The 52,938-nt window shown below is 48.1% G+C and overlaps 1 protein-coding gene across 1 annotated transcript; it reads left to right on the forward strand.

Annotated features, from left to right (window-relative positions):
• Positions 1-7,487: 7,487 nt before the first annotated feature.
• LOC119382100 (ubiquitin-like modifier-activating enzyme 1) lies at positions 7,488-45,094 on the forward strand. Its single transcript, XM_037649832.1, is given in 21 exon segments — positions 7,488-7,598; positions 16,647-16,779; positions 16,915-17,012; positions 17,599-17,745; positions 22,805-22,975; positions 26,073-26,177; positions 26,753-26,833; positions 27,590-27,623; positions 27,626-27,741; positions 29,535-29,697; positions 31,083-31,279; positions 31,859-31,923; positions 32,505-32,556; positions 34,409-34,555; positions 34,630-34,704; positions 34,882-35,080; positions 36,969-37,237; positions 40,431-40,535; positions 41,197-41,280; positions 42,434-42,528; positions 44,937-45,094. Coding segments are annotated over 21 exon segments (2,586 nt in total). The 3' UTR covers positions 45,076-45,094.
• Positions 45,095-52,938: the final 7,844 nt, after the last annotated feature.

Consider the following 52,938-nt stretch of genomic DNA (forward strand, 5'->3'; position numbering starts at 1 on the left):
TGCATTGCCCGCTTGAAAATATGTGGCTAGGTTTGCTGAAGAGCTGAAGTGATATTCTCGAGCATACGGATTTGGGATACGATCACGTACGTTCGCAAAATCGTGCGCAACTCGCCCCGTCCGCGAACAAAACAGCCAGCTGGCGCACGGCGCCACGAAAGCGATGCAAGGTGAGCTGCCGCGCCGCTCACGTATGCTTAGTACGTGTAACAGTCGCTGCACAACACGACGCGAAAATCTCGCGAAAGTGATCGTGTCCCCAAAAGAGCTCGAGGATCTATCGCGTACTACGTCGCACACACGCGTTGACCAGCTTGCGTTTTGTCATAACTTGAGACGTGCGGCGGTATGGGTACCACGAGTGCGTGTTATATCTAAAATAAACTTCCGTGTGACGCGTCTTGGACTCGTTTTGGCAGATGTTGCCTGAGCCTCTTTTCCAGTCCTAAGTGGCACTCCAAAAATCTCATGTACTAGCTCAGCTTTTATTTGGGCTACTAGGTGATAACCGCGTACATACTGCATGGAATTATTACTAAGAGGTGGAAAAAGACAGAGCCGACGATGAAATAAGCAACAAAAGGATGTATACATTTCTGAATTCATCTTCGTTTTTTCACATCGACGCGTCGTAGCTTAACATTATACCATACCTCATGTACTGGCCCATAGATCGAAGTACGCTCGCACGCCGTTCGCGACCAACGAGCATCACACAAAAAACAACGTCGCGATCGCTTTTATTCGATCAGTGCATTTTATCAACATCGATGACCTAGTTGAAATAGTTAACTTCTGACGGGGTTCACGCAAGCAAACATACGACGGAGCGAAATATATCGATCACAATCGTCTCAGCTAAATGCACATAAAGCACACACGACACCACAATCGAATACTACTACGAAAAAATAAACTCGAAAGGGGTCTCCATGCGTTCGTACGAACGTGCACATAACTTTTGGGACATGTGCACGACGCAGTTAGAATGGCGAACGCGACCGGCCGCGTTGTTCACGGAAGGAAACTTCACGGGACACATAAGAAAAGCAATAAACATTAGCTCCAAATGCTCGCCGCCACTCGTAATCGCGCCATCTCGCACGGCGGAACGGCGCCGAGCGGCCCGAGCGTAAGGACAAGCAAAGGTGTAGTCCGCAAGCGCCCGCATTGCAATCCGTCGAGTCCTCACAAAGATGGCGGCGAGCGCGTATCGTCTCTTTTCGGCGTCTGCTAGCCCGAAACCTTCCAGAGAGCTTCCACGACTAAATTGTCCTGGAAGGTTCTGGCGACCCTCGGGCTCCCCGCGGGTCGCCAGAACCGTCCAACCCGAGAAAAACGAACGCCAACCGGAAGTGCACCGCGGGGGGGGTCGGAGCAACCCGAGAAAAACGAGCGCGCTCAATGTCACGAGCGCATGACGTGCCCGAACCAGCCCGAGCCCCCGAGACGCGAGCGGTGTTGTGGCGGCGTTCTTTGGGCTTCATCTCGGCAAGTTATGCCGAATACGCCCTCGCCGATCACTTGGCTTTCAACCTATATTACTGAGCACGAAAGCTGCGACATTTGTACGGACGCGAGACTAGCGGTGTGCCGCATGAACACCTAGTTAGACGCGGGAGGATAAATGAGCCTAATGAGCGCTGGAACGCGGTAGAAAATTAGTTTCCTGGTAAAGGGTGGCGTCTGCACGATGCGCAAAGCGCGAGAACACGAACGCGTGCGAAACGGAGGCAGACTAATCTTTAATCTCGCTGCGATTCGCAGTAAAAATTAAAAACGAAAACGCACACATACCGTTTCTGTGTTTTATTATTACTCTCAAGTTTTATTCATCTATTCAATCAACAAATTACACAAACTACACGTCGTGTCAAATATTTATCGCAGTGTCACGTGCTACTGTTGGCGACGTCAGAGCACAGTCGTCTACAAAGAGGACCGACGTCACAGCACTACCATATATACGTAGGGCCATTCTCTCATGTACGTCATCCCCTCATTCTCTGGCCGCGCGGCCGCGAGAAGAAGGGCAAGCAGCGTTCAGCTTGAAATTTGACCCACTTCTGCGGCGCGTAGCGTTACAAATTTCGGCAGACGTGATCGTGAACGCCCAGTGTATACATTGCGCTCGTCAGCTCAAAATTGTCAAACCTGGTGAGGGGCCCTTTAAAATATTTTGATGCTTTAGGAGGCTTCTTAACTGTGCGCCACCCCCCCCCCTCTCACCCTGCTTGTTTGCCTGCACAGCACAGAGGAGGAAATAAGAGGAGGAGGTCAGGTTGTCATCTATTTGCTGTTACATATCACGCCACGAAGTCGCACGCTTCTGCGGCCAATTACAACCAAGGAGGTTATATACTAAACCTCCTTGATTACAACACACGCCGTGGCCGTTGGGATCTCTGGGCTTGAACCCCACGGCTAGTTTGACTTCGTTGAGTGAGTGTTTAGTAGAAGCGCGATGCGCGGCATTGTCTTTTGTCTCGTGTGGTCGCGGGCCGACAAGAAGAAAACTTGATTTACTCGGTGGCTACTTCTGGGCTCTGCATCGCTCGCTTCACTATGCTGTTTCCGCGAGTGAACCGTGTGGAGTTCACTGTGGAATGTGTTAATGCGCGTCCGATTTTTCTGTGTGCAAGGTTTATTTGTCACCGTATGCGTGTTATGCCCTAGAACTGCAGCATCGGCCATCTTGAATGGTCTGTTCCTGCTTTCGTATGCTTGCAGGCACCGCCGCACATGGAGGTGCCTGCAGTCGTTATTTTATTGGGCAATATGAAACCTGCTATGAATTCCGTGCTATTCTCAGTGGAATGAGTCAAGGAAGACGAACGCGGAGCTTGGGGTATGAGGAGCCCTCTGTGATTTGAATGGGTGTGCTACGCCGTGGATTACTAAGCTTGGAGGCCAATCTGTGAGTATTCCGACTTGAACGCACCCACTTGCGTTCTGGTGAAAACCTAAGGGGGGGGTGGTTGTTGATTGCAAAATTCCATCGACGTTTTAATCACGCTGCGTGTTTTATTTAATAGAACTTTTTTATTTCTTGTTTTATTTCTTTCTTTGCTCCTACGTATGTGGGCGCTATGTGGGAAAATGATGGGGGCACAGCCTAGTCACCACTGCCATGTTAGAAGCGTGAACTGTTGGGCTAGTCGGTGAAACACATTTTGGTTTGTAAGAACGAAAACTAGATGATGTAACTACATCGACGAAACCGAAGTCAGACAGGAAAGACGCTCAGCGTCTCTTCTGTCTGACTTCGGTTTGTCGATGCATCGTCTAGTTTTCGCTCTTACAAACCAAAACCACGTTAGAAGCGTACTTTTCTATTTCTTAAGGGAGGGGCGGGGAACGGTATTTTTTCGTGAAAGACGAACTGTGTCTTGACGGATAGAGGTATGAAAGGTCCGGTCAATTTAGTGTGCGAAATTTTCTGAGTTCACTAATGTCCCGTTCTCCTCAGCAATACATATTACATGTCTTGGAAAATATTAGACTGAGGCTGTCTAATAGTTGCTGTCCGGAAGGCGTCAGGAATCTTTGCGCGCCCCTGCAATACCTCATGGCGGGAGGGTTGGTGGGGAGAGAAATATTGTCGAGGAACAACTCTTGCCACCCCCGTACTGGCGTCTACACAAGGTTGAGGGAGATGGGAATGTGAAAGATGCAGTTAAGCTTTGTGTCACCTCAGGGGGAGGGGGTGGGTGGGTATCTCGGCATTGAAGCTCTAGCTGTATTTGCTCGCTTATTCTGCTCGCTTATTCAGTTGGCTACTTTCATCCTTCGTCAGTGTTGCATTCATTTCGCTTTTTTTTTTCAGCTTCATTGCTCGCTTGCACGGCGTAAACAAGTCATCGCATTGGGGTAATCGTTCTACTGGAATGGTTGTGAACGACGTTCTGATTCAGGGTTCTTCATTATGACGTTGCGCTAACTTTACTCTCGGTTGTAAGGTTTTTGAGCGCCGTGGTGTATGAGGTGATTCGTCTAGATTATTATAGGTGCGCGAAACTATTTGGCACCCACCTGGATCGGCAAACTGTTGCGAATGTATTCATTTCTTTGGCACCATTTCTCTGCATTCCTCATATTTTCTGGCCTGAGGCCACCGCACGGAACTGTAACTGCGCTTTGCAGTGGCATCTTCTGCTACATTACGCTGTTTGTTATCTTCCTCAAGTAGCTGTACCTGCTATAATTGTGACTGTCGTTCCGGTATGAACTAATAATTTTCATTCGGTTGCAGTTCCAAAAAAGAATGTCATGTTCAGATTGAGTGAAGGTACACTTTACTTACTTCACAAACGATGTTATAGTGATTTAGAGGTAGCATGTTATGTCGAAGCCTGGTGGCTTTCACACCGAAGGAGGCAAGCGCTTTAGCCAAAGGCGACATTGTTGTTAGTAAGTGGAATGCCATTCATGTTTCCTTCCTTGTTTGCACACACGCTTGGGTAAGTATATGTAGCCAGTGCGCACAAACTACTGATGAGAGGAGGTCGGGCAGCAGTGATGAATGGCAGGTGAGCTTATCTCTTGTAAGAAAAGCACTGGTTTTTCGTACAAAACCATGTTAGGGCTAATATACCAGGTTAGGGCTAGTCATTTGGCATGGCTTCATTGGAGACCCGTACAATTTATTGTTGCATGATCATTTCTAGTAAGCAGACGGCGCTAACAAACAGCATTTCTTTCCAGTCAACTAGTTTTCAGCATGCTTTATGTGTTATCACTCAATAAAACCTGTTTTCTTGGTTTGAAAGATGCGGATTGTTTGGATTGCTGTATGTGTGTCAGCGACGCTCTTATGCACACTGAGACGCTTGTGCTCAGCTCCCTCAACCGAATGGCATAGCGTTTGAAAATACGCTTTTCACTACATATCTGTGGCCTAGGGACAAGTTGTGCAAGCTTATTGCAATATAAATTCATTCGATTTGCTTACCTTTTCCTGTCAAAGTGGGTACTGCTGAAGCCGGGGAGCAACAAGAATGGCGTCTCGGTGATGCAGGTGATCCAGGTATGGTGAGGCCTAGCAATGATGCGTGCTAATGCGCCGTAGTCATGGCAACTGCCGTTTTAAAGTACGAAGAACTTTTCCACTCACTAAGCACTTTAAAATATTACTTGTAATACATAAGTTATTTAATAACAGCATTGTGATCGATTGCTTCACGTTCAGTTTTTGTCGTTGCGCCACCATACAGGCGGCATGAACCCTACGTGCCTGGGCCGCGGAAGGCGGCCAGTGACCACTCTTTATGTTTACTATGTTTATAGTTTGTGTAAGAAACGCATGATGGTACGGACGGCATACCGCCCTCCTTTTACTAGAGTACGCTAAGTCATTCCCATTTGTTCTAAACACACAAAAATCATCCGCTAGTTCTTCACTAGAGACAGCTTACGGCATATCCATTAGCGCAGGTAGTCTATTCCCGAACATTTTTAAGCCAAGCTTCTATGAATTCGTTTTCGGTAACGGCGGCGGCGGCTTGGTTACAGTGAACTAGACATTGTAGGTTGGTTGCGCACTATGCCACCGCCAGCACCAACGTTGCTAGACTAGGTTGGCCACCGCATAGCTCGTGTGTGTACACAAATTGGCCCTCGAAGGTGGGCCAGTCACATGCGTGTTTTTATGCGCTATTTCCCAATAATTGAGGCTCTTTCGATCGTGGACTTGTTGGCGTTCACCCGTTCTGATACGGAAATATGGTCATTGTCGGAGTTATCGAGGCGACTTGTCATTTCACGTTGCCACGTTTCATTGTTGCCTGGTTATGAATGCATAACCGTCGTTGTTGCATGTAGCAACTGAAGTAAACCCGTGGATGCTAAACATGTGGATGCTAAACACGTGGATGAGTGTCCGATTCCCAGCATGGAGGAAGGAAACAGTGGGGAGGGAGCATTGCACAATGAGAACCAAAGGAAGAAATAAAGGAAGAAAGGAAGGTAGTTGGCATGCACACCCAGTACAACGTGTCAGGAACACACACGCCAAACTTCGCTTGCCCCTCATTTTCCCGATAAGGCTAGGGCTATTGCTTATTTAACACGAATATGTTTTACGCCGGGGTCCACTAAGCTTTCACTGACGTCATTTCCGTCACGAAAGTGACGTCGGGACAATGCACACGAACAAATGACAAATATAGCAGCCGGTCCCAGGTGGACTGTGAATGTGCGTTGTCTAAGACGCCTCACTGTAACCGATCCTCTCTCAAAGTGGTCTTGGCCGGGGCACTTTCGTACCCAGCCAACAACCACCACGTTGCCTCCCTCAAACTACAGCCCGACTAGAGCCAAGGCCGCCTATTTGTCTAGGTGGTGTTGCTAGAGCGGAGACGCCACGCGCGTCACAGATTGAGTGAAGCAGCAAAGAAATAAAAGCACGATACGTCCGCTTGCACAATAGGATTGCAGTGCTTTTCTAATGTACCGCTTTCAACGAGCACGTACCTAGTGAACTCTAATGTTGCGGTCGGGTGAGGGCTCGCGCTATTGTATGGTTGGATTGGGTATTGGTAGGCGAGTAGATGCCGGCACTCACTCACGTACAACAGTGTTGATACTCCTGCTCAAAATATTTGGGAGTCACCCTGTTCAGACACACACTCGTTCAAACACAGCATTGCTCTGTTTAGTTCGTAATCGTCGAATCACACCCTTCCTCACTCACTATGTCGCCCTATCCCACGCCTTTGACATCACTGCGGAGCGAGTACAAGTTGTTGTAATCTCGGGTTTAGTGCTTCTACCTACAGTTCTGATCGAACGTGACATCGATAAAAGTGCCGAACGCAGCTTGATCTTTTTTTTTTAGAAGCATCAAGCATCGCTTTAGCATATAGTAGCGAAAATTCGTTCAACGGGGAATGTCGCTGGAGCCGAAGTTTCGACAAAAGGACTTCTCTTCATCAGGACAGCAACCACGTATACTTTAGAATACATTCTATAGAAGATTGCGCGTTACTCTTTAAAGATACATGTTAAATACTATTTTGAAGAGGTGTGCCTTTCACAACTTTCCAAAAAGAAAGTTAACGTGCAACTTTAAAGACATATTCGGTAAGTCAGGACTCGCCAATAAGAGTAGCAGGTAATCTGCTTTTTTATTTTTTTCTTACACTGTATAGTGGTGTGGCAGCACACTGCGCACAAGCCGGCGCACCCTCCGCCTCGTCACTATCTAGCCCGGCGTGACACGGCTTCATGCTACACCACGCCTCCGATAAGGGACAGCGCCACCGCAGCGTCACCGGAGGCTTACGTCCCCGACGGTGGCTTTAAAACCAAGCTGCCAAGCTCGGAAGTGATCATTCCTTCGCTACCCGACTGAGCGCAGCGTCGGTATGCTCGCCCCGCTGCTGCTACTCCGTTAATAAACAGTTGTTACGTTTTATGTTGGGATGCGTCCTTGCATCGACACGGCATCCCACATCTGGTGACCCGGAAACCGAACAAACCGCACCGCCATGGCCGGCCCGGAAGCTCTCACCGCTCTGCGCCAGCAAGTGCAACTACTTCAACAGGCACTGCAGACCCAGCAACAGCAGCCTTCCCGCAGCGCGCCCACAACAGAGGCCGTGCCTGCCGGCTCCGCTGAGGACGTCAGAGCTCCCGCAGAAGGCATCCCGCACGCTGCCTCATACGACGCCTGGCGTGTCGCCGTCAAGCTTCCGCCGTTTTGGGCGGACTCGCCCGAAGTCTGGTTCGCCCAGGTCGAGGCCCAGTTCTCCCTGGCGCGCATCACGCAAGACCGCATCCGCTACGATTACGTCGTCGCCCACCTCGACACACGTTATGCCAACGAGGTCCGGGATATTCTCGCCAACCCACCAACGGCCAACCACTACGAACACCTGAAGACTCAACTCATCCGCCACCTGTCGCTCTCGGATGAACAGAAGGTGCGGCAACTTCAGTCCACAGAGCTTGCTGAACGCAAACCTTCGCAGCTCCTGCGCCACATGCGTGCGCTCGCGGGAAGCTTGCAAGTCCAGGATTCCTTCCTGCGAGTGCTTTGGCTCCAACGACTCCCGCCGCACGCCCAGGTAATTCTGCAGGCCCAGGTTAGGCTACCCCTCGACGAACTTGCGGAGGTGGCCGATCGCGTCATCGAGGTCTCCTTGCCGCAGTTGTCGCCCACCATCCAGGCTATCGCCGCACCGCTGAACACCGCGGAGCTTACACGCCGCATCGACGACATCGATCGACAGCTCAACTGCATTCAACAACGCTTGGATGAACGCCTTCCGATGCACCAGCGCCGCCACTCGCAAACCCGCGACCTTCACCAGTTCGTCGCGGCAACCCGACAACAACGGCCCGTGCTACTACCACCGACGCTTCGGGGACAGAGCCCGGCAATGTCGACCACCCTGTTCCGCTGGGCATGCGGAAAACGCCAACGGCAGCTCGTAGAGACGGCCGCAAGCTGCCAACCCGGAGGCCGTCGTATCTTCGTCACCGACCAAATCACGAAGCAGCGGTTCCTTGTCGACAGCGGTTCCGACATTTGCTGCTACCCACGATCCCATCTTCAAGGTCCTCGTCCGCCTACGTCTTTCGAGCTCAGCGCGGCAAACCGCTCTACAATCAAGACGTACGGCTCGCTCTGCCTGCACATCCAGCTCAGAAACATACGCCGTGACCTTCGCTGGAATTTTGTCATCGCCGACGTCGCCGAGCCAATCATCGGCTCAGACTTTCTGGCCCACTACAACCTCCTTCCGGACTGCCGCAACGACCTCCTCATCGACGCGACAACGGGACATTCCACACCAGGCCAGCGAACGACCGCCCAACAGCCAAGCATCAAGGTACTCAGTGTTGACAATCATTCGCCGTACCACGCCATCCTCGCCGAATTTCCCGGATTGACGCGCCCCAGCGGACTGCCACGCAGAGTGCAGCACACAACCGTGCACTACATCCGGACCACTTCAGGCCCCCCAGTTTTCTGCCGCGCCCGTCGCCTTGCCCCGGACCGCATGCGCATAGCCAAAGCAGAGTTCGAGGCCATGCTCCGCGAAGGAATCGCCCGCCGCTCTGACAGTCCATGGGCCTCGCCACTCCACCTTGTTCCGAAGAAGACCGAAGGCTGGCGGCCCTGCGGAGACTACCGTGCCCTCAACGCGCGCACCATCCCGGACAGGTACCCCATCCACCACATACAGGACTTCGCCCATCGCATCTATGGCTGCCACGTGTTCTCCGTCCTAGACTTGGTGAAGGCGTACACACAGATACCCGTCAATCCGGATGACGTCCCGAAAACGGCAATCATCACTCCCTTTGGCTTGTTCGAGTTTCCCTTCATGAGCTTCGGCCAGAGGAACGCTGGACAAACCTTTCAGCGCTTCATCGACGAAGTCGTCCGCGGCCTCGACTTCTGCTTCGTTTACCTTGACGACATACTGGTATTTTCCCGCGACGCCGAAGAGCACCACAGGCACCTTCGTCTGCTGTTCCAACGCCTCGACGACCACGGTCTACTCGTCAATATCCAAAAAAGCACGCTAGGCGCTTCCGTCGTCCGCTTCCTCGGCCACGAAGTTTCATCTGAGGGAACTCGGCTCTTGCCCCAACGCATCTCAGACCTGCAAACTAACCTTCAACCCACCACCGCTAAAGACCTTCGCCGTTTCCTTGGCATGCTGAACTTCTACAGGCGTTTCTTGCCACACGCTGCCGACTACCAGGCTCCCCTCCATGATGCTTTGGCCGGCCTACGAGGAAACCAACCCGTCACGTGGACACCGACATTAGCGAGAACTTTCGAAGATTGCAAAGCCGCCCTCTGCACCGCCACGCTCCTCACCCATCCCGTGCCAGATGCTCCCTTGGGACTGTTCATGGACGCATCTAGCTTCGCCATCGGCGCCACCCTCATGCAACGCGTGGAAAACACCTGGCATCCCTTGGCGTTCTTCTCCAAGAAGCTCGAAGCTCGGAAAACGACCGCTTCAACCGCCAGTTCCACTGAGAAAACCACGACCACCGCCACGACAATGTTGCCAGCCTACTACAGAGAACTTCTGGCGATATACGAAGCAGTGCAACACTTTCGCCACATTCTCGAAGCACAGAACTGCACCATCTATACAGACCACAAGCCTCTTACCTACGCCTTCTCTCAACGTCGCGACAAACTCCTGCCTGTACAGCAGAACCAACTCTCGTTCATGTTGCAAATCAGTTCTGCGGAAACCCGCAAGGTGGCGGAAGGGTTAAGAAAGGGAAATTAGACAACCACCCGTTTGTAGCACGAAGCCACAAGGAAATCCATACGGATTTCTCAGAAAGAAAGCCTCTTAGTTGCCGAAAAATTCGTCCTGGTCCGGGGATCGAACCCGGGACCAACGCCTATCCGGGGCGGTCGCTCTACCAATTGAGCTAACCAGGAAGCTAGCAATTGGCAGCGCGAGGGCGAATCCATCGACAACTCGAAGCAACTGGATACATGTTGCAAATCAGTTCTGCGGAAACCCGCAAGGTGGCGGAAGGGTTAAGAAAGGGAAAATAGACAACCACCCGTTTGTAGCACGAAGCCACAAGGAAATCCATACGGATTTCTCAGAAAGAAAGCCTCTTAGTTGCCGAAAAATTCGTCCTGGTCCGGGGATCGAACCCGGGACCAACGCCTATCCGGGGCGGTCGCTCTACCAATTGAGCTAACCAGGAAGCTAGCAATTGGCAGCGCGAGGGCGAATCCATCGACAACTCGAAGCAACTGGATACATGTTGCAAATCAGTTCTGCGGAAACCCGCAAGGTGGCGGAAGGGTTAAGAAAGGGAAAATAGACAACCACCCGTTTGTAGCACGAAGCCACAAGGAAATCCATACGGATTTCTCAGAAAGAAAGCCTCTTAGTTGCCGAAAAATTCGTCCTGGTCCGGGGATCGAACCCGGGACCAACGCCTATCCGGGGCGGTCGCTCTACCAATTGAGCTAACCAGGAAGCTAGCAATTGGCAGCGCGAGGGCGAATCCATCGACAACTCGAAGCAACTGGATACATGTTGCAAATCAGTTCTGCGGAAACCCGCAAGGTGGCGGAAGGGTTAAGAAAGGGAAAATAGACAACCACCCGTTTGTAGCACGAAGCCACAAGGAAATCCATACGGATTTCTCAGAAAGAAAGCCTCTTAGTTGCCGAAAAATTCGTCCTGGTCCGGGGATCGAACCCGGGACCAACGCCTATCCGGGGCGGTCGCTCTACCAATTGAGCTAACCAGGAAGCTAGCAATTGGCAGCGCGAGGGCGAATCCATCGACAACTCGAAGCAACTGGATGCATGTTGCAAATCAGTTCTGCGGAAACCCGCAAGGTGGCGGAAGGGTTAAGAAAGGGAAAATAGACAACCACCCGTTTGTAGCACGAAGCCACAAGGAAATCCATACGGATTTCTCAGAAAGAAAGCCTCTTAGTTGCCGAAAAATTCGTCCTGGTCCGGGGATCGAACCCGGGACCAACGCCTATCCGGGGCGGTCGCTCTACCAATTGAGCTAACCAGGAAGCTAGCAATTGGCAGCGCGAGGGCGAATCCATCGACAACTCGAAGCAACTGGATGCATGTTGCAAATCAGTTCTGCGGAAACCCGCAAGGTGGCGGAAGGGTTAAGAAAGGGAAAATAGACAACCACCCGTTTGTAGCAGGGTTCGATCCCCGGACCAGGACGAATTTTTCGGCAACTAAGAGGCTTTCTTTCTGAGAAATCCGTATGGATTTCCTTGTGGCTTCGTGCTACAAACGGGTGGTTGTCTATTTTCCCTTTCTTAACCCTTCCGCCACCTTGCGGGTTTCCGCAGAACTGATTTGCAACATGTATCCAGTTGCTTCAAGTTGTCGATGGATTCGCCCTCGCGCTGCCAATTGCTAGCTTCCTGGTTAGCTCGATTGGTAGAGCGACCGCCCCGGATAGGCGTTGGTCCCGGGTTCGATCCCCGGACCAGGACGAATTTTTCGGCAACTAAGAGGCTTTCTTTCTGAGAAATCCGTATGGATTTCCTTGTGGCTTCGTGCTACAAACGGGTGGTTGTCTATTTTCCCTTTCTTAACCCTTCCGCCACCTTGCGGGTTTCCGCAGAACTGATTTGCAACATGTATCCAGTTGCTTCGAGTTGTCGATGGATTCGCCCTCGCGCTGCCAATTGCTAGCTTCCTGGTTAGCTCAATTGGTAGAGCGACCGCCCCGGATAGGCGTTGGTCCCGGGATCGATCCCCGGACCAGGACGAATTTTTCGGCAACTAAGAGGCTTTCTTTCTGAGAAATCCGTATGGATTTCCTTGTGGCTTCGTGCTACAAACGGGTGGTTGTCTATTTTCCCTTTCTTAACCGTTCCGCCACCTTGCGGGTTTCCGCAGAACTGATTTGCAACATGTATCCAGTTGCTTCGAGTTGTCGATGGATTCGCCCTCGCGCTGCCAATTGCTAGCTTCCTGGTTAGCTCAATTGGTAGAGCGACCGCCCCGGATAGGCGTTGGTCCCGGGTTCGATCCCCGGACCAGGACGAATTTTTCGGCAACTAAGAGGCTTTCTTTCTGAGAAATCCGTATGGATTTCCTTGTGGCTTCGTGCTACAAACGGGTGGTTGTCTATTTTCCCTTTCTTAACCCTTCCGCCACCTTGCGGGTTTCCGCAGAACTGATTTGCAACATGTATCCAGTTGCTTCGAGTTGTCGATGGATTCGCCCTCGCGCTGCCAATTGCTAGCTTCCTGGTTAGCTCAATTGGTAGAGCGACCGCCCCGGATAGGCGTTGGTCCCGGGTTCGATCCCCGGACCAGGACGAATTTTTCGGCAACTAAGAGGCTTTCTTTCTGAGAAATCCGTATGGATTTCCTTGTGGCTTCGTGCTACAAACGGGTGGTTGTCTATTTTCCCTTTCTTAACCCTTCCGCCACCTTGCGGGTTTCCGCAGAACTGATTTGCAACATGTATCCAGTTGCTTCGAGTTGTCGATGGATTCGCCCTCGCGCTGCCAATTGCTAGCTTCCTGGTTAGCTCAATTGGTAGAGCGACCGCCCCGGATAGGCGTTGGTCCCGGGTTCGATCCCCGGACCAGGACGAATTTTTCGGCAACTAAGAGGCTTTCTTTCTGAGAAATCCGTATGGATTTCCTTGTGGCTTCGTGCTACAAACGGGTGGTTGTCTATTTTCCCTTTCTTAACCCTTCCGCCACCTTGCGGGTTTCCGCAGAACTGATTTGCAACATGTATCCAGTTGCTTCGAGTTGTCGATGGATTCGCCCTCGCGTTGCCAATTGCTAGCTTCCTGGTTAGCTCAATTGGTAGAGCGACCGCCCCGGATAGGCGTTGGTCCCGGGTTCGATCCCCGGACCAGGACGAATTTTTCGGCAACTAAGAGGCTTTCTTTCTGAGAAATCCGTATGGATTTCCTTGTGGCTTCGTGCTACAAACGGGTGGTTGTCTATTTTCCCTTTCTTAACCCTTCCGCCACCTTGCGGGTTTCCGCAGAACTGATTTGCAACATGTATCCAGTTGCTTCGAGTTGTCGATGCATTCGCCCTCGCGCTGCCAATTGCTAGCTTCCTGGTTAGCTCAATTGGTAGAGCGACCGCCACGGATAGGCGTTGGTCCCGGGTTCGATCCCCGGACCAGGACGAATTTTTCGGCAACTAAGAGGCTTTCTTTCTGAGAAATCCGTATGGATTTCCTTGCGGCTTCGTGCTACAAACGGGTGGTTGTCTATTTTCCCTTTCTTAACCCTTCCGCCACCTTGCGGGTTTCCGCAGAACTGATTTGCAACATGTATCCAGTTGCTTCGAGTTGTCGATGGATTCGCCCTCGCGCTGCCAATTGCTAGCTTCCTGGTTAGCTCAATTGGTAGAGCGACCGCCCCGGATAGGCGTTGGTCCCGGGTTCGATCCCCGGACCAGGACGAATTTTTCGGCAACTAAGAGGCTTTCTTTCTGAGAAATCCGTATGGATTTCCTTGTGGCTTCGTGCTACAAACGGGTGGTTGTCTATTTTCCCTTTCTTAACCCTTCCGCCACCTTGCGGGTTTCCGCAGAACTGATTTGCAACATGTATCCAGTTGCTTCGAGTTGTCGATGGATTCGCCCTCGCGCTGCCAATTGCTAGCTTCCTGGTTAGCTCAATTGGTAGAGCGACCGCCCCGGATAGGCGTTGGTCCCGGGTTCGATCCCCGGACCAGGACGAATTTTTCGGCAACTAAGAGGCTTTCTTTCTGAGAAATCCGTATGGATTTCCTTGTGGCTTCGTGCTACAAACGGGTGGTTGTCTATTTTCCCTTTCTTAACCCTTCCGCCACCTTGCGGGTTTCCGCAGAACTGATTTGCAACATGTATCCAGTTGCTTCGAGTTGTCGATGGATTCGCCCTCGCGCTGCCAATTGCTAGCTTCCTGGTTAGCTCAATTGGTAGAGCGACCGCCCCGGATAGGCGTTGGTCCCGGGTTCGATCCCCGGACCAGGACGAATTTTTCGGCAACTAAGAGGCTTTCTTTCTGAGAAATCCGTATGGATTTCCTTGTGGCTTCGTGCTACAAACGGGTGGTTGTCTATTTTCCCTTTCTTAACCCTTCCGCCACCTTGCGGGTTTCCGCAGAACTGATTTGCAACATGTATCCAGTTGCTTCGAGTTGTCGATGGATTCGCCCTCGCGCTGCCAATTGCTAGCTTCCTGGTTAGCTCAATTGGTAGAGCGACCGCCCCGGATAGGCGTTGGTCCCGGGTTCGATCCCCGGACCAGGACGAATTTTTCGGCAACTAAGAGGCTTTCTTTCTGAGAAATCCGTATGGATTTCCTTGTGGCTTCGTGCTACAAACGGGTGGTTGTCTATTTTCCCTTTCTCAACTCTCGTTCATTGCACAGTTCACCACCGACATCCAACATGTCAGCGGGAAAGACAACGTGGTCGCCGACGCGCTTTCACGTGTAGCAGCCATCAGCTCTGTGCAGATAACAGTAGACGTCCTCGCCGAGGCTCAGACTACGGACACCGAACTGCAGGAACTTCTCAAGAGCACGTCTTCACTTCAGCTGCAACAAGTCCTCATCCCAGGGTCGACAACCACAATCTGTTGCGACATGTCGACAGGACGAAGCAGGCCCTATGTACCCATGTCCCATCGCCGTGGTCTTTTCAACCAGCTCCACAACCTCAGCCATCCCGGCATACGCGCCTCGACACGCCTCGTGGCTGACCGCTACGTCTGGCCCTCCATGCAGCGGGACTGTCGCACCTGGGCGCGCTCCTGCATTCAATGCCAACGCGCTAAAGTCACCAGGCACGTCACGTCACCACTTGGAACATTCCCACAGCCCTCTGGTCGGTTTGAGCACGTCCACCTCGACATCATAGGACCCTTTCCCCCGGCTGGCCCCTACCGCTACTGCCTCACCGCCATCGATCGGTACACTCGATGGCCCGAGGCATGGCCCCTCGAGGGAATCGCCGCGGAAGACGTCGCCTCGGCCTTCTTCACCGGCTGGATTGCTCGTTTCGGCGCCCCCCGCCGCGTAACCACCGACCAAGGACGACAGTTCGAGTCCACCTTTTCAGGCTCCTCGGGCTGACCGTCGGTTTCGAACGCTTGAGGACCACCAGTTACCACCCCTGCGCCAACGGAATGATCGAGCGTTTCCACCGACAATTCAAAGCAGCCATTATGTGCCACCCGGACTCAACCTGGCTCGAGGCCATGCCAGCCGTCATCCTCGGTCTTCGCGCCACCTTCAAGCCAGACATCCACGCTACACCAGCAGAGCTCGTCTACGGGGAACCACTCCGTCTCCCAGGTGAATTTCTCACTGCACAGCCATCCAGCACTACGACGTCAGATCCCACCGACTTCGTCGCCCGGCTCCGACGCACCATCGCCGCCTTACGCCCGTCACCTGCAGCCCACCACTGCAAGCCTACACCTTTCGTCTTCAAGGAGCTAGCATCGTGCACGCACGCTTTCCTCCGCGACGACACCGTCCGCAGGCCTTTCCAGCCACCCTACACCGGACCCTACCTGGTCGTCCATCGCGACAACAAAAATTTCACTCTGCGCCTGAACGGGAACGACGTCCGCGTCTCGATTGACCGGCTAAAGCCCGCATACATCGCTGCGAACGAACCGGGCAGTGCCACTCTATCCACAGGCATACATCCACAGCCGCCGACGTCGCAGCCCGCTCCGGTCACGACACGCTCTGGACGTCTGGTACGCCTCCCAGATTTCTACAGACCCTGAGGGCTCTGTACTCCGCGGGGGGGGGGGGGTGATGTGGCAGCACACTGCGCACAAACCGGCGCAGCCTCCGCCTCGTCACTATCTAGCCCGGCGTGACACGGCTTCATGCTACACCACGCCTCCGATAAGGGACAGCGCCACCGCAGCGTCACCGGAGGCTTACGTCACCGACGGTGGCTTTAAAACCAAGCTGCCAAGCTCGGAAGTGATCATTCCTTCGCTACCCGAATCGTCGGTATGCTCGCCCCGCTGCTGCTACTCCGTTAATAAACAGTTGTTACGTTTTATGTTGGGATGCGTCCTTGCATCGACACGGCATCCCACAGTGGTTTGTGCGGCCATTTTTTTTTTGTCACTTTCACTCACCGGGCTTACACGTGCTTCCCTCCGCGCGTCTCCATAGGAACAACAAAGCGTAGTTACCTGCCCAGACGAAACGAGGCACGGTTTCGAAGACGGGGACTACGTCACCTTCTCCGAAGTAAAAGGCATGAACGAGATCAACAGCTGCCCACCGATGAAAGTCAAGGTGCTAGGTAAGTGATGTCTGTCACCTATATCCGTGTTTCTTTTTTTCTGTAAAGTACGATTTATAATGGGTTTCAGTGGCTTATGCGCACATTGCTAACGGATTTCTGCCTTTTCTCATCTGCTCTGCGTTGATTTCGTAGGCCCGACCGAATTCTCTGTGGGCGACACGACACAGTTCAGTGATTACACCTCAGGCGGCTTCGCAACGCAAGTTGAAATGCCGAATGACATAAAGTTCGTGAGTATAGCTGCTAACACGCACGCGTTGTTTTTGGCGAGGTGTCGAGAGGAAAGCGTGTGTGGGTGTTTGTGTAACAGCGTGTGAACGTAACAAAAACAGTTGGCGCAGTAAGAAAGCCGAACAGTAGAGCCGCTACAAGTAACTATACCATGCAGTCGGCGCAGAAACAAAGTAGGCCGCCGCAGTTGCCGAATTCATTAACTATATAATACAGCTGGCGTAGAAAGAAAGCAGGATAACACAGTTGCCGCTACAAGTAACTGACGTACAGCTGGCGAAGAAAAAAGCGTAGGCTGGTACAGTAATCACTCAATAAATAAAAAAAAAACGTAGTTCAAAGAATGCATTATAAATTTTGCTGGTACTTTCTACCAACCTCATAACTAACTCCACATGATACTTACGCATATGATACTTACGCTCTTTTTGCCAATCCTCCAGTACGGATTTTCTGCTCCATCTTTTTTGTTTGTATTAGATTTACGACTGGACGTGCGCCACGGGCGGGCGTCCGCGTATCGCACGAGCGCTCATGTGACACAGCAAAGCGATTTTCAAGCGAATATGTTTTGTGCGCTTTCAGAAGCCTTTCAAGGAGTCCATGATGAACCCAGACTTCGTTGTGTCGGACTTCGCGAAGGTGAATCGCCCTGCGCAACTTCACTTGGGCTTTCAAGCGCTTCATGCCTTTGAAAGGTTCTATTCACGCCTTCCAAGGCCACGGAACAAGGTACGTAACGTAATCGTTAAAGACCGAGAGGATACCATAATACAGTTGCAGATGGCGCTGCGTCTGCCGCACTCACGAGAGCTGGAGAGCGAAATCAACAGCGCGTTTAAGAGTACATCACCGCCATAGGCATGCGCATGGGGGGGGGTGGCATGGGAGGCTGCCGCCCCCCCCCCCCTATTCACCTAAGAGGGGGGCACAGTCAGCCCCACACATTGACATATTAGGGAGGAGGGGCGCTGCGACGAACTCTCCCCTCCCCTGAAGAGGAACCCGGCGCACGCCTATGATCGCCGATATGATATATATTGTGTCAATAGAGCAATATTAGAAAGTTTCGGCCGTAGCTTCAGTTTAACATAAGAACCGAAGATTTCAATTTTCTATTTTTCACTCCTAAGATTGCGTACCAGGAGTGCCTCATCTGGAAGCTTTAATTTACCCTATAGCAATGAATGCATACCGAAAGCGTCTATTGCAGGTTTTCTTTTTCTTTTTGAGGGAAAGGGGGGCATGGGTGAAGGGGGATAAAAAGTTCGGAATGGGCTTCTAGTTCTGATTATTTCCTTACCCTATACGGATATACCATGACAGTAAAAATCGAAGACATATGCTGTTTTACAGCGAAAGCTGTTATGAGATCATTTCACCGGCCGTTTTTGGTGCCGTAGTTGTCCGCCGCCGCCGCCGGTGTCCGTAATCAGTATCGCTCGAAATAAGAAAAAAAACTAAATAGGAAAAAAATTCCAGGATGGAACGAGGTTCGAACCTGGGCCCTCTGCGTGGGAGCCCAGTATTCAACCTCTGAGCCATTCCGGTCCTTGAAACTGCTTTGCAAAAAGGTCCTATACAGGCTTCATGTCGGGAAGGAACCACATTAGCATATGCAATATAGCGTGGTAAAAGAGTAGAATAAGCACCAAGCGTCGCACAACGCGAATTCTGTAACCAGGCGTCACACAATGCGAATTGCGCAACGAGTAGGTTGTTGAATGCTTCCAACCCATTACAAAGAGCTCGGCCATAATTCTTCATCGTCATCACGCACATCATCAACAAAGTGCGCATAATGCCTTACATGCGTTTAGCAGGTACCACGGCTGTCTGTAAATGACAAAAAATGGCACAGTGCCTACTGCCCTACTTCTCAAAAATTACAATGATTTATAGCGTAGTGGGTTCCTCGCAAGTGCACTTCTGTTGGTTGCCAAGGAAGCCCATAAGGCTCCCATGATCCATTTCCTCAGGGTCTCAATAAAGTCAATTCTCTCTCTCTCTCTCGCTCTACGTTTCTCCGGTTAAAGTGTGTTATAAAGCGTGGTGGGACAGTTAAATAACGACCGGGCGTCACACAATGTGCATTACGTAATAGTGGGTCGTTTAAAGGTTCCAACCCATTACAAAGGGCGCAACCATAATTATTCATCATCAACCGCCGCATCAACAAACTGCACATAATCGCTTACATATGGTACCTCGCTTCTCCGCAGAACGAATAATGTCGTGCTGGGTGCTTCCCAACTTCCCAAAAATTACGCTTTGTGGCGTATTGGGTACGTTGCTAATGTACCTGTATTAGTAGGCACAGGAGAGTTTATAACGCGCTCTAGAAAAGCCGCTCTTCCAGCTTTCGCTGTGACTGTGCTGCACTTTCCGCGCAGGCCTGGCGTTTTTTTTTTCTCATCACTCACAACGACACAATGGATGTGTGCCAGCATTTTTCCCTACAATTACTGTGTAAAATGCCTCCTTAATATATCAGTCTGGCTCAGAGGTGTGCGCTTTTTCTCTTTCATATATAGCTAAACTATTTTTCGTGTCAACTCTGCTTTTACAATAGTTAAGCAGCAGTTTTTTTTGCTACGCCATACTGTCTTGCAAAGTATGCATGCGTAGATATGCGCGTCTGCATATTATGTATATTTACATTTAGTTTCACTGGCACGAATTACATGTATATAGACAACCTAGCCACTAGCTATGTGCTTAAACAAACGTAATGTATTTCAAGTAATGAAAAAAAAAAACATAACAGTAAACTTGAAGCGGATTGATATGTGGGAAATTTGGAGCTGGAAGCTGAACGAAACTAATTGTGCAAAGCCAACCTAAGTTGCCATTCGGGAGTTCGTTCGGCCCGCTTGAAGAAGTGGCTATTTGAGGCAGTACCTTTTCGCAAGTGTCCTTGAAGACGATCTTCTTACCACCGTGTTCTGCCTATACACAGGAGAGTAAAAGGGTACTACGGGTGCCACATTCTTAAGGACTAGTTAGGATTCCACTCAGCGTTAACGGTGTGGAACCTCGACGGTGTGCTAGACTTGGAGAAGAGACCATCGCTGTTTGTCACCATTGTAAGAAAGGACTAGGCGCATATAGCTTGACGTCTTTACTTCCCGCTCTGATCGGAGGTGGTGAGGGGGAGGAGAAGAGTGAGCGAAATTAGGAAAGAAGTTAGCTCTGCAATACTCGAATAGAGCATGGCTCGGCGTCAGTGGGTGTCGAAATGGTGAAGGAAACGATGACAAATTGTAGGGAGGAGGAGGATGTGTGGAGCAGCGCTTCTAGTCTGGGCTACGTCACCTGGACCTGGTCCAAGTCTAAGGGGTGTTGGTGCAGGAGCTGGTGAGGAGCAGGAGGTAGAGGCCGGCTATCCAGCTCGGTGTTCTCAAGGTAGTGGTGGATTGCCTAAGAAATCCGCCTCCGCGGACGAGCAGGATTAATGTACAACGGGGTGTGGTACGGCACAGGTCCTCATCAGCGTCGCTGAGGTGTGTGCACGCAAACATATATACAACCGTATACCACCTACGGAAACCAGAAAGTTGCCCTTGCTCCGGCAATGCGAACTGAGCAGAACCCGATGTTTCGTTCATCTGACCTGGTAGAAAAATTTTGCTCCCATACGGTCTGCACGTGTCCGAAGGCTTTTCAACCATCTATGTGCTTGCCGCACATGTCATGTGACTACATTGAGAGAACAGCTCGACGGCCGCGGTGCCAAATCCGATGGCACTAAGGCACCCCTAGTCGTACTAATAGTTTAGGTTGAGGAACCCCAAGCGTTGCGGGACCCAGCGAGGGACGCCTAAGGTAAAGCTTGCTGTGCTCCCAAAACTAAACCTCTTTAGTTTGTGTGGCCCCCAAGCGTTGCGGCACACCTAACACTTTGCGTTCATTCGCACTCTCATTGAGTTCTTTCGATCGCCCAGCGCTTTGCGTCCTCCGACACTTGAAGCCCCCCATCACACAAATTTGTAATGCTCTTACTTTCACGAACGGAGTTTATCCATCTATGTGTGAACGGGTTAGATCCCCGCAGGGCTATACGTTTGCGCTATTAAAACAATATCTTCCCGGTACTCTACTTTCACCTACCCTATGTAAGGGAACGATGATGTCCGATAACAATAATTTCTGATCAAATTGAACTACTGTATTTACACGCGTACAACCAGCACTGCCTGGTGTTGGCGATACGATGTTATAACAGCAGCGTTGTGTTCATGCTGTCTCAATCCAGTACTTGAGTTGTTTACCAACATTTAAAACTGCGTCCATCAGTTCATGTGCATACATGGTGCATGTACGTCTAATATGGTGCTCGTATAGGTGTTACGTGCGTGGCTGCTAAGTTAATAGCAATGCGACGTTAACGAAATAAATGAAGTCGCTGCAGAGCGGCGCATCCGTTATCAGAAATTGTCAATTCTGTACTGAAAGAATCAAGAAAGGGACCTAGGACAATAATGCATGTTATATATCGAGATGCATGTGTTTATCGAAAGGAGTGATGTTTGACTCGCCAATACACCGTAGTAAGTTACGCTGCGTATTGCTTGAAACAATTTACCTTGTCGTACCGGACGGCTTACTGTTGCCCTTTAGTAGGTACGTATTCAAATCGTTAACCATTTCTTCTACACATATCTTGCAGTTTGAAATACGAGTGCTTAACTGCACAGGGACGCAAGAAGACAGGGAAAAGTCCCTGTATCCCTGTGCAGTTCGGCGCTCGTATTTCAAGTATCATGAATCACCAATTCGCCCAAACAGCCAATATGGTATCTTGCACGTTCTGACCTTCATAAGGGGCAGCTACATACAATTTTCCCGAAGTAGTGTACGTTCTACTCTGAATCGTTCACAATTTGCCGGAAACACAAACACACGGATACGAACTGTTTGTGATTGCCTCTTCATACCACAATAAGAGACAGCCTACTGCTCTCCCATAGTAAAGTACTTAGTACTCAAGATCACTTCCCTTTCTTTTAAACACAAAATATGTACTCCTTGTGTTCATAGGGACAGCGCCACCCGGCTCTGTCATAGCAGGGTACACAGTGAGTGCTTCCGCAGAATTTATTTGCCAAAAAGAGGTGCAAATGAAAATAATAAATATCTGGGGTTTTACGTCCCAAAACCACGATATGATTTTGAGAGACGCCGTAGTGGAGGGCTCCGGAAATTTCGAAAATAATAGCGGTTATTTGCTTCATGCAGTATAGCGTTCCTACAACAACTGCAGCGATTACTAGAAGCGATTTCGTGTTAGATTAGCAACTATTTCTGGAATTACTGCAGCGATTACTCGAAGATTAAAGGAACGTTAATGGAGTCTGCAAATAAGCCTTCAGGGTTTTCCGGATAGGTCTTTCTATCTCTTTCTATTTCTTTCTCCGTCATATTGTGCTGCGCCGAGTAAAACTGGGTAAAATACTTACATCACGAAGAAATACAATGGACGAGGGCAGAGATTGTATTTTGCGTATTAAATACTCGTTCCCAGATTCAATTAGCGCAGCACAAGATCAAGAAAGGCAACCTAGGCCAGAAACGCTATGAGTGTCTGGTGCAGGACGACCTTCCTATGCCACTTTTCGTTTGGTCTTCTCTGACATTAAGCAGGTCCGCTGAGGTATTTCTATAATCGTCAGAACAAAGGCTATAATGAAATACCCGCCATGCATGCACACAGACATTCTTTATCACCATATCTAAACTGCATGAACTAAATATAGCTAGACAGCTTTGTGAGCGGAGCCTGTCATCGCAGGCAGACGCTAAAACTGTGGTCAAGTTGGCCAAGAAACTCAACACAACGATGGCCACACCGGTGGAAGCCGTGGACGATGAACTAATCACGAAACTATCCTGCGTATCTGCCGGCTCCCTGTGTCCGATGCAGGCGGTTATCGGAAGCATCGCAGCGCAAGAGGTTCTGAAGGTAAGCATGTGGCGCGTCGTTCGGCTGTCTGCATAGGCTTCCAAAGCAACGTCGAGCGGCGCCACTGCTCTTATCGCAACTGGGGGCATCCACGACCATAACACTGCCGCCCCTTCTTCCGCGCACGCGCAGAGCTCTCGGACTGCATCAGTGGTACGTCACAATGTAACTATTTCTGACTAGCAGTGCTCTGGGCCGAATGAGGAGCGCATGCGCGCACGTGTTCTTGTCGCCGCCGCTGCCAAATCCGGCGACAAACCGCCTTCGTGGGCAGTGTATGCCCCCAGTGACGCATAGCTCAGCCGCGCGAGCGTCGCGCCCAAACTTGAGCTTGGGTTCCCTATATCGTTCGCGCATATTGCGGTGACACCGCGCACAGTCGACTTATTTTGGCGTTACTCATGTACGCATGTTATAAGGTTAAAGAAAAATCGTAGTACTAGAATAGTTGCTTTCAACTGAACAATTCTTTCAACTGATGATATCTGTACACACACCAAGTCAGCGAACACATTCTTGAATATGCCCTGCTCATAGTCAGCGCCGCCTTCGTTTTTCTTCACAGCAACGTCGAGCTTTACTACACAATTTCTTGCAACCCTTTACTGAAGATCTCTTTTTTTCTCTATCCGGCTGAACTTGGCTATTTATATCACGACTTATCACACATACTTCGTTAATCGCGGACACTGCCTCCATGCGTCGTCTGCTAGTTTTACTGAACCTCAATTCAATAGCCTCGAGCCTCTTCGGCGTGGTTTTGTGTCCAGTTAAAACCACTGCCAAAAGTTTTACGGTGGTAGGGCCCGGATTAGCTTCAATGTCAACACGAAGCATCAGTGAAGTGCAAGCGAACTGCGTAGCAGAAAAAAGGATTGTGGAAACTCTACGTGAGCAGTTCTGCTGGATTAAACAGCAATTGATGAGTTTAATATACAAAGTTACTGACCTGCAAGAATACGACCAACGAATTTAGCATTGTGCGGTCCGAAGGCCAGCTGGTGCATGCACTGAAGAACATTGTTCGAAGCTTGCTATATATGTCCCAGTCCGGTGAAGTAAATCACGGTACATGTGAACATATCCCGACGAATGCGGCCGCACGATGGTTTATCTGCATGCTTGTCAATGCCATCTATCATGTGCAAGGATACGCCATGTTCCTTGAGGGATTTCGGCCTGTGACGTCACGCCGAAAAGCAGCAACTGCGGGAAGAAGGCGACCGTATTTGACATCGTGCGGTCCGAAGGCCAGCTGAAATGCCCATAGTGGAAAATTAACTTAAAAAGTTTATTCCTGGCCCGGCATGCATATTAAGCCACTCGTATACGAAATGTGCAATACTAAAGTCGTCGGTTTCAGATACTAACGGGGGGCACTTTGTGTCACTGCTATTGGCCGCGAAATCGAGCGGAGTCGCCGCCTGGCGGCTACTGGCTGAAGCGCGCCTAGTGTGGATTGCTCCATGCGTCGTCTGCTAGCCGCGTTGTGTTTGCATGTGCGCGTACGTCATGCAGGGCCTCAAAAGGCAACTTGTTCCGTTGCGTTGGTGCAACTTTAACCGCTCGTACGTATGCCTAACAACATGTAAAGAAGCATTTGGCCTTGATCGGCTGTATATGTACTGTAATAAGATCAGTGAGTGCACTTGTCGAGAGTGCTGTGTGTGGTCGTCGTATCGTCCGTTCACGAGAGTCATATATCAGTGTAGGTGCCGCTGAGTTGCCTTGCGCAATTATAACTTGTGGCGAAATGTATACAAAGACACCCGTGTACTTGCGAGGTAGCTTATGCCTGTCAAATTTGCGCTGTGGCAAGTTCAGTGTCGGAAGTGCGTCAGGCCTCAATCTCTTCCGCGAAAACCCTTGAAAAAGAGAGCGAGTGAGAAAAATATATTCATCAAGACAAGCAGTGGCGATAAACTCGCTCGCGCATTTTCATCGCTTACGTGGCGTGTGAGGGCTCATAAAACGATACCCTTTACTATGCACCAGATCATGCATATACACTTGCCGCGTTTCGGTGCACGTACTTGCCCTGCGGAATACTGAGGACTGTTCTCGCGGCCGTGCAAACACAATGAAACATGCGCGAACTACAAAAGGGCTCGGGGATTTTCGTTTAAACAGACTAATAGCCAAGCGCGAACAAACTTTGCATTCACAGCGCAGACGGTACATGAATGACAAAAAATAAATTTCATGAATTAATTTTCTTCTTTCTCGAATGATTCTCGCTTAATTTTCCTGCGGAAGTGTAGGAAAATCAAAGCACAGGGAAGCTTCCCCGAGCGTTCGCTTACTGCGACCGTCTTCACGCTCGTAGTGCACAGCAGCAACAAGCATATAAATGCACACATTAGCGAAGTTATCGCTGACTACTCACCATTCTTTCTCGTCTGCGAATGCGAATGCACCGTCGTCGAAGTGCTTGCTGCACACTATCGCGTACTTGGAAGGCTTCCTGCCGTTACGAAGCCTAACGAGCCACAGTCGGCGACGTTCCGCGTCGGTGGGATAAAAATGGAAGCTTATCCCTGGCTCTCTGCAGTACGTGCGGCATTGTGGCACCGAACAAAACCTCACCATCGATAACGAAGAGCTTTCTGCGGGTACGGAACACAAAATCACGATGTGACAACAGAAGCCCCGTGCACTTCTACACACACCACCCGAAACCAGTATCCACACTAGCGGGGTGACGGTGCTGCCACCTGTAGCCCGATCTCGCGGCGAATAGGTAACCCTGCGCAATAGCGTTGCATACAGGTCTGTACTCAAGATTTAGCGCCTGTAGCAATGTAATTATTATAAACAAGCTTTGTCGAAGTGTGATCACACCCGCCGCGGTAGCTTACCCGGCTGCGGTGTCGCGCTGAGGTCGAGGGTTCGAATCCCGGCCACGGCGACCGCATTTCGATAGCGGATAAATGCAAGAACACCAGCATACTAAACGTTAGGTGTACGTTAAAGAATCCCAAGCGGTAAATAGTATTCCGGAACCCCCTCAACGGCGTGCCTCATCATCATGTTCTGGTTTTGGCACGTAAAAACCAAGCGAGTGTTGATGTGCCGTCACCCTGTTGTCTTTTGACAGGCGTGCAGTGGCAAGTTCAACCCCATCCAACAGTGGTTCTACTTCGACGCTTTCGAGTGCCTCCCGCAAGATGCAGACGTAGAGGAATCGGACGCCAATGCCATGGTGAGCTCATTAAGGCAGAAGTTATGAATGATTAACGACGGCGGAAAATGGCACTCGCCATTTAATGCAGTCATGTATGGCGGTACTTCACTGATCACCGTGTTTGTGCGGTAAACATCTTTGGCAGTGCCCGTCACAGTGTCGCTGTCATGGCGCCGGAAAGTTCGCGATCCGATTAAGGGCACGATGCGAATACGCCCCTGTAACATGACTTCGTAATAAAGTCTGGGCATCTTTTCAAAACGAGAACGAAAGGAAAATAAACTAGACACGACACGCGCTGTGCTTGTCTCTTTATTTTATTTCCTGAGCGTAATTTGCAACCTTGCGATAGGCGGCCGTAAAGATTGCTACGTCACAGAGAGAGAGAGAGGGGGGGGGGGGGGTAGTGTGCCTACAGGCAGCTGCAGGCCTGTCTGCTTTTATCTGATGTTATTACGTCTTTATCATAGTGAGGGCAAAATGAATTCTGCCCTTGTTCGTCGCTATGCATCCGCAAAGAAAAAGAAACACCAAGTTTGAGTGAAAGAATTATTTTTTAACATGCTCTTGCCACGTGCGTGTTCCTTTTTCAGGAATACTCCAGATACGCTGGGCAAGCCCGTGTCTTCGGCGTAAATGTGCAGGAACTGCTGATGACTCAGAGATATTTTGTGGTGAGTTATGATGTGCCGAGCTCATCGCAGAAGCAAGCTCGCCTTAGCGTTAGCAGTAGGTGAACGTTAATGTGAACCCAGTTACGGCGAACTTTCGGATGTAAGGAACAATACGTGAACATTTGGGTGTGTGTTTCAAATCAGTGAGGTCAGCGAGAAGTGATTGGCGAGGAGCCTTGACCTGATCGTTAGACTTGGAAGAGGAGCCCATGCTGCTTCTTTGTCCTTGAAAGAGCTATGTCCACGTGGTCGATGGCGTGTCAGCTTGCAGGAGTGACCACATGTTTACACAGGAATAGGAGTATAGCAAGGGAATGACACACCGGGCAAAGCACGTGCCCATGTAGAAACTTATTTCTGCCATAGAATACCCCCAATAAAACGGGCTTAGAAACATTCAGCTCCTGCCGGCTCCCACGTTACTCTCAAGGATGTGCCCCCTCTGACAAGCATTACTGGCTTGGTCAAGGTATAAAAACAATTATTGCGGGCGGCTCTTGACAATGCGCCTACGGGATTATACCTCCGTGATGAAGGAACTACGCAGCAGCTAAATGAATCAGCTATTATACCGTGTGATTATTCTAATGACCTCAATACTACGTCTAATTTTCGTTTCAGTAAATAGAAAACAGTGAAGAATTGTGTTTAGGCGTACGGGCGTGCGTGCGCGTGTAGTGATCTGAAACGCCTCCACATTTTCATACTTAAAATATATTATCACAGCAAAAGGTGTTTCTCCTGCCTCGCTTGTAGGTGGGTGCTGGAGCCATCGGCTGCGAACTCCTAAAGAATTTGCGATGATGGGCATTGGAGTGGACGATGGCTGCATATATGTCTCCGATAATGCCTTCGTTCAGCGATCAGACCTCAACACGCAGTTCCTACTGCGGTCCCCAGACGTCGGCGTGAGTGTTCCTCAGGCTTTTCCCGCTCACGCATCGCACTCAAGACACTGTGGTACAAGCAATGGAAAAAAATGTGCCTATTATGGCATATACTTAATGAAAACCACCCGATAATGAAGCGAAGGAAGGTATAGGGGACCGTACAATTAACGTCCTCTATAACTGCCTTGGCTTCATTATCCGCTGGTTTTCCTTAAGGATGTGCCAAACAAAGAAGAGAGCCCTCCAGAAATTCTCCCTCTTCATTTATTATGGTATATGTGATACCCCAGTGAATGACTCTGGCAGCCAGCATCAAAGCACAGGATATGACACCATATGCCTATTTTGGCGAGATTCCACACCAAGTAATCTAACGTACTATCGCTATGAAAAGAAACGCGAACAGCGGAAAGCGTGGCATTTTAGCACGGTCAGCGCAGCCTAGCGTTGGTCGGCTAGCCCGAGGGTGCGTTTCCAACTTCGATATGCCTTAGTTTATCGTTAGTCCAATCTGTACTTTCAGTCGGCATCAGCGACGCGCAAGAATCATGTTCCAGTTGGCACTATCGCACCGCGTGTGCCTATCATCGGCCAGTTATGCCAAGCGCCAGCCCGGGACAAGTTTCTAGCACTGAAAGCACAGATTAGCCTAACGATAATACCCAGGCATATCGGAGTTGGACTCGTATACTCGGACTATGTATGACAGTGCCAAAAGCCACGCTTTCCGCTGTTCGCGTTTCTTTTTATCGTGATAGTACGTTCTTGAAGCATTTGCGAAATTGAACGTGGTCAGAAAAGCAATGTCGACTACGAGAGACATGGATAATTCGATGAATTTAAGAAGCACGAAGAGTTGAACTTCTAAAGCGAAATAAGCGGGAAAATAAATCGTACTCGTATGACCTCAGCCTAGGTGAGGTAACTCGGTTTTTTAGAGCCCAATTATTAGGTATACCCATTCCTGTGTTGAGCGTCGTCCGTTGCCGTATCCTACCGAACGAGCACAGCGACAGATGAAAGCGAACACCAAGCGCGGACAGTATAGCGAAACTGTGAAGAGGAAAGCAGAGTTGCGCACGTGAGTGCGAGGTTGCGCCTTAGTATTTCCAACCTGCGCCGACAAAGCACAAGCTAATCGCCGCCACCGCTAGGAGGACGCCGTCGAAAGAGAATCTGAGCGCCACCGTCTTATTATTGACACATAATAAACGTCACAATGAGCTTGACTGCCTATTGCAAACGACTGACAACGACCGACGATGACTGACACTGAATGACAATAAGCTTAATGGTAAGCCCTGTCATCGCCTTCATTTGCGACTACTGATGGCTCCTGACTCGTTCCGTGTATTTCGTTTCTTTTTTTTCTTTTTTTCATTTCTCAAGGTCATTCCGACGTGATGAATGGCCTTGCGAGGCAAGGAGTACTAGTGGTTTCGCTCTAAAAGAGTAACAGGTCATCATTTTTTCTTAGAGTGAATGATTCAGTTGTCTAGCGATTGTATGCGCGGACGCTACCTTTCGTATTCCTCGTGCATAGGTGCATCTTCTACGATTAATCCTTGAAAATTAGTTCAACTTTCTAATCTTTCAGATATGTCACATACTTGGCATTTATTGTCTAATTTTTGCCGTAGTGAGCCTAGTAATCCAGGTGGGGCTTAAATAAAGCCATCGCCATTTTTTTAATGTGTTTGACGTAATATATGTCGGAGTCTATATGTTATGCACGTAGTACATATACATAAACCTAGTTGGTTCTGCTTGAATGTATCTCTCCTATTCTTTTTCTCCCTTACGCCGCGCAGGCTTTGAAGTCTGTCATGGCCGGGCAAACCATTGTCGAACTTAATCAGGATATCAACATCGCCGTCTGTGTAGACGAAGTGTGTCCGGAAACAAATATATGCACCGATGACTTCTTCGAGTCTTTAGACGGCGTGGCCATTGCAGTTGACAACGCTGAGACGCGTAAGTGCCCGCTTCAATCTCATACAGCGTGAACATAGATACATATGCACGCGCAAGCAGAGTGTGATGCAACGTAAGACACAGGAAATAGTAATAAACCTTGCCCGTTTAATTGAAATGCCAAACGTCTAGCGAAAGGAAAAGACAAAGGCGTGCGCCATAGCCATGTCTTCCCGGTTACTCGCGCAGTGTTCCATACAGAGGTCGCAGTCCTCGCTTGCGATTTCTTCAGTATTAGCGGGCGTGCAGTTCGTGGTAGCCGACGGTCCTGTAAAGGCTTCCTATCTTTCATTTATCGTTTTTTTTTCCTTCTTGTGTACGTGCGATAGATTTAGCTTTGATTACGATGGTCGTCTGTACTTTCAACTCTTTGAAATGTGCAGTGATTATGGCAAACGAGTGACTGCCAAACCCCTGTGTTAGAATCGCAGGTTATTGCATCGGTTGTAGGTCTGTCACTCTTGTTATCTCTTTCACATCTCTGTCCTCCGCATTCAAGCCTTTATTTCGATATTGCACTGCTACCTACGCCTGTAACAACTCCTGATGTACAGTTTCCTGCTTTTTCTCTCTTTTTAAAAGCGATGCTTTAAAAGTATTTGGCTTATCCCTATCACTGACCTCTGCACTTCAGTCCGCAGTGAATGCCAGCGCTTCTGTGACGCGGACTTTTTCAAGCATTGCTTGTAGAAAGAGTCCGGCTTTCCATCACAACGGGCTGAGTAGTTTCCGGACTATTGTTGCCGCAGACGCACGCCTCTTCCTGCCACGGATATTTTGCACCTGTTTTATTTTTGTCCTCGGGCAGCCAGCTTGCTCCTCAAAGAGCAAAGTACTGCTCCTTGTGCTGTCACACAAATATTCTCTTCCAATTTCATTTATTATGGCATTTGTAAACGTGCACAAAGGTTACTTTTTCCTTCCTTTGTTTCCATCCTTCACATTCAATTTTGGTGAGTTAGCCAACGTCACTCGCAGCTACCGTTCAACGAAGGCAAGTAATTGTGAGGGCTGGTTTCTTTGTTTGACACAAACTTAATGAAAACCAGCAGGTAATGAAGCCAGGGAAGATATAGGGGACGTTAATTGTACTGTTTCAAGTGTATTGTGAAATGACAACTTGCCCTGCCGGTGGCAAGTTGTCTTTTCGTCCACTTTACTTTCTTCGCAACCCTTCAACCAAACTTAGAAAAAGAAAATTGTGTTTCACGGCGTTACCTTTATTCAGCAAGGTTACCGAGTAACTGTGAGAAATTATTCAACAATGCAAAAAGCCTGCATGACCGCGGTGCCACTTGTACTTTTCCACAACGATGCAGCCGGTGGTAGTAGTGTGTTGTTCATGAATGGGTCGGAGGATCATCGTACGGTGGTGGGGCCTGCAGGTCACTTCATGGACCGGTGCTGCGTTCACTATGGGAAGGCGCTCATCGATTCCGGCATCATGGCCACAAAAGGGAGCGTGCAGGTGGTTGTACCGCACATAATCAAGAACTACTCGGCTTCTCAGGACCCGCCTGATGAGTCGGTACCAGCTGATACCATCAAGTACTTTCCCAGCAATATCGAGCACATCTTGCTGGTACGTCTCGCTACTTGCATTTGAGAGCCCCTTCTATTGGTCAACACATTGCGAAGAACTGAACGCACTGCGCAGGGTTCCCTATTAGGGGGAGGGGGGGGGAGCCTAATCGCAGTTGCACCTTCGCCCCGCTGTGTGTATGTCTTTGTCCGTCTGACCACGTATGCATTCCTTAGAAGACCGCATGCTTTCGAGTTATCGTAGTTCAGCAAACACAGAAGACAGCTAGCTGTACGCGGACTTTTTAATATGATGCCATCTTGCTTTTTTAATGTCATTTTCATGGTTTCCCGGAGTAACTGACAGCAGTTTGTCACTTACAGGCTTCTTGAATATTCAGACGCCAGTCTTTTATTTCGACGTGTATTGAACTCACGAGGAGCAATGTGTATAACCCCGATATTTACTGTCACTAAATAGACTCGCGCAAATTTTATATTTGTTCTTTTTACAAATCATTAAATGTTCGATACTCAGTTTCAAATATGGGGACCCATTCTTATTGGTCATGTACACTCCTGAATGGTTTGACTCGGAAATCTAATTTTTCCCTGGAGATTTACCTAATCGTCTTTGCAGTGGGCCCGTGAAGAATTTAAGGTCCTGTTCGAGCAAAGTGCTTCAAATGCTGACCAGTATATAAAGTGAGTGCAATGCAGTATCTAGAAATATCCCTACGTGAGCGTAGAATCATGTATCTACAGACGCGTCCCTTCTGTCGCAGTGACGTGTGTGTGTGTGTGTGTGTGTGTGTGTGTGTGTGTGTGTGTGTGTGTGTGTGTGTGTGTGTGTGTGTGTGTGTGTGTGTGTGTGTGTGTGTGTGTGTGTGAGATATACTCGTCACGTACGCCACTCGCGCTAAGGCTTCATCTTATTTACCAAAATGTCAATTCACTTAAGATACACGTGGAGCAAAACTATAACAGCGAGTACACATACGGGCCCGGCATCCCGGATCGGTGGTCCGTTTCGAACATCCATTATTTTCCTCTCGTTGTTGTTTCGCGTACGGATGAGGCAGAGTGACAGTGCAAAGACAAAGTTCCTTCAGCCGACCTGTCTGCTTTTCTCGCAGTAGGGTTTATCTATCTATCTATCTATCTATCTATCTATCTATCTATCTATCTATCTATCTATCTATCTATCTATCTATCTATCTATCTATCTATCTACCCTTAAATCAAAACGCCTAAGTATATATTGATGAAATTATTCGCCATTTCAGAGATCCTGATTTCCTTCCAAGGGCCCTGGAAAAGTTGCAGCTCAAAGAAAAGGTAACCTTTAATGCACAATTGTTTTTGCATTGCCGATACGCTTCACGCCCGCTTCCTGTTCATCGCGGAGAACACAGCTGATAACTCCGTTTCAGCAACGCAGCAACCGTGCAGCATGCAGACAATGAAGCACGTGTTGTTTAGTTCTGCATCCGTGGGCAATTTGCGAAACAAAACAAGATACCACTAATTGTTTAGGGCGGGCAGCGTTTATTCGTTATCGCTACTGCTTCTGGTTTTATATGCTCGCTCTTTATCTTGTGAAATGTAAAAATACTATGATATATATGTAGCGATATGCGGTAGCCATATTAGTAAAGCCACAGCACGTATTTAATGTTTCAAAGATAGAGCATACTAAGAGTAGCTCTTCCTGCATTGTTTTTGTACAATAGTCATATAAGTGTGACAGTGTTAAATCATTACACGTCATCGGTAAACAATAACTTCCGAGCCTTAGGAGATTTTGCTTCAGGTCTCAGGGGAGGAAACGGGGGGGGGGGGGGGGGGAATGTCATCTGAGTTGAATTTATACATCGCGCGTCGAATGAGTATAAACACTTCGTATAGACGATTGATTGATTAGCATTCCTGTTAATCGATCAATGGTCTAAGCACGAACGTACCTTTTGTTGAATTTTTATATTAAGTCACATGCGCAAAATCAGGCAGAAGTCGGCACTTATGACTTCTACACTGAGCAATAAAACTCTTACTGCAAAGATTTTATATATCCAGGGCAACGACTCCCTACGCGGTAATCCTACGGCATCGCGCTGCTAAGCTCGTGGAAGTGGGTTCGGTTTCCAGCCACGGCGGCCGCATTCCGACGGGGGAGAAATAAAAAAAAACTCCGTGGTACTTAGATAAAGGAGCACGTAAAAGAACCCCGTGTATTTAGAGTTAATCCGGTGTCCCCCACTTGACTGCTGACTTGAAGGTCGCGAGATCAAATCCTGGCCGCGGCAGCCGCATTTTCGATGGAGGCGAAAAGGCTTGAGTCCCGTGTACCTAGATTCGGGTTCACGTTAAAGAACCCCAGGTGGTCAAAATTTCCGGAGCCCTCCACTACGGCGGCCCTCATAACCATATCGTGGTTTTGGCACGTTAAACCCCAACAATTATTATTATTGTCCCCCACTACGGCATGTCTTGTAATCATACTGTTGTTCTTGCGTGTAAAACGTCGGGCTGTTCTTTTTTTTTTTTTTTTTGGCTCCCAGTAGGAAGCTTTGTCAAGGCACAGTAATGATGCGTCGAAAAACAAAATTATTGCGGTGAAGCGCATTAGTTGCGCGGAAAAGTCGGTGGCTGCAACAGCAGCCAACAGCGACACCATCCCTTACGCACTTTTTCGCGCCAATAAGCCAGCGGCCGACCAGTGCTGATTCTTTGAAATTCCTTTCGAGAATGCTGTTGCCGCTCTCGCGGGGGGGGGGGGGGGGTGAGCTCGCTTTCCAACTTTGTTCGCCTTTCGCGCCACAAATTTTAAACGCAGAAGAAAAGTTAGGATGGACGTAGCTGGCGGAAAATTTTTTAGCGTGGTATATCGAAATGTGACGTCGGAATTTTCGCGGTTATGCAAGAAATGAATCTTTATGTATTTTCTTCGAATGATCTATGCGTTGACAGCAGCAATGATTCACCAGTAGGCACAACACGACATTGGTCACAACGTGTCATTGCGGCCCGAGGGAGCTTCCTACGGGCTCTAGCCTCTAAGGCTGTTCCTCCAGCTTACGCTAGTTGCGTGTTTCGCGTCGGCCTGGCGTTCGATACCTGCTAGACCCGAGTTAACTGGGACACGTTCTATGTGAATATACAATTTCGTCGGGCCGCGCTGCACTTACAGGTGGCGCTGTTGAAAGAAATAAAGGCAATCCTAGTAGACCAGCGAGCGTCCGGTTTCGGCGACTGCGTCTCTTTCGCCAGGCTACGCTTCCAGGAGCAGTACAACGACCAAATACGGCAGCTGCTATGCGCCCATCCCGAAAATCAGGTGAGGCTTTGGCTTCTCTGAAGGCTGTGTCGAAACCTGTCGGACGAGTGTAATACCGCCGTCTTAACTCGCAGATAACGACGTCTGGTGCCCCTTTCTGGTCCGGCCACAAGCGATGTCCCCATCAAATTCAGTTCGACCCCAAGAACGTAAGTATATAGTGGGCGCAATACTTTCGATTGATTGATTGATTGATTGATTGATTGATTGATTGATTGATTGATTGATTGATTGATTGATTGATTGATTGATTGATTGATTGATTGATTGATTGATTGATTGGTTGAGTTGTATATCTGAACAAGGGCTTTTCCTTTCTGAGACAGACGCTGCACATGGACTATATCGTGGCGGCGGCGAACTTGCGGGCAGCAATGTACGGCCTTGCACACAATACCGACCGCGAAGAGATCGCCGATATGCTCGAAAGTGTGGAGGTTCCGGCACTGGGCCCGCAAAATGAAGGCGTGCAAGAGGCCGCCATAGACGCGAACCCACCACAAACCGACGTCCCACAACCCGATGGTACATGCATGTTTGCCTTTTCGCCGTTATCATGCGAGTATTTAGCTCCTCACCAATAAATTCTGGTTGCAAAAATTAGAATCTCTTAAACTGCTGGTTGCAAGCCGCCTATTTTAGATCACCTTAATGTCACAGGTTATTCGTCTGCATACAAGCCCAAGCCGAAAATGTGAGACGAGCAGCAAGCGACTGCATTGGTCATGTCATCATTGCGGTATAGTTCCGCAATTCAACAATATGCAGAATACTGATTGCACCTCAGCTCCTGCAGCTACTGCTTCTACCTGAATATGCTTACACATCATGTCGGTGTGTAAACTGGAACAGAGGCGATAAAGAACATACAAGCGGCCATAGTTAGACCCAACGGTCATTGGCCTATTTTGTTGTTCTTATATCCGCAATGGAACTGCCTATTAGGTTAGGGCGAACAATTTAAACTACTTACTCCGACTGTCTTCATGCGCTTCTTTACAACCACGTGACAAAATAGTATTTTCGGGGAGGTTCAACCGTGTACTTTATGCATGTTCGTGCGTGCGTTTGTATGTGTGCGTGCATATACAGAAATGCAAATTTAAAAATTTCTAGAGGTGGGGGCATTAGAATCCCCAGCCTTCCCCCCCGATCGGCTACGCCAGTGATGGCACAGGTTAATTATGCTGCTCATAACTGCCTAATCTTTGTCCTGAACTGACCCATAAAGCTAACACAAACTAGTTATCTCAGATAGCGAGCTTTGAACTATAGCGTTTGATCAATAAAATGTTACTGTTTCGCCACAAGGGCGAAGCAATGAATGCAATAACAACTAATTGGAATGAAACACGAACAATGGCAAGCAGCTCGAAACTTGCAGCATGCTGCTTAAGCACAAAGGAAGCACGAAAATAACACACACAGGTCGAACGCAAACTAACAATTGTCACAGCTCGACACTTGCAGCGCGCTGCTCAAACACAAGGAGGCACGAAACTACCGCACAGGTATACACAGGACGAGCCCGTGAACTAACAAATGTCGCAGTTGTTACTTCTTTGTGTTTGAGCAGCGCGCTGCAAATGTCGACTGTGCACAACCCACTGCCCCTACTTTGGCTCTTCTAGCTAGTAGCTCGCTCCTTTCGCAAGCGCGGCCGCTGCAGCGAGTGAAGTGACCTTCGTGCACTCTGTAACTTGGACGCAAACGTTACGGTGAAAGTACAAGACGTACAAACTGCCACCTTCACGAGATAAGCGCGCGCGCACAGGCGACCACGCCCTGTAGGGCAACGTACAGGTGGTACAGGTAGGAGGTGCGCGCGCATCGCAACTCCGGTGAAAAACGAGAGGAGCGAAAAACGGGGTGCTAAGAGTACCACACCTTTCGAATGTGGTACTCTTAGCATCGACAAATGTGGTACTCTTAGCATCGCGCACACACACACGGCCAGAGAGTGCTCTAGGCGTTCAAACGCAGTTGCTTTCTGTCTCATTTTCGTTTTGTTGATATGCTCAACACATCCGCCTGCACTGACCACGACATCACCGGAAATAATGTCGATTGATCATGCGCAATAACCACTCAGTTTAAACTCAATTTAAGGAACGAGAACCGCACGCAGAGAAATGATCCGAGCTCGATAATTATTACAATGTGCAAAAGAAGCAGAAGACAAAGAGTGCGATGATAATAAGAAAGACGTCAATTTTATATAGCCGACTTATCAGGCGCGTTACTCTTACTCCTTAGAGAGTTCACAGAATAGCGCTGTACGAGGCTTTAGTCTTTGCAGTTGACTCCCTCAAGTCAGCCGCGCACGAACGATGTATGCTATTGCAGAAACGTAGTTAACTATCAACATCAGAGTGCGGCTTTACCAATACCCATTTGTTTTCGGTTTGCGTAGATGACAACGTGCTTGCAAAACTTCTGGAGGAGCTGCGCCATGCGAAGCGCCTCGTTGACGTGCCTCTCAGCAAGATGGAGTTCAACACAGAAGACGACAAGAACTTTCACGTGGACTTCATTGTGGCTGCCGCCAACCTGCGCGCCTCCAGCTATAACATTGAGCCGGCAGGCCGGCTTAAGAGCAAGCTTATCGCGGGCAAGATCATGCCGGCTATCGTCACCACCACGTCGCTCGTCGCGGGCCTCGCCTCCCTCAAGCTTTACAAGGTTTGACGTTACTTTACATGTTCTTTTTTTTTCTTTTTGTCGGTTTGTTTTCATCGCTCCGTCTTTGTGGTATTCACTTCACGGACAGGGTAATGTGTTTCCGTTCAAAATTCAAAAGCTGGAATCAGCTTTCGAGCCACAGTTCACTATACGACCGTTTCAATGGCTGTTTTACATTGCGTAGCGCGTCGCCAAGAACCCCTTCACGACATTTCCACTACATCAGCGGCAATCAACAGCAGCGCTAGGCCAAAGACGCATCCCTCCCTTAATCAATGGCCCGTCTGTTTTCTCACTGAGCGCACATATTTTCTACCTTTCACATTTTAAAGGGCCCCTCAACAGCCTCTGAAAATACAAAAAAAAATAACGATCGCGTTATTCTCGCTTAACGTTTCTCGTCTTTCTGGAGCACTTCGTGACGCAAGAACGGGGATTCACGTGACATTATCACGGTACATACTCTCGATTGGTCCATATAAGCGAAATATAAGTTGTGAATTGTCTCCTACACTGCTTCGCCATGAAGCCGCCGACCCGTTCTTCCTCGTCTCGCATGACTGTCGTGCGCGATCAACTGATTTCCCTTCATTTTGTGCGTTTTCGACTGCGCAAGTGGAGATAACAGCGTGCAGCTGACAAGAGCGAAATCTTGATAGGCTCAACGCTTATAGTGCTAACATTGTACACGCGCTTTTAAGAAATAAGTGGCGAGGAGGAGATATCGCCTGTAGGAAGGGTAGTGAAGGCGAGAAAGAATCCACTTCCTCGTCTTTGAACGCGGGGTGGTTAGGGGGCCCTTTAAAGCGACGCACTCCTCGGCAGCCGCCGCTACGTGCTTCTGTCTCGAGAACAGTCTATCAGCATAACTGTTATCAGTCGCAATCTTCCTCACAAAGTGATATCAAACGGGCACGCCGTGATAGCTTTGATTTTGCTATCAAAGAAGTGTGACGGTCGTACTGCAGATAAGCGCTTTGTGTGAATACTGCGAACAATGCGCTGCACGGCAGTAAAAAATTGAAAGGCCAGGGAATAACAGGTAGACCCATTTCCGCTCTAGCTCTGCCGTCGACGGAAGGTGGCGCACCGCTAGGTGGCGCGGACAGGCAGTTTAGCACGCGCTCGCGTGGTACGTAAACGTTTGTGGTTGACTGCACATCCAGCAACACTAGATTAACGTTTCGCGTCATCTGCGAAACTTCAGCAAATTCAATTTAAATATTTTCAAAACCAAGCATGACAGGAACATTAGGAAACGCTTAATAGCTATCACGCGGCCTTCATTGAGTTGGGAGAGAAACAATATAGAAGAGCCAGAAGTTGGTACTTTAGCCACGACAGCGAAGGGAAAGAGAAATGCTGCATTAATGGAGTACGGAGTGTTATGGAGATATAATAGGTACGAGCTGCTTAGAGGTTTGTGGAAAGGTGTGATGATTCAAGGGCTTACGTGTGGCAATTCAATTGTGTGCGTGAATTCAGGCGTGTAATCAAGACTGGACGCGAATCAAAGGTCTGTGGGACGCCTCGCATTGGGCGCTTACGGGATGACGACACATGAGGCTGTAAAAGGCGATATGATATGGACAAGTTTTGAGGTGATAGAAGCTCAAAACAAAAGGAGGTTCGAATAGAGGCTAAGGATTAGGAAGGACAGTGGATGGGCAGAGAAAGTGCTCTGGTATTTGCATAGGAAGAGCGTTGAATGAATGTGGAGAAAAATAACTAAAAGACTCACCAGCAGCCCCGCCGCGGTGGTCTAGTGGTTAAGGCGCTCGACTGCTGACCCGAAGGTCGCGGGATCGAATCCCGGCCGCAGCGGCTGCATTTTCGATGGAGGCGAAAATGTTTGAGGCCCGTGTACTTAGATTTAGGTGCACGTTAAAGAACCCCAGGTGGTCGAAATTCCGGAGCCCTCCACTACGGCGTCTCTCATAATCATATCGTGGTTTTGGGACGTTAAACCCCAGATATTATTATTAGACTTTATTATTAGTGTGCGCGATATGGTAACGAAGAGCGTTAAGGGAAGAGTTAGAGGGGAGGAGAGGATTTATTTTATAGTAACGATGGAAAAAATATCGACTCTCAGTTACTACCGAAAGTGTAAAGACGAAATAGGGAGGGAAGCTTATTGGGATAACTCAAAGAGAAGCGTTTTAATGTTCGAAGCGAGGTCGGATTGCCTTAGAGCTCATAGTTATATAGCGAGATTTAGTGAAGAAGAATCGTCCACTTGCTTAGGGGAAAACTAAGGAAACGGCAGGGGACGTTTCAATGGAATGTGAAGATATCCAACCGGGTGTATGCTTGGGCAGTAGTTTACATGAAGCCTTGGGTTATAGGGGCAGCACTGGAAAAGTAAACAGGCTCACGATGAAAACAAGTGAAAGACATTCGGAGGATTCGTGGCGGAAAAGTAGGGAGAAAGGATAAAAATAAATTGTGAAAACAATAAGGTTACTCTGCCTTAGGGCTCAGGATGCTGGGCTGTGAATATGAGCTTTTTCTTTCTATGAGAAGAGCAATCTTAATTGCGCTAGGCAAGTCGTTAGGCCGAATTAAAAGAATAGTAATGAAGTTTTTTCCGAGCTTGGTGGCACTCAGCTCACCGCCACTTTATAAAGGGGAGGCTCGCAGCATCCATCCATTCATCCATCCTTTCAGTTGAATTGTCTTCTTTTTATATTTTTATGTAACCGGTTCGTTACATGTACAACCACCTCCTTGCGCAAACAGCGCCAGAGTTTCTGGGAAGCTTCCAGATTATTTTAGGATCTTCTGATAAGACTGAGCGCGCGACGAGAACAGCAGAGTTTATTTTGGAACTAACGCGGCCACCAACGATAACATTTATACATGCGGCATCGGAGATGCCGCATGTATAAATGCGACCCACCTTACCGCGGATCAGATTACCGACGACAGCTCTCGCCGCTATCAGTGTACAGCGTCTATCGCTCCTACTTCATCTTTTTATTTCTTGGGCACAAGTTCGCCGAATAATGAGTTTCGTCCTGAAAACGCCGACTACTGCCTTCTTCAACGTCACGAGCACGTGACAATATTTTAACTTGATTTGTCATGGACACCGTTGGATTTTCATGACTAGTAATGGAGTGTAATATCTTGCGAGATGATGACTGCAATGACTTTGCCAAATGCATTCTTTTCTTTTTGTTGTTTGCAGGTCGCTCAACGACATGACGAGCCTAAGCTATACAAGAATGGGTTTGTCAACTTGGCACTGCCTTTCTTCAGCTTTGCGGAACCCGTTGCGCCCATAAAGAAAAAGGTATGCCGTTATAATTTTTATGCGCAATAGTTATTATGTGTATACTTTACAGTATAGTAGTTTACTGTATACTTAAACTGTATCAGAGTATAGAAGTCGTCATTCGATCCTGCATGGGATCTTTGAACACATCGCGCCGTTTTGGCGCCACATCCATGACGCAATCGAATCTAAATTTTGGATTCAGCTGCACAATCAGGGAGGCATAGCTCGGCAGCAGATTTATCGATGCCTATCGGCATCGGTCGCGACAGAAAGAGTTCATTCCGCCAGATAAGGTATAACTATTGAAACTCAAAGCTTCTCTCATCAGGAGCTATGTAAGGCTTACCGGTTCCATATAAGTTTTACAAAATTTTCACACTTGCTCGGCTACTAAGTTGTTTGGTTAAAAAAATGAAATGATTATTATGTTAATCAGAACCATTACCGCCGGTACCTGAATGTGCGTGACCATGCTGACACAACGAGCGTCTACTGCACTTAAAAAAAAAATGTCATTCCTTCAGCCATCGTACACTGATAGCTATATGAACAAATTTATATACACTGCATGGCGCAGTGAGTGCGACGCGCATGGCTTCGGCCTCACTTATAACGCTGCGCTGATGCATTACGGAATACATTCTCCACGCACTCGATGCGTTCTTTTCCTCCGCAGTATAACGACCAGGAATTCACAGTCTGGGACTATCTCGATGTTGAAGGGGAGCTTACCCTGCGGGAGTTTCTCGAATATTTCCAGGTGGATGGTGTTCTTTCCATGTAACCGGACTCTCCTTTCGATATTCCGGTAAATACGTTTACGCTATAAGGAATACGTCTTGTATTCGTAGTTCTGTGGGCAGCTGACTACATCGCTTGGCCAAAAATATGTAATAATCCTGGAATCGCTGTCACAATCGCGTGATTAGTGCAGAGACTTCGAGGGAACAGAGGACGCGTTTCTCTCACAATCAGGAACTTAGGTGTGTTGCGTTCCTCAAACATTGAAAAGCAATTAGAACAAGACGCACTCTGGAAGGCGTAAGACAGCCTGAGAGGCGAAGTGATTCACTGGAAAAGGGTATCACATCTCTTTTGCCCATGCCGGCGTTCGTGAGCGCGCTATCCATTTCTGGGCGTCGGTCAACTGGCCCCTCCGCACCTAGAAACATTCCAAGTAGAGTTTGTGCCAGCTGATGCTAGAAAGTGTTTTACTGTGACAGTGCGTGCTTATTTGATCTCAATATAACGCATCAGCGTATATCTTCAGCTACAGTTTTCTGATTCACCTCATTTGTAGAAGCCACCGTGAGAGATGAGTTGCGTGACGACACCAAATCGCACTGGCAATATGCAACTCATTGGTCGTAAGAAATCTAAACACCTGAGTCTGTCTTATACAGTAAAACCTAATGATGCTTGCAATTAAGAAACATTACGCATGCCTCTGTAGGTCTCCAAACCCTGTATGAAGAATGTGTTTGTCCTAATCGGCGTAAACTATTAGAAGTGAATCCTTAGGATCCATAGCGTGAGCGTGATTAATAAAATCGTAGAAATAACACGTCTAAGACGAGCTGAAGCTCTGGTGATTCGGCACAGGTTAATATCGATAAGCTGCACGAGACGCAAAGTGAGAAGAAGGGACAACGCAGACGAGACGAGTCGTCCTTATCGTCTAGGTAGCTTTTAGCGACACGCCTTCACCTGCTATAATTCAGGGAAAATTCAAATTTACATTCCTTAAAAAAAAAAACTGAAGTACTACTTAAGTGTTCCGGAGGGGGCCAAAGGGGACACCCGACTTAGAGAAAATTCCATTACGGAAATTATTTATCTTGTTCACGCGTTCCCAGAAAAGTTATTGTTCCTCACGGAGTTGCTGATTTTCGCTTATCATGTCGTTTGCCCAGAATAATCACAAGGTCAATATCGTCGAGCTATCCGAAGGATCCCGAACGCTCTACGCCACCTCTCAGCCGTCGTCCGCGAGTCGCCTCGAACTATCGTGAGTGCAATGACCTTTATTCACCTAAAAACGGACACGTCTATTGAGAACTGTCGCGTTCGGAGGTGAGCAGTGAATGTGCAATAATGAAGTTGCAACATGCGCATCAACGCATTAACTTTAATTAAGGCGGTGTCTAGCAAAGCTCGGTCAGTTTCATTGTCCTAAAAAATTGCGGTTTATGATCAACGATGTATTCTCAGACACTCTACACATATAGAGGGGATGAACAGAAGAGGTAAGGTGAACAAATGTCGTTATTGCTGAAGAATGCATGTGTTGCTGGGAAAGTTGGTGTTTGCTGACTGACATATTGCAGCGTACTGACAAAAGAAGTAACACGCAGAATATAGGACAGGGACCAACGCCTGTCCAGTCTTCTTTGTGTTTCGCCATTTGTGAGTGTTCTTCAGCGCTACAACATGTCACTTGGTAAATATCGTTAAGTTACGAATTCAATACTGGGAAGGAATCCTTGGTCTAGACCACCCGATTCTTTTCATCAAAAGATTAACTACGCCGTCAAAGAGAACAAAACGTTTCGTGTTGTGTTGGGATGCGTTCCTGGAATGTGCTCGTGTTCCATCCATCCCCATCACATCTAGTTCGTGAAAAAGACTACTCACGATCCGTCATAACGGCTTCGCGTGTTCGGAGTTTATTTTTCTCGAAATTCGGAGGGTGTTTTTTGGAGTTTATTTCTTTTTTAGCCGAAATTCGGCGTTTATCGGAGTTTATGTTTCCTAAATCCCCAATCCTCCGAAATTCGGCGTATAATTTTGCGTTATTCTCAATACTCCAATATCTTAGATGAAATGATATCTGAACACGAAAACATCACAGCACACAAAGCGCATTTTTGTTGTAGGAAAGGTTCGAACGCACAAACGCATATACACACAAGCACAAGTACTAGAAAAGAAGACACCTACGTTTGCGCGTATTACAACCTTAAAGCTTGTTGTGATAGACGGGAGCACAGTTTACGAGGTCCGTATATTCGATGTCGTCTGTAGACCCGCCACGGTGGTCTAGTGGCTGCGGTTCTCGACTGCTTACCCAGAGGTCAAATAGCGCAAATACCGGCCGTAGTGGCCGCATTTTCGATAACAGGCGGAGGTGCTTGAGGCCCCTGTACTTAGATATAGATGCAAGTTAAAGAATTCCGCAGGTGGTCGAAATTTCCGGAGCCCTCCACTACGGCATCCCCCATAATTAAATCGTGGTTTTCAGACGTTAAACCCAACACTCATTATCGATGTCGTCTGGCGCGCCCCATGCCGCCAGGGGACCGCATATCAAGTGTCTCGCGCTCCCGAGGGCCTTACATACGCCTCTCAGTCCGTGCGTGACAAGCCGTTTGTTAAATGTACGATGGGTGCGGTCTACGAGATACTGTTGAAGTGAGTAAACTTCATATTGGCCAAACCGGCCGATATATCAATGACCGCTTAGAATATGCCCTTTCGTTAAAGAACGCAACAGTGTCATATTGGCCGTTAAAATCGGGGTTTGTCGGATAAATCCAAATTTTCAAATATTTTTATGTCGAGCGTTTATTGGATATTTTCGGATTTATCCGAAAACACGAAGCCCTAGTCATAATCAAGCGACTAGTCAGGGGCGTAGCGAGAAATTTTTTTTCGGGGGGCGGGGGGGGGGGTGTATTTAACTACCCTTTTTGTATGAAATCAAGGCTTTGGCGGACACCCGTCTGGTCGGGAAGAATCAGTGAATAACAGACGAGGACGCCGGCCACAAGAAGATAAACAATGTATTGACGTTTCAACACCCAGAACGGGAGGCTTGTTCACAATAAAAGCGAAGGAAGGAGCGTTTAAATAGGCTGACGCACGTGACCTAAATATCTTGCGTATGTGTGTGTGGGGGGGGGGGGGTGCAGATTCCCGTCCGTGCGGTTAAGCGTGCTTTTTCCTGTTTGTAACATCAGAGATTCCCGATACAACCTGGAGGTGAAGTCTTTCTCGGTAGCGACGACACGTGCCTTGCCCCAGTCTATATCATGATTTGAAACTTGTGCATGCTCGGCGAGGTCAGTACATTGTTGCTTTTTTCCTCCTCTGGTCGGCGTCCTCGTCTTTTATTCTGGTCGGCGTCCTCGTCTTTTATTCAACCTTATATGTGTGTTCGTGCGTGCGTTTGCACGCACGAACACATATGCAAAGCACATGCAAAAGTGAAAAATTTCGCCTAGCCCCTTGGCTACGCCAGAGCGACTAACCCTCTAGTAAATATTCGTGACGCCTGGCTTTGCAACACTACGTTGAACTAGCATGCATATCCACCTTTAAAGTACTGTCTTAAAATGGGCATAAATTGTCGTGCCTATGCTAGTTAAATGAGGCCTTTGCTCTGTACCCCTTGCCGTTCCCGTTTCATCTCCGCAGCATGAGCGAATTGGTCGAGGCGGTGTCCCAACAAGAGATCGATCCGGACAAGCGCTTCCTGGTGTTTGACCTCAAGTGTAGAGACGTGAATGGTCGGGACGTAGAGCTTCCACGAGTACGCTACGAGCTGTCAAGGTAACCAACGCCGTCTCCTGCGCGAAAAACGTACGTCTCTGTTCATAGGCGTGCGCAGGGTTCCCCATTAGGGGGGGGCAAAGGTTCGACGCAGCGCCCCCCCCCCCTCCACTCTACTAAGTCAATGTATGGGGCAGACTTTGCGCCCCCTCCCCTCTTGGGTGACTAGTAGGGTCAATGTACGGGGCAGATTTTGCGCCCCCCCTCTTAGGTGATTAGGGGGGGCGGCCGCCTCCCCTGCCCCCCCCCCCCCCTGTGCGCACGCCTATGTCTCTGTTTTAGGCACGCTCTGCGATCCATCGCAGTTTTGTGCATACCGAAGGCAGTTAGTGATTTTATAGTGATTATGCATAAATAGTATAAAATTGCGTGTAAGCAAGTAAACGGAATAAATGCATATTCCTCCGTTTCTTCGCGACGTTTTCTTTTTTGTTATTATGAAAACACTAATTTTCATCGCTGTCGCAGCCCTCACACATCTTTCGCTCATAAAACTATTTCTAATTATTAAAACATAAGTGTCGGTGTGAGTGGGAATATTGTGTTTCCGACAATGATACTGTCACGTGGTCGTGACGACGACGACGACGACAGCAGTCAGCACGTCCGAGATGAAACTGTTTATTTGGCCGAACTTGTGGCCGGGAAACTGAAAGTCAAACTTCAGCAATACACTGATAGCGGTGAACAGAGCGTCGACCGTCGATCAACTGCTCATGGCTGGGATGCGCCGTCTTTTATACATCACGCATCGAACTTTCCAGTCTTATCACTGGTTGTCGCGCAAGCACTGGAATAATCTAGACTATTCGCGTCCTGCGTGCAATCTTAACAAAACGATCTACTACACTCGCGAAGCTTCTCGAACACTGCGGCGCGGTCAGCGTCGAGCGTTGATAACCGCCCTTGCTGGTCAAACCCGAATACATCAAAATAAAAGAAGCGGGCGTGGCAATACAAAGCTTAAGCTTTAAAGGGGTACTGACACAACAATTCTGGCCGTGTTTTTTTTTTTTTTTTTGCTGCAATGTGTTGCTGGGGGCCTATTAGTCATAACACGGCACATCGTTTGCTGCAGCGCGCGACAGATAATTAATTACAGCCTCCTCATTATCGACCAGTGTCAGTTTCGGTTTCAAAAACGACAAGACTCCGGGGGAAACTATCACCTCCTAGCGGGTTCAGCGCTCGATCACGTCGGCACACAGATCTGTGACGCATGCACGTAGCCAGGATTTTTTTTTTTTTTTGGGGGGGGGGGGGGGCAAGGCCTAAATGTTCGAAAGAAAGTCTTTCCATGGCAAAAAGGAAAAAAGTTACCCGGGAATATAGTGGGCTGGACGAATTTCAGGGGGGGGGGGGGCGGGCCCCCCTGGCCCACCCCCTTGCCTACGTGCCTGCTGTGACGCACTTCCGCGCGGTTCGCGAGAAGCCACCGAGAAGTAGGCTGCTGGAGCTCACGCGGCAAAAAACATGGCGGCTATGACGTCATCATAACTTGTGAGGAAGCCTGACAGGTTTTCTGCGAACAGTTGGAACAAAGCGTGGTAATGGCTTTGTAATAAGATCAAGATTTCTTGTAAAAAAAAGAAAAGAAAAGAAAAAACGACGACCATAGCGTGCTAGTGTTGTGCTTGCGCGACAACGCCACCTCAGCGTAAAGTTTTTAGGTACCACGTTACAAATACTACTTCCAGAACATCCAGCCTCCATTTTCTACCTCGGTCAGTCTAGTGGTCAGCGCTGTCAACAAGCAGCAGCAATGGTTGTGAATAGGACAGATCTGTTGCGTCCTATACGTGAGCAAATCAGTTACGAACAGACAGCACTAGAACAAAAAAATTGAATTATGGCAGAAAATTACTTTGAAGGCATGTGTGGAGAAATGTGTCACGATTTAGCAAAACAGCAACTACAATTAAAGGTAGCTTCCAAAGTAATTACGGTGTTTTCGCTTATCTCTCCGTTTGCTAAAACGCACTGTTTAACGGTTCAATGGGTGTCATAACTGTCACACGAGGGTCTTGCTGCTGGTATATGCAAAAGGTGCAAACATACCCCTTGCCCCCGCCGTGGTAGCTTAAATGCCAATGTCTTGCGCTGTTAAGCTCGAAAGTGTGGGTTTTCCATACCCGGTCACGGCAGCCACATTTCCATTGCAGCTAAAAGCTAGAAGACTCGTATACTCAGATATAGGTGCACGTTAAAAAACCTAAGGAGGTGAAAATTATTTCGGTTTCTCACTTAGTAGTCGTTGGCAATGATGACGTGATTTTTTGCTTAATGCCTCGTAATATATTTTGAAATTCTAAATGGTCTCCTTGCTTTTCAGAAACGAAGATGGCGGGGATGCGAAGATGGCGGATGGCCGGGAGCAGGAGTAACTGACTGCAATGGCACCAGCGACACGGCCATGATCTCACACGGTCCACTTCTTAATTACGAACCTACTACTCAACTAAATTGACGCGACTTAAACCGGCGAAATCTTAATACGAGATCGCTATTGAACAAGCGATGGTGGTTATTCGCACGTGTCTATCTTTTTTTTTCAGTTTTTCTCTGAATCACGGAAGCTGTGCTGTTACGACGCAATTCACGCGACATAAGCTATGCTGACGACAAGTAATCTCAGCCGCGCTGCATATTGATAGCTGTCGACCGGTAGTATATTGGAATCGTATACGTATACATCCAGAGAGACGCTGTGGTATAAGTAATATTAAACGAGCACATAAAATGATATTCTGGTCAGTGCTTAGAACCGCAACACAGTAGACTCCGAGCATGTTTCTTCATATCCGCTTTTGTCGCCGTGCTGATAGCATATTCAGAGCTATAAATCGCGAGTATGCGCCTGAATAATATACGCGATACGTTATCTGCTATAATCTTTAGAAAGGCGTGTCCAAGCCTCTTATTTACATTTCAACTATACGTTCGTCTACCCACCAGTCTTTTTCGAAAACAGCCAAATCCAGAAACCGAAACTGAGCTAAATTTCACGGAGGCGTAAAACGCGTCTAAATATCTTGCGCTGTTTAAAACAATTGTAACGAAAATGGGGCAATTTCTGATCTTAACGTGAACTCAAAAAGGCAGTCGAATCAAATATAAGCCAAATACTGCACCTGTTTTAATCAAACTGAGCCAGATTCATTAAACCAGCGCTGCGGCAACAATCGTGACCAAAACAACCAACATGGACCCATGTAATGTTTCATTTGTGTCCTGTAGTTGCTTTGCTGTCGTGTTTTCGTTCCACGGTAAGTTTTTCTTGGGCGAGTTGGTACTTACTGAATGACATGATGTTGTAGGACAAAACTCGTATATAAAGAGTGAGAGGCCGAATTTCCTACTTCTTTCTGCATCTCGGCGTTTCTTTTCGAGTTTTGCGCTACAGTATCATGTCCTTCTGTCGCTCCAAGACGGCATATTTGAAATATAAGACAACTGAAATGAAGAGACTGGGCACCGATCTATTCGTTGAAGGAGTGATCCGAAACGGCGTGGCATTAAACGAGCTAAAAATATGGACATGCCAAAAATTACAGTCGGAACGCTACCGTCATCTCCTGCAAGCTGGTCTTCGCTACAGTGACACAAACAGTTATGACCGATGGATACATGACAACACATTCCACAAGACACTTCTTCACTTCATGCACAACACCGGCCTAACGGCGCACATTTAACACAAATATACATAACAAATATTATGCCTTAAGGGCAAGTCTATGACGCAAATAAAAAAGAACAAGCGCTGACGCATTGTTTGAACGCCTTCAATAGATGCCAAGAAAGAGAAAACGCTGCCGACAGTCCAGAATGGTGCGCCTATTGAGTAGAAGGACCTCTCGCTCTTCAAGTCTAGTCATCGCTATTACGCCCATGCATGAAAGGACGGCACCGACGGAAGCACAAGGATGGTGTTAATTTTATCGCAAAATATTGCTATGTCGTTCATTCATCGCGTTTTAGACTTCTTTTACGAGCTAATTCAAGCCCAAATGAAATGTTCCAGTATATAAGAGCTAAATCCAAATTTTGCACCTGAATACCGACGATAGTGGACTATACAGATTTTAGACGCAATATATATTTGAGGTGTTTTGGTTACATGAGCACACTGGGAAAAAATTGTTGGAAAATGCCCGACCATTATGTGACAGTAGCAAAAAACTTTTTTTTCAGTTTTAGTTAAAGTGGACTTGTCGCTCTTAGAAAAAAAAAACACAATTTAGCGGGCTTAAAGGACCAACCAAGAAAGAGTGACCAGAAAAAAGCAAGGAAGGTCTCCAGAACGCCTTCAGGGTTTTGCATTTCACGGGCTAAAGTGAAAGGCTCGAAGAATTTCAGTTTCATTACCGCCAGACCAATTGTTCCATTTTTGTGTAATTTCAAGGCATACTGCTGCGCTCGATATTTGCTTTATGTATTCCATTCCGTAATAAGGAAATGCAAGCACTAGTCTTGCATATAACGAAACACAAAAGTACATAATGTCTGTTTTATTATATTTACGTTTCTGTCTTTTCGGTGTGCTTTTAGTCACATACATGATGTGGCCAATCTCCTTCGGACGTATCCGCCATATACTGTGGCCACACCAACAACAAGCCAACAACAAGAAACCCACTTCCAACCATCAAAGACTAATTGATTCTGTATTTCAAGTAAAGTACGTTACAGTATGATACTTCGCAAACATTAAATTTCTACACCAGCTACGTCACAGGTGGGCGAGGGTGTCACATATGCAAATATTTTTATGTCGCTATGCAGCATGTATGTTCCTAGTATTTGTAGTCCTTGCGGATGAACGAGTCAAGCAGGCAGCACATTTTTGTCCTTCCTGACTCAATTTCTCGGCCAGCAGCATTTCTAAAAACAAGGTAACGCCCGTTTCATGGCCCATCCCTCGCGGTGGGTTGCGCCAGGTTATCAAGGAAAAACCAATCAACCCACTTCCAACTTTGATCAAAAGGGCGCGGTCGCGCACTATCTCGACAGACATCACTAGAGCGGCTCCTACACTTGTATGTATACGTGCTGCGATGTCGTCGCTTACTGCGCATTGAGGCGGCAGATAGAATGAAAGCCGCTTCACTCCCTGTAACGGCCCAATTTTCTTACACCACCGTTAGAGTTACACGAGTCCGGGTCTTAAAGGAGTCTGCTGCTAGCCTTATTTCGTATAACATTCCAATTTGTGGCTTTCGCATTCATTGCTTCGAAAGTCGGTCTCACCCGTGCGGCGAAACTGACACTTTGTCACAGGCGCACGTCTATAACTTCAAGTGCATATTCTTTGGCTTCATTCTCGCAACAACAATGCATTTAAATATAAAGAAGAATGTATTCATGAGGTATAATTTTGATCAGCTATCTAAGCAGTGCAATTTTCGCAAAAGTGTGTTCGTCCGTGCAGGTAATCCGCTTCAATAGGCTTAATTGAGATATGTGTTTGAGACGATCTTTTTAATGAGCTAAAGCTACATAAAGCTGCAATATGCTTTCAAAGTTGGGTATATATAACATATAACATCTCCGTTACGACAACTGCTTTGTGTGTTTAAACTAAGGAGGCGGGTACTTTTTCGAGCCGTTCTCAAGGCTAGCTCCCACTCCTTTTCCTTCATTTATTGAACAGAAAATGAACAGAAAAGCATAGTACGAAAACGTGACCGTCACCTAGGCCGTTATATGAAACCTGAAGAGCGCGGAATGTAATATACTCGTAGCACAGATAAACGCTGCTCACCAATCGCGGTATAGTTTTGCCGAGTGAATTCCCCTTCTGATGCAACCAACACCAAGACCAACACGTTTCGCAGTCGATACTCGGCATTCACAGTGCATAACTATCGCTCCAGAACTTTGCAGGAAATATGTTACAGGCAAGAATTTAGTTCTAAAGAAAAGAAAGAAAATCTTTCATGAATTAATGGTTCATCTTCGGCGTAAGTTGTGGTACCCAGAACAGCTAATAGATTAAAACTGCATGCTTCGAATCCATTCGAGAATTCCGGAAGTTCATCGGGCCACTTCCTGCATTAACCAGCGAAGCCACGTGTACGGACAAAAAAGAAAAAAAAAAGAATAAGTGCATGAGATCAATATCTTTTTGTCTTTGTTACCAACCGCGAAAGCTCAAATCAAAGCGAGAACTGGGTCGGTCGTAGAACAGAGACAGTTAAAAACCAATAATTCAACAGAAGCCTCCTTGAACAGGCCCAGAAGTTTGTGGCCATGATAATGACTTTTGAGTTAATAGCAAGGGTTGTGAAATCCTCCGCTCAACCATTACCGCGGCTTTAAAAGCAGTTATGGTTTTCGCATGCGAAGATTTATTTTATACGGGGACATTATTTTTTTCTTTTTTTGTGTGGCCTTGGGTACGTGGCCTTGGGTATCGTCCTACTTAACGGGCCACCTTTGACGCTCTAACAGAATGGTTTTGGCCGTGGTTGCCTTGAAGACGTCATCTTGAAGTATACTGCTGTAATCGTCGCGCTGTATATCTTGCGTTGCCGGCAAGACAAGGTGGGTTCGGTTTTGTTTTCGATTGTTTTTTTGCTGCGTACTTTTTTCTGAAGCAGTTGTTTGTAGGCGGACGATGATTCGCAGCTGTTCCAACACAACGTAAGACATAAAGGAAGCGCGAGTTTTTGGCAACCAACTCTGACTACCATTCCACACGACACATACATATATAGTGCTACTAGTTCTAGAGGCATTAATGGGGCTTCGTAATATTTTAACTCCATATTTTGTATGCTCAGCGTTGGAAAGCGAAGCATCACAAATGATATCAGTTGCAGTGATTTATTATGAACGCAGAATTTACAAGACGAAGCTCTCCCCTCGCCCTTTCGATAGGAAGTTCCACAAAAATAGGATCACATATAATCATCATTTAAAGATAACTTGACTCTGCGCCGGGATGGTGTTCTTGGCGCAACAGAAAAAATTTACATAACATATTCCAGCCCTACATAGAACATGCATAAATGTGCCTCCATCCTTCACAGTTGCTATTTATTTATTTATTTATTTATTTATTTATTTATTTACAGTACCGTACAGGGGCCTAAATGAAGCACAGGATAAGGTAGGTTACGTGACTGAAAATTTTGATGACGAGTGCAGCAAGAAGAAATTCAATTTCGCCGGAAGGGTGAATCAATGAATGCAATAGAAACAAGTTGGCATGTTATATGAAGTGAGGCTAGTAGCTCACTCCTCTAGCATGCGTCCTGGAGTAACTGAATAAAACGCTGGCGTCAGCTGAACGTGGTCACTAGAGTGAGCGAAGCGACCTCATGCTGTCTATGGCTTCAACGCAAACATTGCGATGAGAAAGCACGAACAAAAATACCAGGTCTTTTCTACTCCCTGTCAACGTAGGGCGCGCTACCGGGGCGACCGCAACCGACTGATGACAGTGCGCAGTTACTTGCAGGAGCCACACGCAACACCCCGGCCCAACCATGCGCATTTCGCGTGACGGCGACGGCCGGCGTGTTCTTTCCTCTTCGCTTCAGCCGCGATCGTCTGCAGCCATCACACGCTTTCATTCACACATATAGCATACGACGCTCGGGGTACGGTTATCGATTCGGGCTTCATACAGAACCTCATGGGGACGGCGACGGCAAAAAATGCACCTGAGGTGTCCATATGGTTTCTATCGCAATAAATGTGCGATTGATAAAAACAGTAAAAGATATCAAAAGCAGGGAAAGAGCACCAACGCATACGCACGCGGAAGCACCGTGTAACGTCGCAATGTAAAACGCTGCTAATATTCGCAAGCCGAGAGATAACTGCGGAATGTAATAAATAGAGTGAAAGGAGACAAATC

Source organism: Rhipicephalus sanguineus, chromosome 2 (genome assembly GCF_013339695.2).
Source record: "Rhipicephalus sanguineus isolate Rsan-2018 chromosome 2, BIME_Rsan_1.4, whole genome shotgun sequence".
Lineage (NCBI taxonomy): Eukaryota > Metazoa > Arthropoda > Arachnida > Ixodida > Ixodidae > Rhipicephalus > Rhipicephalus sanguineus.